This window comes from Trachypithecus francoisi, unplaced genomic scaffold, assembly GCF_009764315.1.
Source record: "Trachypithecus francoisi isolate TF-2019V2 unplaced genomic scaffold, Tfra_2.0 Lachesis_group13, whole genome shotgun sequence".
Classification (NCBI taxonomy): domain Eukaryota; kingdom Metazoa; phylum Chordata; class Mammalia; order Primates; family Cercopithecidae; genus Trachypithecus; species Trachypithecus francoisi.
Window position 1 is genome coordinate 104,415,253 of NW_022681458.1, and position 72,089 is coordinate 104,487,341.

Genomic DNA, 72,089 nt, shown 5'->3' on the forward strand with positions numbered 1-72,089 from the left:
GAAATCTGTTTGTTGCATGAACCAAACCCTGACTTTGTGGGGTACAATCAGATTTAAGGGGCTCCATATTTTCTTTAGATGGTCAGGAGACACATATCAAAAAGTATAGATTTTGTTGATCCCTAGCAATTTATATAAGCTCTTTTCACATTTTTTAAAAAGAATCTCCCCCACTCCCCAATCTCCCCCGGGATGTGTGTGTGTGTGTGTGTGTGTGTGTGTGTGTGTGTATTTTCCTCAGATACACACTTTCCAAAATACCAGTATTTATTGACAATCTCACTTTGTGAGCAATAAGAAACTGACACTTTTTTCAGGTGTTTTACAAACCTATTCCACTAACTCTTGCTAAATTCTTATAACATTCTTGAAGAGATAGATATTAATACTCTCATTTTACAAATAAGGAAGAAAAGACTGAGAAGCTAAATGTTTGGCCTAGTGTCCTTTTGGCTAAGTGGCAGAGTTAATATTTGACCCTAGAGTTGTGAAGCCCTTCATCTTTTCACCTCACTGTACGGCAGGAGACAGCCATGAGGCAATCTGGACCACTGTCTCTCTGTAAAAGCCCTGCAATCTAAAGATGTATTGTACATTTTAAATGGTTATATTTTAAATGGTTATGTGACTACATCTATAATAGCTGTGAGTTTTTTTTTTTTCTTTTGGTCCACAAAGTCTGAAATATTTACTATTTGGCTCTTTACAGAAAAAATATGCAGACCTCTGATTTAAGGCCTCCATAGTTTCATGCAGCACTGTCCATTTGAAATATAATGTAAACGATATATGGAGTGTAAACTTTTATAGTAGTCTTATTTTAAAAGATAGAAAGAAACATATGAAATTAATTTTAATAATATATTTAACGTAATCCAATACATCCCAAATGCCATAATTTCAATGTTACCAATATAAAAAAACTATTAATGAGATATTTTATAATTATTTTCATCATAAATCTTCAAATCCACTGTGTATCTTAATCTCACAGCACATGTCAGTTGGGGCCAGGTACATTTCTAGGGTATAGCATTCATGTGTTCCAGTGATTATGTATTTTTTTAAAATATTAATGATGTTTTATTAATTTCTCCATTAAAATTTTAATACCAACTAGAAGCCAAATTTAACATCATTATTTCCCTCTTACCATACTATTGTCACTTTGAGTTTTGTTACTATTCCTTTTTTGTCCACTTTAATTAATATTAAATAAAAAACATTTTATTCAGACTTTAAAGTTGATATGAATGGTTTTAGGAATGACAAACCTGAGTTATCTTCTGATTTTGATGTGTGGGGCAGGACACATGAAGCTCATCGGCCACTCTATCCCTTTTCTGTTTTAATCTCTTCAGAACACTGATCAGTTGATCACGTGTATGTGTACTGTGAAATCTCTTTGTGTGAGTTTTGTCTCCTTAAAACTAAAATGTAAACTTCATAACATCAGGGATCTTTAATGTCTTGTCTGGTTCTATATTTCTAGGGCCTAGAACAGCAACTGGCACCTAACAGGTGCTCAAAAAACATATTTTTGGATGAATAAATCATAAAAAGTTTCACATATACAAAGCAAGACAAGCAGAAAATATTTCTGGAAAGTGCCATGCAGTAAGACACTAGCACCATGGAGTGAATTGGTTTATCCAATTGATTGAGACAAAAAAGCTGGACTTATTGGGCAAGATAGGAAAAAGTTTTGAAACAGGAGGAAATAAAAAATAGACACTGGTGAATACCTGCTTCGTAATTTTTCCTAGAGCTAACTAGCAAAAGTAAGTTACCCAAGTCGTTTCCAAATAGAGTATCTGTCTCTCATTTTTATAGATGTTGGCATGCATTTTTAATTAGATTAACAATATTTTCTACCACAGTTTCTTCAGTAGAACAGCAGGTGAGTGAGGAGAGAGCCCTGTTTTTTAGTTTATTATCCACCAGCTATTTCTCTTTTTAAAATTTCTGCCAGCACTACCTGGTGAAGTTAGATGAAGAAAATGGAAGTTACATTTCAATGCCTGGGAGAAAGCCTTCAGAAAACTTCACAAAACAAAAACTTTAGTTCTTATTATCTCCACCAGGCCTTCAGGTTCACCGAAGAGTCTTTAGCATCCTTGGAGACCTTTTAAATGCGATAAAATGCCTGCCTCAGGTAAAACTGGCAACGTTTTAGAACAAAGGTTTCGTAAGCGGTGGTTTATAACGCATGTAGGATTTGAAAAGTACATTTTTCCTTGTCTTGAAGATATGTCTTATTAAGATGGCATACCCCCTTGGAGGCGATATTACTTTTTCAATAGTTCAAGTTTGCAATAATGCTATTTCTTGTGAGGAAGCCAGGAGTATTTTTATCTGGAATAGACCGATGCTATTTGAACAAATATTATTTCAGGAGATTGGAGATTTGCAGGTAGAAAGAGTTGGTCAGGTTTTCAGCACAGAGGCAGGCTGAGAAAAGAGTGTGGGAAAGGAAATTGTCAACCCATCCACAGCGCATTACTGTTCTCCTGAAAATGGTGCCCATTTGGAAACAAAACCTCAGTATGGTAACATTTCCTTAAGGATTCTCCTCACTGCTGCTTCTAAGGGCATGTTTGAATTTTTCTAAAACAACAGATATGAATCACATAATATGCAAAAATTACCAAACGAGTATGAAGTTTATAAAGATTGCCATCTATTAACTCTATTCTAGATAAGAATAGCATTTTTTAATCTGTGATTTCAAATTTTACACACACACACATATATGTATTTATATATATACAAGTGTTTATTCATCTAGTGGTTCTATCTTAAGTAAAACTTTGAACACCAAATTATAGTTACTTACTCTGTGTGTGTGTGTATAGAGTGCATATATGTGACCAGAACAATACTAACATATACATATATCGACCGGAAAAATACTAAAGTATATATATAACATATATATAAAAATAATATAAATATTTATATATATAGGAGCATAAAGGAGCAAATATTAATAAGACCCAGCACAGATAAAAAATGAAACACTCGGCCGGGCGCGGTGGTTCACGCCTGTAATCCCAGCACTTTGGGAGGCCGAGACGGGCAGATCACGAGGTCAGGAGATCGAGACCATCCTGGCTAATACGGTGAAACCCCGTCTCTACTAAAAAATACAAAAAACTAGCCGGGCGACGAGGCGGGCGTCTGTAGTCCCAGCTACTCCGGAGGCTGAGGCAGGAGAATGGCGTGAACCCGGGAGGCGGAGCTTGCAGTGAGCTGAGATCTGACCACTGCACTCCAGCCTGGGCGGCAGAGCAAGACTCCGTCTCAAAAAAAAAAAAAAAGAAACACTCTAAGTTATATTTATAATTTTCTAATCTTTTAGGACAGATGAATTACTGAAATCATCAGGTGAAGTAACCATTAAAACAGTCATTTAGAAGTGTTTTTCATATTGTAAATCTGACTGCTACTGCTGCTGAACAGTTTTCCTAGATATAGAATTTATTGATTTTCTGAATAATCCATGATCTTTTACAATTCCAAGTCGCTTCTTCAAATCACTTCACTGCATTCTACATCTAATAGTCTCTCAGTCCCTATATGGGATTAATCCCACTCACTATCCCTATTCCACTTGTGTGACCGACTCATTGGACCTTGAGAAGCACTGGAAACACTCAATCTTAGAACTTTCACTTCCATTTCTTTTAAATTATTTTTTATTTTATATATATGTACACATTTTTTTTTTTTGAGACAGAATCTCGCTCTGTCACCCAGGCTGGAGTGCAGTGGCTCAGTCTCGTCTCACTGCAAGCCCCGCCTCCCAGGTTCACACCTTTCTCCAGCCTCAGTCTCCCAAGTAGCTGGGACTACAGGCGCCCGCCACCACCCCTGGCTAATTTTTTTTTTTTTGTATTTTTAGTAGAGACGGGGTTTCACTGTGTTACTCAGAATGGTCTCGATCTCCTGACCTCGTGATCCATCCCCTCAACCTCTCAAAGTGCTGGGATTACAGGCGTGTGCCACCGCACCTGGTCCCAATTTTTAATATCAAGATATAATTAGAATGCACATTCTTTAAGAAACTGTTCAATAAATTTCTCTACTTCATCAACAATAAATCTTTCAACAAACTTCGAGTTTTATTTCCTTGTCTCTCATGTGAGGGCCCAGTAGTAAACGCCTGCCTTACCAGTACCATTCATTTCCCTTTACCTTTGTCCTTCCATTGATCTAAACCTAAAAACCCCAGGAAATTATCAATCCATCAATCCTCCTTCTGTGACTCTACTTGTACTGCTGAAGAAAAGCAAAGAAACTGAGCAATTTGCCCTACTGAGACTTTTGATCTCTAAAACCATCTAGGTGGTCTGTGTTGTTGGTCACTCAAGTTGTCCATAACCAGCTCCATTTACCATTAACTCAAAAGTCATTCTGATCACTCATCTCATTCTTTTAAGTTCCTTACCTGCCTTGCCATTCTTACTCTTAGCATGGTCTCCCATAGTTACAGAAAGAACAGGTACTATCATATAAATGTTCTCAACTTCCTGACCCTGTTTACAAATATATTAACATTTAATTTCACTTTACATCTATCTTTATCCTTGACATTATTTATGCAAGGAAAATGGTTTTGTCTATGTGCAATATAGTCCTTTTTTTCTAATCACTTTCTAGGGCATTATGTATATATATTGAAAAGATATGTATCTATATTTTTCTTCTCCTCTAGCCCCATGTCCTTTGATATATAAATGTGTTAATGCTTATGTCTCTTTCATCACTTAGTAAAAATGCTGCCATGATCTTGCCTGGAGCCTAAGTATTTATCTGTCTCTTCAAAAAATATCTAATGAGTAAGTACTCAAGTATGTGCTAGACACTGAACTCTGAATCAACCTTCTCTCCACAACCAAGCTTTCAAAGAATGGCCTATCTTGCATATCTTCTTCTTTTGCATCTAGACATTCATACATTGAGCCCCTAAAAGTGTACTTCAGCCCTGCCCACACTACTGAAACTGTTGTGACAAAGGTGAGCTGTCCTCTTACATACAGAATGAATCTTGTATCTCCCTCTCTCTTGAGATCCAACCAGAAAATCTCATTGGAAAAAAATATATTACAAAACAAATAAGAAAACAGATTAAAATCTACAATATACACAGGTCTTTCATAAACATAAGAGCTTAAATTTGCTTTTAAAAATGTAATTGAAATAAGAAAGAGCAAAGGATTTAAATAGTCAATTCACAGAGGAAGTATCCAATATTGTTAGGAAAATTAGTATTAAGATGAAAGGGCACCTACTCCTTGCCACACCAGTTTCATTCTTCAATTCCCTACTTCATTAAATAAAACAGTAAATTAATAAGGAGATATGTATAGAATATTTATGACAGTGATGCTTTCAAGGGCAAAAAATATATATAGAAATAAACAGTACTCATTACTAGGAAAATTAATAAACTGTAGATCCATTAAAAATAATATACAAATTTAGAAATAAGTTACCACTCTCTCTTAAGACATGGAAAAATTTCCTGTTTTATTGTTAACTAAGAAAAGCAAGATACAGACACATGTCTAGAATATGATCTAATTTTTATAAGCTAAATCTACAAAATGGGAAAAATTAGAACAAAAATCTAGGGAAGTGTGTGCATGATTCATTGAGCATGGAATAAAGGAAGAAAGGATATACATCAGGTCATCTTGATGTCCCTGGTGGTTAAAACAAGAAGGAGGGAAAATATGGGAAATGACATCCAAAGCAGAAGGATCCACAAGGAAAATCATCTTCTACATGGAATCCCATTGATATAAAATTGTGCATGTCTTCATAAAGAGAGGGATGAAAGAGTTCTAAGCATGTATTAATATTGGTGATATTTAGTTCATGGGATTTTAGGGAACTTTCACTTTCTTCCCAAATCTTTTGGTGTTTTTTTAAAATGTTATGCATATACGCAGTCAATCAAACCAAACAGGATATGAGTGTACTTATACATTAACACATAAAAGTCCTTACTGTCAGTCTATGTTGAGTGAACAAATAAGTTAATATATTGGAAATATTATCTTCACTGCCTAAAACTAGGCTGCATTCTTGATAGTGTTAAAGGGTATAAAATGCTTTATAAATGCCAAGCTGGAAAACAAAGCAGTCTGGACTATTAGACAGACTAAATATAAGTTGAGTTATTGAACTGCATGGGAACAGAAGCAAATAGCCAGATGAATAAATTACATTTGGTGAGGTTGTAAGATGGAATGTTCATAGAGAGACAGAATTATGTAGAGGCAAAGATGCTAAGACCACATTACATGACATGTTGTTTTCCCCTGAAATATGCTGAGATTTGGAATTTCTGTTTGAAATCTTCAAAACTAAGGACACAGTTTTGAATAAGAATGTCTACTTACATGTATATTTTCAAGCCAAGAACACAGACCACAAAATCCAACCCCCCGTATATATTACCATATGTTTAAGCATCCTTTATTTCTTCATGAAGTTGTGAAACTATCCTAAATAAAACATTAAACTGCTAAGTCTTTCAAGGAACTCTTCATTTATATCCTTCTTTCAAAATCTGCAGGACCTGCCTCACCATCACAAAATCCAAGATAGAACAAATAAATGCCTAGGGAGCAATCTTTCTAGCCTTAAAAACTATGCTTGTATCAATTACTGACATAAGTCACCTTCAACACTTCATTACAGGAAGTATTTATTTCTGTGCATACTGATCTTTGTCAAAGGGTTCAGTTCTTTCTTGAAGATAAAATACAAATGACACTGAATCTCCTGCAAGTCCCTCAGCTCATTCATTATGTCTGAAGGACCAGAGGATTAGTCTAGGGGGAAAAAGCAGCCTTGGAAAGAAACACAGGCTGTTATGGCTGGAATATATTGTATTCATCTTCCCTTGTTGTGAATCAAATGACATGGTGTAGCTTCTTCTCTAGGAATGTCAACATTAACAGATGAATGCTATCTTTTATTAGGCAGAAAGAGGATTTGATAGAGAGAGAGAGAGAGAGAGAGAGAGAGAGAGAGAGAGGAGAGAGAGAGAGAGAGAGAGAGAGAAAGGTGAAATGAAAAATACCAATTTTTTTCTCTTTAGGGGCTTATAAAGGCATTATCACTTTTTATAACTTGTATTTAAATATTCAAAGCAAGTTTATAATTTTCAATAAGGCTATAAGAATTTTCAGTTTTCCAAGTATCTTTGGATCATTAAAAAGTTACTTTTGCTTTAATTAAATAAACAAAGTAGTCACTTTATTCTTACATCAACCTCCAGGATTTTCAGTTAGTTATTTCCACATTAAGCTTGACTGAGTTGCTATGCTAATGTGCTTTTATCATTTTTGCCAAGAATAAACATATGACTGGTTTACAGTAGGATGGGATGCCTCTGACTTTCATATGTCTCCTGCCATTGGCAGTCTGAATATAAGTACAAGTTCCACTGCTCAGTAAACACCATTAATCTGCAGCTTATGCAAATCAGAAACCTATTATTTTAACTGTTTTAATAAGCAATGAAATCAGGACTACTGTTAGCCCGTTTATCTTGAAGAGAAGTGTTCTGTAACTGGAAAATATTCCACTATTATCATTGGTATTGTCATTATTATATTAACAACATTTTACAGGACATACAGAGATTTCAGCATAAAGCAAGATTACATCTAAAACAATGTTCCCTTTCAATAGCATTGGTAAATAAGTTACAGTGATAATGCCAAAAACATTTCATTTATTGATTTAATGCCATGCCATTTGTGATTTATAAAAACATTTTAATTGTTTTTTATTTCTTCTTCAGTATCTCTGATTTATTTTATTTTGTAGTGAACAGGTGCAACATATAATAATAAATGTATATGTGGTCTCTGCCCCCACTTTTCTAACACAGAGCTTTTAAAACCCTGGTCACTTCCTGAGTGATGGGGGCAATAGGAGCATCTTTTATTACAGTATTTGGTCTTAGTGTCTAGTTCCTGACACAAGCGCTCCTAAGACCCTTGGCATCTCCAGAGCATTAAGAGTGTCTTTTTGTATGCTACTGAGATGCCTATTGGCTGAGAGTCCCTAGAGAGCATCACGCTGGGAGCAGGAAAGAAAGGCCAGGCCATGATTGGAGATTTGGAATTTCTCCACCCCTCCACCTCCAGGAAGGGAAGAGAGCCTGAAAATGACCTTACTTATCAATGGCCAATGAGGTAATCAATCTTCCAATGTAATGAAGCCTCCCCAAAAACCCTAAAGAATAAGGTTTGGAGAGCTTCCAGGTTGAGGAATACAGATATATGCCAAGAGGGTGGTGCATACCAAGTCCACAAAGACAGAAGCTCCTGTGCTCAGGACCCTCCGGATCTTGCCCAATCTGACCTTTGTAATATCTTTTAAAATAAACTGGTGAACGTAAGTGTTTATCTGAGGTTTGTGAATTGTTACAGCAAACTATCAAACATGAGGAGGGGGTTGTAGTAACCCTTGATTTAGAGCTGGTTGATCGGAACTGAGAGGGGACAATCTGGGACTTGCAATCAGCATCTGAAGAAGGGGAAGTCTTCTGGGACTGAGTACTTAATATGTGGCGTTTGTGCTACCTCCAGATAGCTAGTGTCAGAATTGAGTTACATTTTAGGACATGCAGTTGGTCTTGTGAACTGGAGAAATGCTTGGTGTGGAAAACTTGCACATTTGATATCAGAAGTGTTGGGAGGGACAAAAAACAGAGTTTTTCTTTTAATGGAAAAAGGAAAGATAGCAGAGAAACTTCTGTTAATTGTCCTTTCTGGAGAGGAGAATAGAGGGTAAGTATTGCACAAAATAAAGATACTGGACCATCAAGAGATTTCAACCAGTGTATTGCAATGACAATTGAAGATTGTTTGATCCCTACTATTCTTTCCTCACTATTCATTTATGAATAAAATGACGCCGGGCACAGTGGCTCATACCTGTAGTCCCAGCACTTTGGAAGGCCGAGGTGGGCGGATTGCTTGAGGTCAGGAGTTTGATACCAGCCTGGCCCACATAGGGAAACCTCGTTTCTACTAAAAACACAAAAATTAGCTGGGCATGGTCATGCACACCTGTGATCTCAGCTACTTCGGAGGCTGAGGCAGGAGAATTGCTTGAACCTAGGAGGCACAGGTTGCAGCAAGCTGAGATTGCACCACTGCACTCCAGCCTGGGTGACAAAGTGAAACTCCATCTCAAAAAAAAAAAAAAAAGAAAAAAGAAAAAAAAAGTAAAGAAAATAAAACAATGAAATGTAATAGCAAGCTTTATGTTGAGAAGCCCACATGCAGCTCAAAGATCCCTAGGACTTCACTCAGAACAATAAATACATTATTTTCATTGAAAATAAAATCATTTCTCATGCTCAAATAACATGGGAGATATTTGACTTATGGTAGTCTATGAGTGTGGGTGCATATGGGTTTATATGTGTATCAGTACAGATTTTGTGTAAGATATTAAATCTCATTGTGCTATTTCTCCATGGTATCTACTGTGCCTGCCACAGTATCTGAGATACGGGCACTTAACAAGAAATAGATTTATTAAAAAGCCAATTCAAATTATATTTTAAGTTCTCTGAATTGCATGAGCCCCTTCTACAGCTCTTATCTAATCGTATACTTACAATACATTTGTAATTTTATATAATTTTCCTAAGGGCCACAAAATTGCTTGAACTCCATGAAACCTGGATCCACTTCAAGAGTCAATAAATTTCTGGTGTCTAATTAAATAAATGGATGGATGAATGAATGAAGAAGCCAGGTAATCTCTGTCTGAAGGTAATATTTCATCTCCATCCCTACCCTACCTCACTTATGATCATCAAGGTCTATTTTGAATTTTTTTTTCTCAAAAAATGTTCTCATGTCTAAAATTTCCTAGCTGTAAACTTCTATCTATAATCTGTCAGACATTACTTCCTCCACTTTTCACTCAATCTGATCAATCTGCTTTTCCCTTACCTCCTGGAGACCTATCAACTAAAATTTTTTTCTATGTCTCTAGCTGTATGTTTTCGTTTTAATTTATTTCCTCCCTGCTCAGAAACATTATGGAGACACTCTTGACCCACCTACTCAGTCAACCTTAGGTAGCTGAGTCCTGCGGAAGAAAACTGTTAAACGATATTGAGAGTCTGTTTTAAACTTTTACGTATCTTTTTATCTGTATCTTGCTGATCCCCTAATCACCCACAGTACTATTCTAAGTCTTCTCCAAACACTTGCGACCCCAACATCCTCCATTGACCTCTCACTCCCAGCTATTGATTCTCTCTCTCACTTTACAATAGCTTCCTAGCACTTTGAATACAGGAGAACCCGATATGTGTGGGTGAAGTTAAAATCACTAGATCTGTGCCCACCTGATGGGAAATCCTTCCAACACAGAAATGTTTAAATGGCATTGTCTGTGAAAAATAAAAAAGACACAAATACTATTTTCATCATACAGGGATTAATTAGTACCAGTCCCATGAAGAAGTGTGATTAGTTAATATTAAAAAGAAATGTTAAGGACATGAGTCACTGAAATGTTAGCCAAGATCACTTACTGAGAACTTAAGCATAAGCGTGTGTTTAAATGTTCTTCATAGAGGGGGCGGAGCAAGATGGCTGAATAGGAACAGCTCCAGTCTCCAACTCCCAGCGAGTAACACAGAAGACGGGGATTTCTGCATTTTCAACTGAGGTACTGGGGTCATCTCTCTAGGGAGTGCGGACAATCGGTGCTGGTCAGCTGCTGCAGCCTGACCAGCGTGAGCTGAAGCAGGGCGAGGCATCGCCTCACCTGGAAGCGCAAGGGGGAAGGAAATCCGTTTTCCTAGCCAGGGGAACTGAGACACATAACACCTGGAAAATCGCGTAACTCCCACCCCAATACTGCGCTTTAAGGAAACAGGCACACCAGGAGAATATATCCACACCTGGCCGGGAGGGTCCCACGCCCACGGAGCCTCCCTCACTGCTAACACAGCCATCTGCGGCGATCTATCCGCAAGGCAGCAGCGAGGCTGGGGGAGGGGCGCCCGCCATTGCTGAGGCTTAAGTAGGTAAACAAAGCCGCTGGGAAGCTCGAACTGGGTGGAGCTCACAGCAGCTCAAGGAAACCTGCCTGTCTCTGTAGACTCCGCCTCTGGGGACAGCCCACAGCTGAGGTCCAATAGGGAAAGCAGCGGGGGCGGTGCAGAGGCGAACGACTCTGTCTGACAGCTTTGGGGAGAGCGTGGATCTCCCAACGCGGAGGTTGAGATCCGAGAACGGACAGACTGCCTGCTCAGGTGGGTCCCTGACCCCTGAGTAGCCTAGCTGGGAGACATCCCCCACTAGGGGCAGTCTGACACCCCAACCTCACAGGGTGGAGTCATCCCTGAGAGGAAACTTCCAAAGGAAGAATCAGACAGGTACACTCGCTGCTCAACAATATTCTATCTTTGGCAACCTCTGCTGCTGATACCCAGGCAAACAGGGTCTGGAGTGGACCTCAAGCAATCTCCAACAGACCAACAGACAGTCCTTCTGACTGTCAGACGGAAAACTATCAAACAGGAAGGACACCTATACCAAAACCCCATCAGTACGTCACCATCATCAAAGACCAGAGACAGATAAAACCACAAAGATGGGGAAAAAGCAGGGCAGAAAAGCTGGAAATTCAAAAAAAATAAGAGCATCTCCCCCTGCAAAGGAGCGCAGCCCATCGCCAGCAACGGATCAAAGCTGGTCAGAGAATGACTTTGACGAGATGAGAGAAGAAGGCTTCAGTCCATCAAACTTCTCAGAGCTAAAGGAGGAATTACGTACCCAGCGCAAAGAAACTAAAAATCTTGAAAAAAAGTGGAAGAATTGACAGCTAGACTAATTAATGCAGAGAAGATCATAAACGAAATGACAGAGATGAAAACCATGACACGAGAAATACGTGACAAATGCACAAGCTTCAGTAACCGACTCGATCAACTGGAAGAAAGAGTATCAGCGATTGAGGATCAAATGAATGAAATGAAGCGAGAGAGAAACCAAAAGAAAAAAAAAGAAAAAAAAATGAACAAAGCCTGCAAGAAGTATGGGATTATGTAAAAGACCAAATCTACGTCTGATTGGGGTGCCTGAAAGTGAGGGGGAAAATGGAACCAAGTTGGAAAACACTCTTCAGGATATCATCCAGGAGAACTTCCCCAACCTAGTAGGGCAGGCCAACATTCAAATTCAGGAAATACAGAGAACGCCACAAAGATACTCCTCCAGAAGAGCAACTCCAAGACACATAATTGCCAGATTCACCAAAGTTGAAATGAAGGAAAAAATCTTAAGGGCAGCCAGAGAGAAAGGTCGGGTTACCCACAAAGGGAAGCCCATCAGACTAACAGCAGATCTCTCGGCAGAAACTCTACAAGCCAGAAGAGAGTGGGGGCCAATATTCAACGTTCTTAAAGAAAAGAATTTTCAACCCAGAATTTCATATCCAGCCAAACTAAGTTTCATCAGTGAAGGAGAAATAAAATCCTTTACAGATAAGCAAATGCTTAGAGATTTTGTCACCACCAGGCCTGCCTTACAAGAGACCCTGAAGGAAGCCCTAAACATGGAAAGGAACAACCGGTACCAGCCATTGCAAAAACATGCCAAAATGTAAAGACCATCGAGGCTAAGAAGAAACTGCATCAACTAATGAGCAAAATAACCAGTAATATCATAATGACAGGATCAAGTTCACACATAACAATATTAACCTTAAATGTAAATGGACTAAATGCTCCAATTAAAAGACACAGACTGGCAAACTGGATAAAGAGTCAAGACCCATCAGTCTGCTGTATTCAGGAGACCTATCTCACATGCAGAGACATACATAGGCTCAAAATAAAGGGATGGAGAAAGATCTACCAAGCAAATGGAGAACAAAAAAAAGCAGGGGTTGCAATCCTAGTCTCTGATAAAACAGACTTTAAACCATCAAAGATCAAAAGAGACAAAGAAGGCCATTACATATTGGTAAAGGGATCAATTCAACAGGAAGAGCTAACTCTCCTAAATATATATGCACCCAATACAGGAGCACCCAGATTCATAAAGCAAGTCCTTAGAGACCTACAAAGAGACTTAGACTCCCATACAATAATAATGGGAGATTTCAACACTCCACTGTCAACATTAGACAGATCAACGAGACAGAAAGTTAACAAGGATATCCAGGAATTGAACTCATCTCTGCACCAAGCGGACCTAATAGACATCTATAGAACTCTCCACCCCAAATCAACAGAATATACATTCTTCTCAGCCACATCGCACTTATTCCAAAATTGACCACATAATTGGAAGTAAAGCACTCCTCAGCAAATGTACAAGAACAGAAATTATAACAAACTGTCTCTCAGACCACAGTGCAATCAAACTAGAACTCAGGACTAAGAAACTCAATCAAAACCGCTCAACTACATGGAAACTGAATAACCTGCTCCTGAATGACTACTGGGTACATAACGAAATGAAAGCAGAAATAAAGATGTTCTTTGAAACCAATGAGAACAAAGATACAACATACCAGAATCTCTGGGACACATTTAAAGCAGTGTGTAGAGGGAAATTTATAGCACTAAATGCCCACAAGAGAAAGCAGGAAAGATCTAAAATGACACTTAACATCACAATTAAAAGAACTAGAGAGGCAAGAGCAAACACATTCAAAAGCTAGCAGAAGGCAAGAAATAACTAAGATCAGAGCAGAACTGAAGGAGATAGAGTCACAAAAAAACCTCCAAAAAATCAATGAATCCAGGAGTTGGTTTTTTGAAAAGATCAACAAAATTGACAGACCGCTAGCAAGACTAATAAAGAAGAAAAGAGAGAGGAATCAAATAGACGCATAAAAAAATGATAAAGGGGATATCACCACCGACCCCACAGAAATACAAACAACCATCAGAGAATACTATATGCCTCTACGCAAATCGACTAGAAAATCTAGAAGAAATGGATAATTTCCTGGACACTTACACTCTCCCAAGACTGAACCAGGAAGAAGTTGAATCCCTGAATAGACCAATAACAGGCTCTGAAATTGAGGCAACAATTAATAGCCTACCACCAAAAAAAGTCCAGGACCAGATGGATTCACAGCTGAATTCTACCAGAGGTACAAGGAGGAGCTGGTACCATTCCTTCTGAAACTATTCCAATCAATAGAAAAAGAGGGAATCCTCCCTAACTCATTTTATGAGGCCAACATCATCCTGATACCAAAGCCTGGCAGAGACACAACAAAAAAAGGATTTTAGACCAATATCCCTGATGAACATCGATGCAAAAATTCTCAATAAAATACTGGCAAACCGGATTCAGCAGCACATCAAAAAGCTTATCCACCATGATCAAGTGGGCTTCATCCCTGGGATGCAAGGCTGGTTCAACATTCGCAAATCAATAAACGTAATCCAGCATATAAACAGAACCAAAGACAAGAACCACATGATTATCTCAATAGATGCAGAAAAGGCTTTTGACAAAATTCAACAGCCCTTTATGCTAAAAACGCTCAATAAATTCGGTATTGATGGAACGTACCTCAAAATAATAAGAGCTATTTACGACAAACCCACAGCTAATATCATACTGAATGGGCAAAAACTGGAAAAAATTCCCTTTGAAAACTGGCACAAGACAGGGATGCCCTCTCTCACCACTCCTATTCAACATAGTGTTGGAAGTTCTGGCTAGGGCCATCAGGCAAGAGAAAGAAATCAAGGGTATCCAGTTAGGAAAAGAAGAAGTCAAATTGTCCCTGTTTGCAGATGACATGATTGTATATTTAGAAAAACCCATCGTCTCAGCCCAAAATCTCCTTAAGCTGATAAGCAACTTCAGCAAAGTCTCAGGATACAAAATTAATGTGCAAAAATCACAAGCATTCTTATACACCAGTAACAGACAAGCAGAGAGCCAAGTCAGGAATGAACTTCCATTCACAATTGCTTCAAAGAGAATAAAATACCTAGGAATCCAGCTTACAAGGGATGTAAAGGACCTCTTCAAGGAGAACTACAAACCACTGCTCAGTGAAATCAAAGAGGACACAAACAAATGGAAGAACATACCATGCTCATGGATAGGAAGAATCAATATCGTGAAAATGGCCATACTGCCCAAGGTGATTTATAGATTCAATGCCATCCCCATCAAGCTACCAATGAGTTTCTTCACAGAATTGGAAAAAACTGCTTTAAAGTTCATATGGAAACAAAAAAGAGCCCGCATTGCCAAGACAATCCTAGGTCAAAAGGACAAAGCTGGAGGCGTCACGCTACCTGACTTCAAACTATACTACAAGGCTACAGTAACCAAAACAGCATGGTACTGGTACCACAACACAGAGAAATAGACCAGTGGAACAGAACAGAGTCCTCAGAAATAATACCACACATCTACAGCCATCTGATCTTTGACAAACCTGACAAAAACAAGAAATGGGGAAGGATTCCCTATTTAATAAATGGTGCTGGGAAAATTGGCTAGCCACAAGTAGAAAGCTGAAACTGGATCCTTTCCTTACCCCTTATACGAAAATTAATTCAAGATGGATTAGAGACTTAAATGTTAGACCTAATACCATAAAAACCCTAGAAGAAAATCTAGGTAGTAACATTCAGGACATAGGCATGGGCAAGGACTTCATGTCTAAAACACCAAAAGCAACGGCAGCAAAAGCCAAAATTGACAAATGGGATCTCATTAAACTAAAGAGCTTTTGCACAGCAAAAGAAACTACCATCAGAGTGAACAGGCAACCTACAGAATGGGAGAACATTTTTGCAACCTACTCATCTGACAAAGGGCTAATATCCAGAATCTACAAAGAACTCAAACAAATATACAAGAAAAAAACAAACAACCCCATCAAAAAGTGGGGAAAGGATATGAACAGACATTTCTCAAAAGAAGACATCCATACAGCCAACAGACACATGAAAAAATGCTCATCATCACTCGCCATCAGAGAAATGCAAATCAAAACCACAATGAGATACCATCTCACACCAGTTAGAATGGCAATCATTAAGAAGTCAGGAAACAATAGATGTTGGAGAGGATGTGGAGAAATAGGAACACTTTTACACTGTTGGTGGGATTGTAAACTAGTTCAACCATTATGGAAAACAGTATGGCGATTCCTCAAGGATCTAGAACTAGATGTACCATATGACCCAGCCATCCACTACTGGGTATATACCCAAAGGATTATAAATTACTCTACTACAAAGACACATGCACACGTATGTTTATTGCGGCACTATTCACAATAGCAAAGACTTGGAATCAACCCAAATGTCCATCTGTGACAGACTGGATTAAGAAAATGTGGCACATATACACCATGGAATACTATGCAGCCATCAAAAAGGATGAGTTTGCGTCCTTGTAGGGACATGGATGCAGCTGGAAACCATCATTCTTAGCAAACTATCACAAGAAGAGAAAACCAACACCGCATGTTCTCACTCATAGGTGGGAACTGAACAATGAGATCACTTGGACTCGGGAAGGGGAACATCACACACTGGGGCCTATCAGGGGGAGGGGGGAGGAGGGAGGGATTGCATTGGGGAGTTATACATGATATAAACGTTATGCACATGTACCCTAGAACTTAAAGTATAATAAAAAATAAAAAAAAAAAAAAAAAAAAAAAAAAAAAAAAAATAAATGTCTTCATAGAAATACATAAAATGATTGCTAACTCTATGATATTGCATTTCAAAGTATATTCCCTACAGCATGTTATTGTTTATTTATGTGTTCATGGCATTCCAACATGTAAATTATAGTAAGAGAGTCAGTGCTGATGTCAGTAATTTGTTGGAAACGAGTAAAACCCGGGCACTGAAAATGTGAATAGGAACTTTTATTTCAGAAAATAGTGGAAGTATTTTTATTTCATTTAAGTAAACAGGAACCTCATTAAAATTGTCATATGCTTCTTAGGTTTTCACAAATCGAAGGTATAAAAAACGTTTTCCTATAAGAAAGCACAGCTGCTAATGATAAAGGACTTTAATGAACAGGTCCATTTAGAAAAGGTAAACACATGGCACTTCACAAATGTGAGAATTCTGTGGCTATATTTGATATCTACTAAATATTTTGTCAATCATAGATGAACTGATGCAAGTTATTGCCATATGAATAATTTAATTAATAATAGCTAACATATATAAAACTAGAGAGTTTAACTACCATGTCCATGGTCACACACAGCTAGGTTTTGAACGCCAGATATATGATCCAAAGTTAGTCATGTTAACCACCTCTCCATAGGCAAATATGCATAATTTATTCTGCAACTTTTATTGTCATAAGTGAATGATGTTATTGGAGTTCCTTAGCTTTTACCTGATACAGTAAAGATTCATTATGAGTATAGCCATATAATAGACAGCTGAGTGGTTAGATTGATTTTACTGGCAGTTGCAAGGCTTAGTGGAAAGCTCCTTGTTTGAGCTCAGACAGTATCAGATTCCAGTGTTCACTGTCAATCACTAGCTGAATGACTGTGGGCAAGTTACTTAGCTTTTCTGTATTTCAGTGTTCTCATTTGTGAAATTAGAATGATAATGCCAACTTTCATAGTTTGCATAATTTTAGAGAAAACCTATATGAATAAAATGGGGGCTCAGTATATTTATTTGTTATTATATTTAATTTTTTAAAATTATTCCTCATTTAAAAAAACATGAAAAACAGATAGTTATTCACTATTATTAGAGAAAAGGTTTAGAATGGTGTGTTTAAAGTAGAATGAACGTTGGGAACTTGAAATTCACTTTTAAGCTTTTAATTCTGAAGCATTAAGAATCTTTCTTCATCTTTTTAAAAGAGCATAAATATTAGAAATAAAATAAGGCAGCAGTAAATATATTAATACAAGTTCTATAAGAGAAATAAAGGAAACAAAATCCCCTTATGTTACAAGTGAAAGTTCCTAGAAAGTCAGACCTCAAGAATGGACTGCAAGACCTTGGCTATCTTGCTCAGGGGAGTGCCAGAAGTTAAATCTTAAATGTACATAGTTGATGGTTGTGGAATCAAAAACCATCTGCTGACATGAGGAAGGAATCCCAAGCTAAGAAATGAAAGTCAACTGGATCCTGAACCAGTGAACCCTTGGGGCCCAGAGAAGATGCAAGAGCTATACTTAGCAGGGAAGGTACAGTACTAGAATTGGACACATTTCCACAGGATAGAATAGCTCTTGCTGAGTAGAGGTTTGCAATCAAAATCTGGAAAGCAAATGGGAGATTATCCTCTAGGAAGAAAAGATAGCAGACACAATAGACTGGGCAGTTAGCTTGCTAAGTTTCTAGAAGACCATGAAATTAAAAAAACAAACAAACAAAAAAACTGTACATCTAAATTAAGTAAAATAACTAAAGACAGAACAGAAACCATATGAAAGTATAAAATATTATGTGAAAGTATAGGAGGATTTGAAAATTCACCAAAAGGGAATTCTATAGGTGAAAAAAGAAAATGTAGTATTGAAAATAATGACTTAAAGATCGGCTAAATAGAAGATTGAATACAATTAGGAAGATAATCTGTACAATGGAAAAGATTTCTGAGGAAATTATCTAGACAGAGAGAGGGAGGAAGAAACAGAGAGAGAAACAGAGAAAGAGAAGGAGATAGAGAATAAAAAGCAGAAAAATATGAAAGGAAAATGTGAAAGTTGAAAATAGAAGGAGAAGGCTCAACATATGTCTATTCGAATTTCCGGATGGAGAAAACAAAGTGAAAGGAAAAAAGGATGAGAATCTTTAAGAATTGATGATGGGTTAAAAAAAAAGAAAAAAAAGAAAAAAAAAAAAAAGAGACTAGCCTCGAGCAAGAACCAGAGGCCTGAAAAGGTATCTATCTAATGATTGAGGAAACATGATACAAAATGGCACTTTTAACCATAATGTCTGGGGATGGAGCTAAAAGCCATCTTAAGGAACGAATAGGAAAATATGTTAACAAATACCAGGTGGGACTAAAGTTGACAGGTGGTTACCTCTGCATTATCCCTTTTACCTACTCCTCCATTATGTCCTAGACATACAGTTTGAATGGAATTGACTCTATATCTGAAAAAGAGAATCTGATTGATCTAATAACTTATTTTTTTCATAGCGTTTGGTTCAGGACTGCGCATGTGAATGAAGTTGGGCCAATCAAATGGATGCTTTGATTGATGCTGGTGAAAAATCTTCTCCTTCTCCAAGCTTACATATGAATATTGGTCTCAGTTGTTGTTCTCAGTCATGTAGTAACAATGAGGAAATTCATCTTTATTATAAAGTTGACAGTGCAGAAGGATAGCACTGAGAAATTTTTTTTACACTGGAGCCAGGTCCTTAACTAGAACATTTATGAATCTGACTAAACTCTAGAATTTTGTGAGCAGACATCTTCCCTCAACTGTTTAAGCTACTCTGAGTTATTTATGTTCTTGTCATAACAACTAAAAGCATTGTGATCCACAAACCAGCAGAACCATGATAGAACACCAAGAACTACAAATGTTTTCCACTGTTTAAACTCAAAATGACTCTGAAGCCACTGGCAATTATAATTTTTTTTGAAGTTCATTAGATTCATTCTTACCATATAGAAATAGAGGTAAAGTGTATATTAACTTTAGTGTAAATTTTAATTTTTTTCTATCCCAAATCTAAGAACAGAAAATGTAATACCTGCTGTAAGTATAATGTTTTAAGGCCATTATATTATCTTCATTCTTTTAATCAATTTTAGTAAATGTTTTTTAAGATAAAATTAAAAAGTGCATTATAATTTTGGTAATTATGTAGTATTCAATCGTATGAATGTGCATAAGTGTTTAACTGATCTGCACGCTCTGTGATTCTCGAGACTATTGGTTTCTATGAAAAGAAATTGTGAGTTCCCAGACATAACTAAAAATAATTCACTGTACAAAAGAAATACAGTCTCAGTTCATTTTTGCAGCTATAACAAAATATCTGAGAGCATGTAATTTATAAAGAACAGAAATTTATTTCTCATAGTTCTGGAGACTTCGAGGTCTGAGATAAAGGCACTAGGAAGTTCATTGTCTGAGGAGGGGCATGGTCTGTTTCCAAGACGGCACCTTCAATGTTGCATCCTCCAGAGAAGAGGAGTGCTATGTCCTCGCATTGCAGACGACAAAAGGGCAAACATAAAAATTAATAATTAAAAAAAAAAGAAAAAGGCGTAACTCCCTCCAACAAGCCCTTTTATAAAGGTAATTAAACCCATATATAAGGGAAGAAATCCTCATGATCCAATCACCTTTTAAAAACCTCATCTAGGCCAGGCGCGGTGGCCCACTCCTGTAATCTGAGCACCTTGAGAGGCCGAAGCGGTTGGATGCCTTGAGGTCAGGAGTTTGAGACCATCTTGGTCAACATGATGAAACCCCGTCTCTACTAAAAATAGGAAATTAGCTAGACATGGTGGCGTGCACCTGTAATCTCAGCCACTCGGGAGGCAGAGGTGACGAGAATCACTCGAACCCAGGAGGTGGAGGTTGCAGTGAGCAGAGATTGCACCACTGCACTTCAGCCTGGGCAATAGAGTGAGACTCCATCTCAAAAAGTAAAAAATAATAAAAACCTCACCTGTTAATACTATCACATTTGCCACACCTAAATTTTTGTGGGACACATTCAAACCATAGCAAATACTAATAGTGTTTTATGGCCAGTGTAGTTAATTAATAACACCTATAAAATTTCCCAAATCATAATGCTCAATCAGTTAAATAATTTGAGTCCCCTTATGTCACATTCATAAAAGAAGTGGAATTTAATTCCATGTGAAAGAATAAATTTGTGAATAACATATTTTTAAAGCAAAATATCCATTCTACTATTGATATTATAGCAATGCAGAATATTGAAACTTTGAGTTACCAGAATGCATAATTATAAACTGACAATTCAACATTTGCCAAAATCTTACTTAAGACATTTGAATGAGATAGATTTTAGGGTACACTATACCTAATAACTTAGGGTGCGTTATACACATAGAAATTATTTTTTCTTTTTATTTATAGAAGCTATTTTGTTATCGCTTAAGAAAGCAGAGTCTCTAAGTTATGTAGTAATGACTTCACTAAAATTTAATGTCAGACTGCCATGTTTTTACAATGTAACAATAATATAAACGGTTACTATAAGAATAGTTGCATCTTTTGAAAACAGCTAAACATTTTGTTCACTATGTTGGTCAGTCTCTTATTTAAAGATTCACATGAAGGACCTAGAGTGACATAACAGGAATAAGATCATTCCTGTGACAACTTTGGGTGCTTATTTTTTTAAGTGTTGGTATATTAATTATATTTTAATTTTACTGTTTTACTTTTTAAATGGTCACATTAATTTTTTGATGTTAAATAATAAGATAATATAATAGCCTCTCTATTGAAAAGCTGATGCAGATTGTGTGTGCATACACTTGTCATCATGTTTTTCTATTTAGAAAAGAATTAAATTGTTTCACAACAAGCCATGGAAGCACACAGTGCATCATTAGACAAAGTCAAACCTTTTTAAAAAATATAACACCTCATTGCTAGCATCCTCAGTATTAAAATATCTGCATATTCTTCTTGCTGGCACAAATTTGCATATATGGGGTGTAGCTAGAATATAGAAATTCAAAATATGGAATTCAAATATTTCAAAACAGAGATAAAATACAATTCATGAATGATATCTATGGGTTTTCCCTCTCTTGTGTATTGTCAGCATGCCAGTATCTCTCGTCAGTCTATGATTCAACCAGGAGACAGAAAGTGGTGGATGCAGACAGATTACATCTTTGACAGTTTCTGTCCAGTGCTATATTCTTTTAATGGAGCTTCAAGAGGCAGCAGGCACACACAATGCATGCATGCCATGCATGATTGATAGAAAGTGTAGGTTTGCTACTCTAATGCTCGACAATGAGAAGCAACAGCCACTCTCTCATTACAAATTAGACCACTGACAGCCGAGGCAGACACAGCCTGCCTGCAGACCTTCAAGTCCAGAACAGATTTAATTCTCATCCATCATCAGAAACACAGATTCACTAGAAAACCTTAATGCATCTCATTTTGTTAACTGGAAAACCTTAATGCATCTCATTTTGTTAACAAATGACAAATTTGGTAGAATTCGTTTTTATTTTTCTTTCTTATATATAACAGGCAGTTGTCAGTTTAGCTCAACAAATACTTGTGAAGGCCTCTTACTTATTAGACATTGTTTCAAGCACCAACGGAATACATAAATAAATCCCTGCATTCCTAGAACTTACAGTCAAGAGGTGGGTAGGGGGTGGAGATAAGACAAATGCAAAAATTATTAAAATACAGAACAGAATATAATTGAAAATTAAAAGGATGTGGGTTCCTGTGTCGTTGAGTCAAATAGGGAAATTTTTATGAAGGTTAGCTTAAAGTACAGAGCAATAGCTTTACATTTAAAAAGAAGTAACTATTTTTACTTTCATATGCGTGTGTTCTTTGCAAAAACATCATTCATGGGAGATAACTGACATCATTTTGCAAATAGAAAATTTCATGGAATAAAGCAAGAGATAAAGCTGGAAAATTGTGCAACCTGGTTGAAAGCTTGTGACTACAAATACTTTTTTGTTTAAAAAATATCATTGCATAATCTAGGGTGGATTTGGGAGCCAGAATCTGTGTGTTGCTGATAGAAGCTAGAATATGGATGTGAGACTGATGGGGGCTGATTATTGAAAAACAGAAGTGGGTATAATAGCAAAGGAGAACATTTAAAAAGAAAAGAAAACTAAGAAAAGAAGCTTGGAAGAAAAAGCTGTATTTAAAGAAAAGGAGCATAAGGAGAAAAAAAAAAAAAAAAAACTCCCCAAACTAGTGACAGAATTTGGGGAAAGAAATAGACAAGTTACATGATTACTCAAGAAGAAAGACAATCACAAGAAGAACTGGTGAATCAGAAGTGAAAACTGCTGTATCCTCAAAACCACTTCAGTGCCTAACACCAAGCATATTCTCAATAAGTATTATTTCAATGAAAATCTGACTCTGGTGTACATACACTGTCCTCCTTACACTCAGTTTTCTTGTTTGGACTTAAAACCTTTAATGTGTCTTCTGGTTTGAAATATCTTCAGGATAAAGAGTAATGAAAGAGTTATGAGAAACACATAATTCTGTCCTTAGTTTTACCCTCGTAACTCAGCTTAACACTATATACTCTTTACACACAAAACTCCAATTCATGATCTTAAACTTGTCAGCAGCTTTAGCGAGACTCCTACTGTAGTCCTGACCCTACTCCCACTCTTGGCATACTTTGACCCTGCTTTCCCTTACTCTACCTTATCCCAACTAAGCAATGATAATATTTTCTGATAATATCTTCTATCTGATATCTGATAATCTGATATTATCTGATAATATCTGATAAAATGCTTCAATCAATTACATTTTAAAGTTGTTATGGTACCGGTTTGCGTCTATCCCAACACAGAAAGGCCACTAGGGAAAATGAGCTCACTGTTGGTTAGAACAGAAAATCTTTCATGCCTCCAGTATGTGACAGGTAAAAGAATTGAGACAGAAAAATGTGTAATGACCTGATTAATTAGCACTGTTTGAGTCCAAATCAGCATGAAAATTTGTGTGAGTCCCCATTATCAGCACACAAAACCAACTTAACATTTTACACTTAGTAAAGTTCTTCAATCTCAATGGTTCTTTATGCTGCAAACCTCTTCACAATTCCTATTCAGGCTCTACCCAAAGTAGGGCTCCACCTCTAGTGTCTGCTTACCCTTTCTCATATTATTTTCTCATATAATTTAAATTGTCACATGGAGGGGAATTGCCAGTACAATTTCTTATCACGTACACACGATTCCATCACAGTTGGATAGTCTCTTCCCTAGGATTACAAACGAATTATGGTTCTTTTCCTTCTAGCCATGTGTTTTAAAGATTGTGAAATCTTTCCAGTGGTCTTTTCTTTATATTTTGTTCACTTCTCCATAAAGTCTCAATGACTTAGATATGCTTTTTCCAATTAATTAACAACTTGTTTCTTCTAATTGATTCCTCTTTTCTTCTTCTACATCAGAGATGTTTTTCTCTGAGCTCTGCCCCTGATTTATATGACTCAAGCAAAATTGTTTTTATTATTTTGTGAATATAAGTTCGTTTTACCCTACAAATCTGTTGGATGTTCACAAACATTTTTAATCTCTAAATATCCATATAAATATAGTTTTGTAAATACTCCTTTAGGTCTTATGAAGCAGAAATAGTAACCAGTGGAAATAATTTTGAATCCTCAGATTATTTCAAACTATAAAAAATATATACAAAAATCAAACTGAAATTTAAATTAGAGCCTCAGCCGCAAGAGGGACAAAGGTATTTTCAACAAAGGGAATGTATCATGTGTTTAAAAACAGATAGGAATATTTTACAGAATTAGGAATCCATATATTCAACGTACATATGGGGAAGAAAACTATGTGAACTACACAAATTAATGTTATTTAATAACAAAACTAAAGTGGAAAAGTATTTTAAACCAAATGTTTGGAATTCCTTTTCTTTATACATAAATAAAGCTATGTTCAATTTTTGACCTTCAATTTTTATTGAAAAGCAGTTTTTTATAGGCAGTCCTCCATCAGTACTTGAAAAGAGAGAAACTTAGGCTAAAATTCACCAGATTTGTTTACCCTACCCACGCCTTTTACTTTAGTTCCCTTTTCAGCTGAAATCACCAAAAGCAGATTATCTTTTTCTATAACTAAAAGGTATAGTGAGACAATATAGAATGAATACACTATAGTTTATTATAAGTACTGTGAAAAGTAAATATATCAAAAACATTTGAAAATTTCTTCTGCCACATGTGTCTCCTTGCTATTGCCTAAAAATCCTAAGGAATTTCCTTTAGAGACTTCACTATTCACTCATTCTGGCCATTTTTGTACATAAATAATTTTTTTCTTGTGTTTTTTTTTTTTTTAAATTTTTTGATAATGGAAAGAGGGAGCTGAAAAGTACTACAAACATACTTTTACTTCTGGTTCAGGATGATTGACCAGGCATACATATTTACCCTTTTGCATTTCTAAAGATTCACTTAAAAATAGCAGAAGAAATATAAATGAAGAAATGCACATATCCAACAACACTGGATAACTGGAGCAGCTTTCAATAGAATTAGTGGAACAGAAATATTGAGAAATATCTTCAAGATAAAGAGTAGGTTTGTATAACAACATGGCAACCTCATAATTGTGAAAGAGCAGACCACTAGAAAGTAGGAGAAGAGCCTGTGGTTATAGAAAACAGGTTCTGGGAACAGAATGGACCCCACAAAGCCATGTGTAGAGTAGTTGAGAGTACTAAAGAATAGTGGGACTTATTCTCAAATCAGGTAAAAGAAGTATTTGCTCTCAGGCTAAAGAGAGAAGAAATGTTATCTTCTAACTCAAACAGATTTTCTGCATGTGGGATTAAAAAAAAGAAAATGTAAAACTAAAGAGCTATGAATGCTAGAAATAAATATCAACAACCACACACTAACAGTTCAAAAAAGAAAGAGAAAAAAAGACTAAAAGAAGAAACTATTTGAAAAAAAAAAAGACCCAGTTTACCCCAGAATTAAAAAGTATAAATTTTTTTTATTTAAAGAGTTCACTGAGTTAACAAAAAGGAGATAGAACACAAAATATAAATGCACAGGATAACATAGGATAGATAAATGATGATGGATAGATATAGACATATGCTTAGACAGACTGATAATTATGGGATTCAAGAACATTAAAGATGAAATAAGTGGAAAAAATCTTGAAGTCCCTTGAAAGGAAGAACATCGTACTAAATGGAATAAGAATCAGAAGAGTATCAATGTTCTTTTTAAAGCAACTCAGGATCCAAGAAAACGATGAAATTATTTTTGAAATCTTGAAGGAAAATAATTTTTTAGACATTCAAGGTCCAAAAGTTTTACCACACAAGGAATCTTAAATAAGTATTCCTGGAGGAAATATCCAGAAAAAAGGTAAAATAAATCCTGGAGGAGTCTATAGGTATATGGGAAGAAATGCTGTAAAACTGATTTATAAAGAAAGCTGTTATCTAAATGAACAAGGAACAAAAGAAAACAAACAAAAGAACATAACTATAAGCAACTCAAAACAAAAATTCTAGTTTCTGTTGTAGCCTAATTGATACATAAGATATTTCAAATACCTATCTCAGTTATTGATGTCTCAAATAGGAAAATGTATAAAGATATTTCATACGTTCTAGTGGACATATACAAAACCCTGCAGCTAAAAATTATGGAATATACAAGTTTTTAATTACATGGAATTTTCCTGTTCATCAACTACAGTCTAAGCAAAAAGTAGTCAGAACAAACTTCAAAAAATGATTATCACGCATTCTGTGCTTCAGACTTCAGGGCAATTAAGTTAGAAGTCAGCAGCACAGATAACATAGAAATATACACTAGAAAAGTTACACATTCTAAATATATAATGAATCAAGAACGGAATCAAAATTCATTTTAGGAATTATTTACACACATATGATCTTGAAAATATACCGTATCAACACTTGTGTATTGAAGCCAAAGCCACGCTCACATGGAAATTTAGAACCTTAAATTCATTCATTCAAAAAGAAGAAAAACTGAAAGCGAGCTAAGAGTCCAACAAAGGTGTCTAATGGAAATTAGAAGTTTCCATAAAGTAAGCACAAATCAAGAAACAGAAAAGAAATAAAATGCAAATATAAAAAATTAATAAATTATAAGCTATGAGGCAATGGAGAAGATAAAAAATATCAAATCTGCTTCTTTAGTATCCAATAGAATAAACAGAACAAAACTAACATTTTTTAAAAGTAAGAGCCAAAATACTTATTATTTTCAGGTGGCGTATTTCTTTGCATTAAAAACTCAAGTGACTCAACTAAAAAATTATATTTAATGTGAGTTTAATAAAGTGGTCCTTTGCAAAATAATATAGCAAAATTAAAAGTTTTGTCAGTATACCAAAAACAACCTTCTTTTTTAATCTTACAAAATATCTAGAAATAAGTTCACAATGTTTAATTCGATGCAATTCTAATCAGAAAAATTCTGTACAATTAAATCCTATAAAAGATGAGTAATAAGTGGTTTTTTGTGTCTGGCTTCTTTCACTTAGCATAATATACACTTTGTATGATTTCTAGTCTGAAATGTGTTAAGGTGTGTTTCATGGACTAGAATATGGCCTATTTTCATGAATATTAAGCTTGCAAGCTTTAGAAAAAATATTTGATTATTATTTGATGACATATTCTATAAATGTCAATCAGATTGAGTTGATAGATAGTGCTATTCAAGTCATCTATATGCAGATTTTCTTCCTGCTTAATCTATCAATTATTGATAGAGAGGCACTGAGGTCTCTAACTGAAATAAGGAATTTGAATGTTTCTGCTTTCAGTTCTATCAGTTTTACCAATCTGTATTATACTACTATGTCCTTAGGTGCATAAACATTTAGGAGATAATTAGGTTCAAAGGAAGAAATTAGAGCCTTGTGCTCTGGATCTCAATCTCTCTCTCTCTCTCTCTCTCTCTCTTTCTCTCCAACTCCCCCTACCCTCTCTCTCTCCCTTCCCTTTCCCTCCCTCTCTCCATCATGTGTGGACACAGTGAGAAAGTGGCTATCTGCAAACAAAGAAAAGAGCTTTCACCAGCAATCGAATGTGCTGCCTCCTAGACTTGTGAGAATTAAATGTCTGTTATTTAAGCCACTCAGTCTAGGGTATTTGGTATAGTAACCTGGGCAGACTAATACAGCTGATTCTTATCTTTATTAATTGGTGTATATGGACTGTTCATATTTAAAATGATGATTGATATAGTTGAATTAATATCTACTATGTCTGAAAGTGGTTTCTATTCATTGCATTTGTTCTTCATTTCTTTCCTAAGACTTCATTTTCTACCTTCTCTAATTTTAATAGATCATTTATATGATTTTATCTCCTTAGCATATCAATTACACCTTTATATTAATTTTTTAGTGTTTATCCTAGAGTTTACGATATACATTTTTAACCTAATTCCACCTTCATAAAACACTAATCAGTAAATGTAGAGCAAGTACTTTGTAATGGAGCATTCCCAGTTCCTCTTTTCTATCCTATGTGGTATCCCTGTCGTTCATTTCATTGATGCACATGTTATAATTACACAAAACACTCTAACTATTATTTCTTTAAGCAGGCAGTTATCTTAAATCAATTTAAGAACAAGAAAATGAAAAGATTTACTTTCCTTTTATTTATTTATTCTCTGATGCTCTTCCTGCCTTTATATAGATCCAAGTTTATAATCTATGTTATTTTTCTTATATCTGAAGACTTTTTTTTTTAACAGTTCTTGCAGGACAAGTAGGCTGGCAATAAATTTCCTCAGGCCTTTTTTTTTTTTTTTTTCTTTTGTTTGCCTCCTTTTCATTGGCAGCATAATTGTGTTGGATATAGAATTCTAGAGTTGAAAGTGCTATTCTTTCAATACTTTAAATATCCTACTTGACTATTTCCAGAACATTAACTACATATTCTTGCACATGGTCTACTTTTTCCTTAAAGTATCAGTTATAGTTACTTTAAATTTCCTCACTGATAATTCCATCTGCGTAATATCTAAGTCATTTTCTGATGGCAGTTTTGTCTCTTCAGAGTGAGATTTTCCTTGGCTTTTAACATGTTTTGTACTTTTTGTTAAAAGCTGGGCAGATTGTATTAGGTAATTAGGTAACAGAAACTGAGATAAATAGGCCTTTAGTGTGAGGCTTTGGGCTAGCACTGCTAGAAGTTAGACTTTGTTTAACTTTTTGATGTTGCTGTTGTTGTTATAGGTACCAGAAGCTTCAAATTCCTCTAATGCTGTCATCTTTTTCTCTAATATTGTTTCTGGGATTCCCTAAGAACAGCTCCTTACAGACAGGCTGTAGCTTGCAGATCTTTCAGCTATAATCCAGTTATGATACTGGAGTCCTGTTGGTGTGGTGGTGCGAAATTGTCTATATTCCTCCAACTAAATTGCAGTCTTTCAGTGGGCTTATGTCTCAGCAATGGAGCAATCACAAATGTTTCTCTATTGGTATGATATTGTACTCCCTCCCCCACACTCCCTTCCTTGGCTGAAGAATTTCAATCTATTTCCATGAAGCACTGTCTCTTATTGACTATTTTTTCCCCCTAAAGTGAGGTAGGAAAACCAGAAATCTCTCCCTGGAATGTGGAGGACTTTCTTTCCTGAGCTATGATAAGATGTCTGGACTGAGTTTTGTCAAAGTCCTTTAATCTGGAGAATAGGCCTTTGTTATAAAGGGCATTCTAGCTACTAGAAAAAGGACTATTTTCCCTGCTAGAGTCATGTAGTGCTCTTTCTCAGATCCTTACATAAATAACTTGGTAGTGGAGAAAAGCCCATGAAAGTTTGCAGACCATCCTAAGACTTCAGCTCCTAAGAGAGTCTCAGTCTCATACTAATCCACACTCAGCCTTCTTAAGTACTCCAAGCAGTTAATGGCCCCAGTAGCTTCTGATCTACATATGCAGATCTTAGCTGTTCTCTCTTTCTTTCTCTGGATGTACCTATCTCTCCACATTTCAGAGGACCATGACCTGTGACCTCAGTTCTCAGAGGGTCTAAGAATAGTTCCTATTTTCAGTTTGTTTACCTTTTACTTGCTGTAAGATGGAGTGACAATTTCCAAGCTTTTTCCCTGCCAGAGCTAAGGCCCAGTTGTGAGCTTTTAAGAATTTTGTTTATTTTTTTTTAGGAAATTCTCTTACTTTGTAAATAAGTTTTAAAAGTCATACATGAAGAATGAAATTGGTGCTTAAGGAGGTAAGTATCAGATATCTGGAAAATGTATGGACACACACACGTTTGTTCTCTAACAATGCAAAAGTGAAAAAGAATGTGTTTAAAAATATAGAGATTTCAAGAATATAGCAGATTATGTTTTCCAAAATTATTAATTGCTTTCAGTCTTGGAAGAATCAATTCAATTACAGAATGCTCCTCTTATTCCTATTATTAATCAACCCAGTCTGATACATATGATAGTTCATATGTAAGTCTATCTACTCCATGAGATAGTGTGAAGGTGTATCTTGGTATTTCCCAGAGTTGCAAACACAGAACTTTGCATATGATAGGCACTTAACAAATGTTTTAAAAATTGAAGCCAAAGACAAAACTTCATCATTTTGCTTTCCAAATAAGTAATATAATTTTACAAAGCATAAAATAACTTGTAATTTTTAATCCCAAATTTCCTGTTCTTAGTATGTAGGATAAGCTCTATAAATGATTTATGGGCTCATTAGACTGATTCTCAGAAATACCTAAAAATTTGACCCCAATTTTGGTTCCACAATACTGAGGTTTAATATTTGAGAAAAATGGGTTTAATAGACTTACAGTTCCATGTGGCCTCACAATCATGGCAGAAGGTGAAACGTACTTCTTAAATGGCCATGGCAAGAGAGAATGAGAGAGAAGCAAAAGTGAAAACCCCTTATAAAACCATCAGATCTCATGAGACTTATTCACTACCATGAGAACGGTATGGGGGAACCAATTATCTCCCACGGAGTCCCTCCCACAACAAGTGGGAATTCTGTGAGTATAATTCTAGATGAGATTTGGGCAGGGACACAGAGCCAAACCATATCAGTAGTCATACTGTCCTTTCAGGTTCAGAGAAAGGGATTACGGAATCTACCTCTTGATGGAGGAGTGACAAGGTCACAAAGTAAAAACAGTATGGCTGATGGGAGATAATTTATGCCATTTTTGGAAGACCCAATTTGAGAAAACTGTCCTCTGGCCACAAAAAGTTACATTATTGTCAAGTATAAAATGTACATATTCCCCTTCCTCTACAAATTCCCTGAGCCTCATCCTTTATAAAGTCACTTAAAAGTCCAAGACATGTCACCTAAATCATATTTAGGTGTAAAAGAGGCTCTATAGATGAGGCTACTCACGCATAACACTTTGAGTAACTTTCCTCTCAACTGGAAGACATGTGAACTAAAATGACAACTTCTCCCCCAGTGCCTCTAACATGCAGTGGTGAAAGAAGCATAGATTAAATGCTATAGCCAGTCGCATTCAAAAAGGAAAAAACCTGAGTTAGACAAAAGTCATTATTTCATAGCAATTCAGACATGTTGGGTATAAGTTGAAAATTCCTTAATCAGTTGTTTACTGGCTGGCAGGTGTTCTCCGTGGCCTTTACACTGTCTTCGGGGCTCTTAGTTGTGCCTTTTGAGTTAGTCTTTCTTTTCCACAAAAGCACCTCTGTTTGTAGCTAAGTAATTACCTTAACCTGCTTTTTGCCCATGTAAGTTTGGGGCATCCAAAACACCTGTTTTCTTTTTTTATTATTTTTTTCTATTTCTTTTAGTTTATGATGATACAATCCATTTATAAACTTTGTGAGTTTTCTGTGAATCAATTTATAATTTAGTCCTTCAAATAAAACTAATGTCTACAAATCACTTAAATATAAGACCTTATCTACCATAGTCTCCCTGTAAACCTTCTGGAAGGTTATGTCTTTAAGATACTTAGAAGCCTTATTATCTAACGAAGCGCTTACCACGAGCAGGATATTTATTGAAGGAATGTATGGATGAGTTAATTAATACAGTTGTCAAGTTTGTGTATTAAAAATTGGGGTGAGGACTTAGAAAATAATTTTCAAGAAAGAGAGAACATCTTTTTCTATGTAAAAACATGAGTTGTCAACCAGAAGTTCAGAAATTGTTAGGTTATGAAATTTATAGTAAGAGAAATATTCACCTCATTTTCCTACAAACTATATTTATTTGTAGACATTTATGAGTAAAAAAACCATACATCCTCTATAAAAACAAATAAACACAAATTTAAACTATCTTATGTCTACAACTAAGCCTAACTCTAGAATGTCCCGGGCTGACAGAAGGTAGTCTCAACATGATTTAAGGGTATTTCCTCTTAACATTTGTTATGACTTACTGGCATGTCAAACTAAGAGCTAAATAAATTCTTATTTTTCCCCATCATCCATTCTTTTTAGCTTTTGGGCAAAGCTATGTGTGTCCAATAATCTTATAGATTGCTTTAGTTTGCTCAGGCTGCCATAACAGAATACCAGGTGTCTCAGAAATGTATTTCCCACAGTTCTGGACACTCAGAAGTCCAAGATCGAGATGCTGGCAAGAACATTTTCATTCTAAGTTCTCTTCTTTTGGCTTGTAGATAGCTGCCGTCTTACTGTGTGCTCACATCACATCTATGTGCACTCACAGGGAAACTGATCAAGTTTTCTGATGTCTCTTCTTATAAGTGCACTAGTCTTATCATGAAGGCCCCACCTTCTTGACTTCATCTAGCCCTCAGTACTTCCCAATGGCCGCTTCTCCAAATACCATCACATTGGGGATTAGAGTTTCCACATGTGAGTTTGGGAGGACACAAATATTCAGTCTATAATGTTCTGTCACTGGGTGCCCCAAATTCATATTTTTCTAACATGCAAAATACATTTATTCCATTCCAAAAGACCCTAAATTCTCACTTTATTCCAGCATCAATTGTAGTGTCCAAAGTCTCATCCACCTATCATCTAAATCAGATATTGGTGAGACTCAAGTTGTGATTCATTCTGAGACAACATTTCTCTCCAGCTTTGACCCTGTAAAACCAGATGAGGTGTGTGTTTCTAAAATACCATAGTGGGGTACAAATAGATAGACACTCCCATTCCAAATGGAAGAAATAGAAAAGAAGGAAGGGATGATGGGTTTCAAGCAATTTCAAAGCATAGTAAGGCAAATTCTATTAGGTCTTAAGGTGGAAGAATCATACACTTTGGCTTGTTGCATTACCTTCTGGGTCCACTGAGGTGGCGGTACCATTTTCTGAACACTGTGGGGCAGCAGGTTCACTCCGATGGCTTTATAAGATTTGGGTCCCACCCCTGTGGCTTTAGGCAGCCCTGCCACCAAGGCATTGCTTGGTCAGAGGCTCTTTGGTTTTTTGAAGCTGAGGTAAAACCTTACCATTTGAAACCAAGGAGGCAGTCCTGATGACCTCTGAATCACCTTTAGGATCATTCTTCCCTTTTCTTGAAAGCTGGTGCATATTTGCAGCCAAATATTGTCTGATCCTATAAGATCTAAGAAGTGTGACAGTGTTGCAACATTTCATCTCATTTTTTAAAACATGCCACTTGTTTCATAATCAAAAAGAGTGTGTGTTAAAAGGTTTAGATTTTCTGCTAATCTGAGACCCACTGGATCAGAATAGATGACAATGTTTCATTATCCAAGAAATAAGCATTTTCACCTGATTTCCAGTTGAGTCTTTCTTACACTAAATTTTGTGAACCACAACTTAGATTTTAGAAATAAATGTAACCAAATGATTTTTATTATAACTTAAAAAAATATATATATATATCTAAAAACATGCATTCATTTTAAATTCTGTATGAACTAAAGACATCTTCATTGCTAAATGCAGCATCTTCATAATGTGCCTGATTTTCTTTTGGTTCTCAATGGTCTCTTTTCTCTCATTTTGTGTTATTGGTTACTTAAGTTACATTTTTATTTTTTTGAGACAGAGTCTCGCTCTGTTGCCCAGGGTGGAGTGCAGTGACACGATTTCGGCTCACTGCAACCTCTGCCTCCTGGGCTCAGGTAATTCTCTTACCCTAGCCTTCTGAGTAATTGGGAGTATAGGCATGCACCACAATGTCTGGGTAATTTTTTGCATTTTTTATGAGGACAACATTTTGCCATGTTGCCCAGGCTGGTCCTGAACTCCTTGTTTTTTATATCAAAAGTATACTTGCTTTTTAACATATTTTGTGAGCTATTTTCCCTATAATGGCACATATTTTTACAAATGCAATTATGTTACTTGAGTATATACAGGAACTTCAGAAAGTAAATAGTAATAGGAAGAAAACAGTGAAAGTGTTTCAACCTATCATTGAAATTTACATTAATGTGTTTTATTATAACATATCTAGATGACATAAATTATATAATACTCTACCTTACTCACCAATATTTTATCAACATCACTTAATTTTATAAGCCATGCTCTTTAAAATGTGTCATTGGCTTTAAAAATGTATAAAATTCTCTTCTTTATTAATGGCCTTTAGATATTTTAGATTTAACAAATTATGTTTTCTAATATCACCACTTAAACTGTTTAAATTAAAAAAAAATACCACTAAAACTTTCAAATTCAGTTTTTTTCTTCTACTAAAATAGAGCAGACACTTTTAGGTTTCTGACTCAATAGCCATCCTATCTCCTTCCTCTTACCTAACAAAATTCAGAGAGCCACCATTCTCTGCAATGGTGATGGGTCAGGGGAAATGGATCCCATCTTGGGGATTCTATCTTGTCTCAGCTAATCATAAAAATTCCACTGTCTTTGCTAGTGATTGGTCTAGAAATAAACATGTGACCCAAAGCCAGCTAATTAGGCATTCAGGCTAGTCTTCACTAGGTCATCTAGGAAAGTGACACAGGAAGATCTGGCCTCTTCTTTAGGACATTGGTGTGGTTGCATGAAATGTCTCGAAGTGTAATGACAGTTTATATCTGAGTCTCAAAGTCATAGCATGGAGTAAGGCATATCCAAGAGAATCTGGAACTGCCCCCTCTACCTCTGTACTTTCAGCATAAGACACGATAAGCCAGGTTTCTTTAGTTATGACTTTAACAAACTCATACCCTGGATGAAGAAATGGCTTGAGACTACTTTAAGCATATAAATTATGCATCTAGGGTAGATAAAAGCGTGGAATACAAAAAATATTGGTTAAAAAATGAATCCTTGAATATATTTGTGTTTAAATAAGTATTGATGAATAATATTTTTAAAAAGTCACTGTAAAACAAAATTCTGTGTGACTAAAATACATAGTATGGAAAATGGGATAGAAAGAAAAATTAATGTATATGTAATTTTTTATATCTTTTGTCTTTATTAAAGTCTTATGTGAACATAATCTGAATATACCCTGTGGAGTCTTGGGAATGCTTTTAATTGTCTGATCCTACGGAATTGCTGCAGGTGGCCACACATTTTCAAATCTAGATCAAATAGCTGATTTCATAACAAAGTAAAATTTACCAAAATTAGTAAAGAAGAGAGAATATATCTAAACCATCAACCTCCCTTAAAAACAATCAGATGACAATTGTGCAAGATTTAAATACGTTCAGATGAGATTCCATTGCTTTCAGAGATCAGGAACTTCACCTAAAACAAATTCTTCCTTGCATCCAGCTTAATTCTTGTCTAAATACTGCAGGTCACAATCATTATGTTTCACAGCAAAATAGAAAGAGGTTAAAATTATATTGGAGACAATGTTTAACTTTTAAAAACTGTTAATTGTGCAGCAAGCAAACAAAAATAGAAACCCAGGAGGTTAGTGATTTTTTAAAGCAAGCTATGCATGCAAACAAATAATACTGGGTTTTAAATACAAAAGAAATATCTGGTTCCTTGGGTAGAAATCACTCCTGGACAGATTCTTTTTGTACTGCTTACAGCTTACTGATATGGAGAATGCCTTAGTAGACTTGGAGGACTATAAATTTTGGTAATTTTTTAAAGATATAATCATACTCATGTCCCAGAGTAAATAAAAGCACCTTGAAAAACGTGTGTTTTTCATCAGTAAACTTATAATCAAGATATTTGACTCCACAGACAGTGCTGATATTAAATGTTGCAATGTGTATGAGATCAAATAAGGATCTTTGCTAAAACAGCTAATAATAAGGTAAGATAATGGAAAGACAAAATTAATAGTGGATAGCCTTAGCCACCTTTCAAAATCTTGACACAGCAGAAATATATTTGCATTGTTTCCATACCTCACTTCTCTGCCGCTCCTCCCTGCCATTTTCTGGTACTTAACATAACCTTCACCTTTTAAATACTGGTTTCAAAGCCATCCCTGCACTTACAAATAGCATGAAATAATACACCGAATTATAAAAGAAAGAAAAACATCAATAAGAGGAGGGCAAAACAAAGAAAGCCATCAACAGAACAGGAATCCTTTGAAGCATTGTTGAAAGATACAACCCATGGAGAAACAAACATTTCAGAAAACCATGATTTAAATGCCTAGAAGTCTTTTATAAGGATGGGAGAGACTCCAGGGCTTCCAATCTCAGAGTGTATAAAATGGATCTAAGAAAAAAGAGTTACTGAGATATCTATCATGGTGATTCATATGGGAATGATATTTGAAGTAGCTAGGCCAGGTGGCATTTGTCCCTTTCTACATGTGCTAGCAGCAGGCTGCAGTACCATGTGCATAGAGGTTAGACAAGAGACAGTGAGGATAAAGACGCAGGGTCACATCTGTGGTAACTATTGGCCACAGAAAGATAGGAAGTCTACACACACTTTTGTAAGCTGCTGGCCTGCCACTGACAACTGACAGAAACACATTGCTGACAATAGTACAGCTAGATCTACTAGGAATCAGAAATCAAACTCGATAGATAGGCAAGTATGCTGCAACCGTTAACATGAAGTGGAAGGACCAAGCTCAACAAAGCATTTTTAATCCCCAGAGAAAAATAAATACTATGGTGAAATTTCAAATTAAGAAAGAGAAAAGGAATGCCCAAAACAATTTCAGAAAATAAATTAAAAAATCAGATGAGCATCAAATTGTTTTATTATCAACACTGGATGCTAAAATGCAGTAGAGCAGCATCTTCAAAACACTAACCAAAAGAAGTGATCCTAGAGTAAAAAGACTATACCCATGTCAGCATACAAGTGAGAGGGAAAAAGAAGAACACTTTAGAATATGCAAGGATTTAGAAAGTTTAACAAACTCACACTCTGGATGAAGAAATTACTTGAAGCTATTTATAAGCATATGAATTACAGATCCAAGGTAGATAAAAAGCATGGAATATAAGAAATATTAGTTAAAAATGAATCTTCCAATATATTTATATTTAAACAATTATTAATGAATAATATGAAAAAGTAGTCACTGGGAAATAAAATTTCATGTGACAAAAATTAGTAGTATGGTAAATGGGATGGAAAGAAAAGTTAATGTGTATGAAAATTTTTCATATCCTTTGTCTTTACTAAAGTCTTATCTGAATATACCTTGTACAGTCTTGAGAGTACTTTTAATTGTTTGATTAAATGATCTGGAATTGCTGCAGGTGCCCACACATTTTCAAATCTAGATCACATAGGTGATTTAATAGAAAAGCAAAATTTACCAAAATTATATATAAAAAAAAAGGAATCAAACACAGCATACCTGGAGGAAAATGAAGATATAGATTAAACATTAATCTCTAATATAGGAATTAGGCTAAGTGCATTTTATCAGTTATATGTAACAAACATATTATTTTCTTATATTAACCACTTCAGAAAATAAGCAGTAAAAAGATAAAAAGCATTCCAACACAATCTCTAAACCTTACTTTATCACAATTCCTAAAGAAGACAAGCATAGCACAAAACATAAATATTCAAATTGCTCTTCGTTCTAAATGCAAATATAAAAGTTTTAAAATATTAGAAGTCATGATCAATCAATGAAAAAGAGTGTCAAGACTAGTTTAGCATATAAAAAAGTAATTCATTACATTGAGATTAAAAGGAAAAACCCTTTGTTTTTTTTTTTTCTTTTATTTTTCCTTAGTCTCCCAGGTAGCTGGGACTACAGATGGGCACCACGATGCCCTGATAGTTCTTTTTGTTTTGTTTTGTTTTGTTTTGTGGTGTTTGTTTGTTTGTAGAGATGGATTTTGCCGTGATGGCCAGGCTGATCTCAAACTCCTGGACGCAAGCAATCTGCTCACCTCTGCCTCCCAAAGTGTTGGAATTATAGGTGTGAGCCACCATGTTATCTTAATAAATGTAGAATATTGGCTTACTAGAAACATTATAATTAAACAGGAAAAAAGATAATATCATTATTAAGAAGAGAAAAAATGCTGTTAGATATGATAAGCACTGTTATAATCAACATTTTCTATTTACATTTAACATGGTAAATAAAATTTTAAAAGTATAAAAATATGTATACTTATAAAATATAAGAAGTATACATATCGGGAAAGATAAGAATATCACTATTTAAGATGCTACTAAATGTTTCCTTAAAATCCCAAGAAATAAACTGAATACAGTTTAAGACAAAAGAGAGATTGGATATAGCAGTGAAAGGGGAAACCATTTAGAATGTGGCATTGTGAAATGGCTATCCACTTACAGAAAAATATATCGTTAACAAAGTTAAATATGTGACAAACTTAAACACATATTTGCAAAATGTTTAGCATTAAATAAAAAAGCACCTAAAGCCAATTTTTAAAATAGGGAAAAAGAGGTAGCAGAAGAAAATAATTAAGGGCTACGACTAGGTAGTTCATATAGAATTTAAAACAGCCAACAAATATGTAAAAAGAGTGATAATTGTAACTTCTTTTGTTATCTCAAAGTTTCCAGAGAAACTCATTAAACTGAGACAAAACAAGGGGTATTAAATATCACTCATTCTAAGTAGAATTGCTGTGAAGAGATTTGCAAAGGTGCCAGCCAAAAATGTGTTCTGCTAACGGTAACCAAGCACCAATCACCAGTCTGGATGAGAGGTGAAGTTTGAAGCTGCCTTAGGGAAAATTTCTCAGGAGAGAGTTGCTAGTGTGGCCTGGGTCGCCTTCTGAGTGGGGCTCAGAGCCTTCCTCATATCACACCGGGGTTTCTAGTTGGATATATGTGGACAATGGGGAAGATAATCAGACTGGTATTGTCTTAAAAGGGAATCTGTATGTTTGGAGTTAGGATGCATTATCCTGTACATTGCTCTCAGCAAAAATAACTATAAAAAAATAAAATACAAAACCTCCTGATTGAAGGCATCAGAGAAATATAAAGGCAACATAAATGTGAGGGGAGAAGACATTAGACAGTAGAAAATTTTTGCAGCACTTTTAGGGACATCGCAAACCAAAAAATAAAAAAAGAGCCAACAAAGCAACAAATAAAAAATAAAGCTCAGGGATACCAACAAGTTGTGATTCGTGAGTCCATAATCTAGGAGTGAAGAGAAATGCAGTGAAGGAAACTCAACAGTCTGATCCCCTATTCTCATCATAGCACCGCTGATTCTTAGGCAGCTCAGCCTAAGAGGCAGAGATGTTGGCCAAAACGAAGCTACTAAGAGGCTGTAAAGGCAAGAAAATTTATCTACAGGAGAAACAAAAATGGAATACAGATCCACCAAAATGGACAGATTCTTGTGAAATCTCAGGTTTTCAGTTGAGATAAAGGCTACTCTCTAAGAGTAAAAGCAATTTAGAAATAGAAAAATTTATAGACTAAAAACTAATTACAAATGAGCTTTATCCTGCTTCTCTTGAGATATGATCTGATTCTACTTTAGCTACCTAGGAGGAAATAAGTAAAATCTTTTTTGAGGGAATATAGCATAATTTAGATTCCTTACAATCATTAATTTTTAATGCCCAACAATCATTCAAAAAATAGTATATAAGTATATTTAAAGGCAGTCTGAGACAGTATTAGATAAAGGAAAAGGTCTTCAGGTGATTCAGATAGTTCAATTATTAGATATGGACTTTCAGAATCATTAATATGTTCAAGAAAAGATAAGGCAATATAGAGGATTTCTGAAGAAAAATGAAAACTATAAGACAGAATTAAAATTACATCTTAATTTTAATTAAGATTAAAGAAATAAATATACATAATAAAGATTAAGAAAAAAGAGTGAAATTACAAATACAATAACAAGATTCATTAGCCTCTATAAAGAGTTATTAATGCTCTGGAAGAACCATAGAAAATAGGCAGACTGAAGCATTAAAATCATATGATACAAGACAAAAAGATCAAACATGGAATAAGGACAAATGAGAGAGAACAGCTCAGGAGTAACACTGAAAAATATCACAGCTAAAAATTTGCATTATTGTTGAAAGACGTGAAGCCACAGATTCAGGAAGCCCCATGTACTCTAAGAAGAATACAAAGAAAATTGTACTACGTACATTATCGCAAAACTATACAAATCCAAAGAAAAAACAGAATGAATAAAATTTTACCTTAAGAGAAGCAATATTCAACTGTAAATTGACTTCTTCAAAGAAATGATAGAAGCTAGAAAACAAAAATCACTTGCTAAAGCCTGAATGGGAGGCAAATAAAAACAATTTCAGACAGGAAATCAAACTAAAAAGAAGAAGAAAGGATGAAAAAAATTATTGAGACTAAAGAAATGTGATGCTTGGGAGAGCATGGAAATTCAGGAAGAATGCCATAACTATATAATAAACATGATAACTAAGTGGGTAACTAAAAGGAAATATTGATTCTATAAAATAATAATATACCAAGAGATTTAAAATACGAGTAAAAAATATGAAAACCACATTGAGAGTGGGGAAGACAGTGGAATGAAAAAGTGAGTATACAAGCTGTGCCGTCTTCATCTGGGAAATGTGCAACTGAGAAAGGGGAAGAGTTTTAAATTGAACAGTGAGCATTAGTGTTGATCTTACATTACAAAGAGTTTCTGAAACTACTGAGATGAGAATGTCCTGAAGACTGAAATAACCAAGAAAATCCATGGAGTCAGCCCCTCATTTCATCCAGGGGCAGAAAAGAACAAATCCAAGGGGATGATATGGAGTGGTTTGGCAGAGAACCAAACAGCTTTAGGGGTTGGTTCCTGCAATACATCATCTTAACTGAGGTTCATTCTATTAACTTTTTATATGAGAAAAAAATGAGGTAGCATAGGAAGTAATCAGGAAAATATAAATTAATGTATTGACATCATTTTTTACAGGTTAGATTGGCAAAATTTAAGAGACTGATAAAAATCCATTTTTGTAAAAATGAAGGGAAGTTAGAACTTGTCCACAATGTTGATAAGAATATCAAGAAATAGTTTTGGAAAGTGATCATATATATATACATATGTACATATAGATACAAGACTATAAACAGAGATATGCAGCATTTCAAAATAAGTTTTTTTAACTTAAAAATAAAAACCCCTACAGGTTTAGAATAATATAAGAATATAAGCTCCATGAAATCAAAAGCAATCTAAAGAAGGGTTTGGAACATGACAGTCATTCTATAAATATTTGTTGAATGAATAAGTTTCTATTTATGTACAAAATGGAGGAAAATAAAGATATATTTAAATATTTAATTTTGTATAATTATGTATTGTGTGAATTTTTGAAAGAAAAAATTTAATCACTCAACACTTAAAGTAAAATAAAATAAATTGTAAGTTAAAAGTACATGCTTTATATATACCAGTTCTAACATTCTGCAGCTTGAACAAATCTACCAAGCTACTAATCTGCTAACATCTCTGGACATCTTTTAAATGAAGATAATAAAATACAACTAATGAGTTTTTTGTGAAAATAACAAGTGAATACCAATTAGCCAGCTGCTTGACACATTATACAGAGTCATTAAATGGTGGCAGGATATTATTTATCACTCTCCTAACCTCCAATGTAACCCAATGTCCTTTGCTGACCTTTTTTCAATCCAAGTTTCTCCAAGATGGAACCTCATCCAGGACTGACATAATGAGCTATGCCATCACTTTAGAATATCTCCCTATTCAGTGAACCTATTTATTAATGACTTTTTTTAAGGAGAAGGAAAAAAAGACTAAGCTGTTTATCTCAAGGCATACAACAAAATATATTTTAAGATCAAAGGTTAAATATTCAAATAACAAAAACAGAGAAAAATATGGGCAATATTAATATGAACTTCGGATGTGTAAAGATTTTTTTAAGCTTAATCAAAATTGAATAAATAACAAGGAAAACAAGTAATAGAATTGACTATACAAAAATAGAAACCTATTAAAGACATTAGGCCTAAAAAACTTTCAACGAAGATGCCAAACACAAATTTAATGCACTAATTTTTGAATAGCCCTGCGTATCTATCATAAAACATAAAGAAGCCCTCAAAGACATTTGGACAAAAGACAAAGCACATGATTTACCCTCTCCTCAAATTCAGTCTTACACTTAGTTTATAAAAGGTATTATTGATACTTTTTAATATGAAAATAATTTTATGTATTGTTATTTTCCCATTCACGCCTGAAGCTAAGCTGTCACGAAACAACGGCCACCAGGTGGCACAGCATCCCCTGAGTTGCGTGCAGTTGTTATACCCTTCCCTATGGGACCAAGCAGTGAGGGAGTCACTCCACCTACCCACCACGGAACCTGCTCCCTTGGCCAGAGCTGAAACTGGCACTTCCATCTGGGAAAACAGTGCCTTTTCAGAGGCTCATTCCACTCCTAACAGTCATCACTACTGCACTCTAGACCTGGAGACCAGCACGAAAGCAGCACATACCCTTCTAGGGAAACAGTGCTGAGGGGGAGCTGTGCCATCCACCTCTCCCAGTCAGTTGCTGCACCCTGACCCCCAGGCCCTGAGCTGAAGCTGCACACTCTCTACTACAGAAATGGTGCTTTGGTGGAGTTGCCACACACTGCCTCTCAAGAAAACAGTGCCTTGGCAGATTTATTCCAAAGATCCCTCTCAGTCACTGCTGTCCCCTGCCCCATGGTACTCAAACTGAAGCTTCACCGCCCCTCCCAAAGAAATAGTGCTTTGATGCAACTACTCCATAAACCCCTCTCTGTCACTGCTGCATCCTGTCCCCCTGTGCCAGAGCCGAAGCAATGCAGGACACCCCGGGGAAATAGTGCCTTGGCTGTCCAGAGTAGTCATACCCCTCTGTGCCCCAGCTAAAGCAGAATCTTGCTTCCTGAGAAAATGGTACCTTTGCTGCTGCTCAGAGCAGCCACATATCCTTGAGGCTAGGTTGAAGCAGTTCGCTAACTCCCAGTAAATGGAATCTTGGCTGCACAGAGGTGTCACACACCCTAATACCTAAGCTGAAGCAGCACCCTGCAGCCCAGGAAAACCATGCCTGGGCCATCCAGAAAAGCCATGCCCCCCACACCTGAGAGGAAGTGGAACAGCAACCCTTAGGAAACAGTGCCTTGTCTGAGTGAGCAGCTATTCATCCCAGGGCTGAGCTGACCTACTACCACATATCACAGGGAAACAGGAGAGTGGTATGAGACATTCTCCCCCACAGGCCAAACAACTCTGATACCTTATTTCTCTGGACATGGACTGGTAACCCAGATTTGGAGTTGCTGATACACTCCTTTACCTGGGTAGTGGAGTCACTGTTGTGCTGCTTCCTGACCCCAAGGGCCCAAACAACAGCTGTGTTCTGCAATTCCGAGGTCTTTGCTGCTGCTGTGCTTGGCCTCACAGAGTCTAAGATACTGCCAAGCCCTGCCATTTCAAAGTCTAAAATCAATCTTACATGGAGTGTCATTCCCTGGGACTCCAGTGCCACTGAGCCCTGTTACTCAGGTTCTTGAATTACAGCCATACACTGCCTCCTAGGCCCAAACCTTCAGAGCACCTTTTCTTCTCCAGAATTGGGCCAGTGCTATACTCTGACCCCAGGGGTAGAATCACCACTACAATGCAGCCTCTCGGGCCAAAACTGCTAGGGCATACCCCAGAGTCACAGATCTTGACTCTGTGGGCAACAGAAATCCAACCTAGCCACAGAAAGCAAACCTGAACCCTAATTCCCAGTGTTACAATAGTATCACAAGACTCTGAGGCTAGGACCTCGACCCCACAGCTGCTCTGAACACCTACACCTGGAACTCAGCACTGCTGCAGCTGCTTGTAGGCCATGTCAGACCTGATAGCAAGAGCCAGCCCTTTGGTTAAGTCTCCCCATTGTGTGGAAAACAAGAATAGGAAGACCCCAAAATATCCCTTTTCAACCAGAAAAATCAACAGCCTACATCACTGCCATTGTTGCCACAAATGTCTACAGTCCAGGTCACTAGGGGTGCCCACAGTTATTTGCTGACATTAACAGCTTAATGGATTTAAAATACAGCCCAATTGTATGCTGCCTACAAAAAACTCACTTCACCTCTAAAGACACATACAGACTTAAAGTGAAAGGATGTGAAAAGATTCCACACAAAGGAAACCAGAGTGAGTAGAAGTTGTTATACTTGTATTAGGTAAAATAGACTTTAACTGAAAAACAGTAAAAAGAGACAAAGAAGGTAATTATATAAGAATAAATAGATCGATTCAGCAAGAGAATATAACAACCTATAAGCATCCAACACCAGAACACCCAGATGCATAAATGCTATTAGATCTAAAAGGAGCAAGAAACTCCAATACAATAATAGTTGGGGATTTCTATACCCCACTGTCAGCATTATAGAGATCATCTAGACAGAAAATCAACAAAAATACTGGATTTAAACTGCACATTAGACCAAATGGAACTAGCAGACATTTATAGACTACTTCATTCAACAGCTGCAGAATACACATCCTTTCATCAGCATATGGAAAATTTTTCGAGATAGACCACGATAGGCCACAAAGTTTGTTTCAAGAAATTTAAAAGAATTAAAATTATATCAACTATCTTTTCTTACCACAAATAGAATAAAGCTAAAAATCAATAGCAAGAGGAATTTTTAACACTGCACAAATACATGGAAATTATACAACATGCTTCTGAACAACTAATGAATTCACGAACAAATTAAGGAGAAAATTAATATATTTCTGTCAGCAGTAAACACTGACATCAAAAAAGTAGAAAGATTTCAAGTATACAACCTAGCAATGCATCTCAAAGAACTAGAAAAAAAAATAAGCCAAACCCCAAAATACTGGAAAGAAAAAAATAAATAATAAAGAACAGAGAATACACAAATAAATTCTAGAATAAAAAACACAAATGATCAACAAAACAAAAAGTTGGTTGTTTGAAAAGATAGACAAAATTGAGAAACGATTAGCTAAACTAACAAAAAATGAGAGGTAAAAGATTCAAAAAACTAAAATGATAAATGAAAATGAAGACATTACAACAGATATCACAGAAATACAAAGAATCACTGGAGACTGTTATGAACAACTACTGTTGACCTTTGTACAATGTGAGCATTAGAGAGAACCAACACCCTGCATAGTTGAAAATCTACATATAAATTTTAACTCCCCCCAAAATTAACTAGTAATAACTTATGGTTTATTAAAAGGCTTACTGATAGTATAAATAGGCTATTAGCACAAACTTTGTGTATTATATGTATTATACACAGTATTCTTACAATAAAGTAATCTAGGAGAAAATTCTGTTAAGAAAATCATGAGGAAGAGAAAATATATCTACTTTTTTTTAGTGGAAGTGGGTCATCATAAAGGGCTCCATCTTTGCCATCTTCACACTGAATAGGATGAGGGGGAGGGTTTTGTCTTGCTGTTTCTGGGGTGGCAGAGGTGGAAGAAAATCTGCATTTAAGTGGACCTGCACAGATCAAATCCATATTGTTCAAGAGTAAACTGTATATGCCAACAAATTATAAAACCTAGCAAAAATGGAAAAATTCTTGAACATGTACAACCTACCAAGATTTAACTCAAGAAGAAAAAACCCAAACAGAAAAATTTTAGGAAATGAGACAGAATGTGTAATGAAAAGTTTCCCAACAAAGAAAAACCCAAGACCAGATGCCTTCACCGCTGTATTCTATCAAACCTTTAAAATACTAATGCAAATTCCTTCCAAACTTCCCAAAATATTGAAGAGAAATAAATTCCTCCAAACTCATTCTACAAAATCATCATCCTCCTGATACCAAAATCAGACAAGGACACAACAAAAAAGAAAACTCTGGGGCAATATCGCTAATAAACATACATGTAAAAATCCTCAACAAAATACTAGCCATCCTAATCCAGGAGCGCATTAAAAAGGTCATTGATTGTGATTAAGTGGAATTTATTGAAGAAATCTGAAGAGATTCAACATGTGTAAATCAATAAATATGATAGATCACATCAACAGAATGAGGTACAAAAACCATATGATCATCTCATTAGACACAGAAAAAGCATTTTATAAAATTTAACATGACTTTATTTTAAAAATTATTGGTACACAAGGTATAGAATGTATCTCAATACAATGCACACAATGGAATATTATTTAGCAATATAAAAGAATGAAATTTTGTCATTCGCAGCAATGTGGATGAGATTGGAAGGCATTATGTTAAGTGAAATAAACCAGAAAAAGAAAGATAAATACCACATATTCTCACTCATATGTGGAAATTATGAAAATTGATCTCATACAAGTGAAGAGTAGAATAATGGTTACTAGAGACTGAGAAGAATAAGAATAAAGGAGAGGATAACTAGAGATTGATCAATGGATTCAAAAGTGCAGCTAGATATGAGGAATAAGTTGTGGTGTTCTATAGCACTCCAGGGTGACTATAATAAACAACAATCTATTTTATATTTTTGAATAGCTAAAAGAGTGAATTTTGAATGTTTTCAACACAAAGAAATGGCAACTGTTGAGATGATGGATATGCTAATCACCATGATTTGATCATTATACATTGTATACATGTGTGAAGATATACTGTACTCCATAAATATGTATAATTATTATGTGTCAATTTGAAATAATAATGTTTTTAAATGTGACAAAATGTTATAAATAGCCATAATGTATGAATATATTTTAGGGATTTATTTAAAAAAATAATCTTAGATCATTTAAGGATTCAAAAACAAAGTCTTATGAGGCATCATTTGTGATAGTGAAAACAGTCAATAGAGTATAAATTTTAATTACTAGTCCTGTGGTACAATAATATTAATAACCCACTGTGTGGTGAAATATTTATGACATAATGGTAACAAAATAAGAAGTCTGCAATATTAAATGCATACTCTAACTCAAATGTCTATAATAAATGCAAATATATCTTATATATGTATAATAAAAAAATTAGAAAGAAATTAGTCACAATAGTTATAATGTTTACCACCAAGTTAGGATTAAGATTGATTCAGCAAAATGGGGAGGCTGTATTCCATAGTGTGAGTGCAAAGACTCTGGAAGCAGATTCATGAGCTTTCTATCCAGTCCTGTTACTTTAGAGAAGTTACTTAATATTTCTGAATATTAACTTTTTTTCAAATTTTTTTAAAGTACACACATACATTTGGTGGAGTTTCAGAGCACATATCAATTAAAATATGTAAAAGAATGCAGTGTAATTTTTGTCACAGGAAAGGAGCCAAATAAACATTAGATCTTTTATATTCTTTATAAATTGTTGTATTTTCCAAGTTTTCTACCATTGAGTTTGTAATTTTATTTTCGAATTAGGAATTTTTCTGAATGCTGATTATTCTATTTCTATCTGCTGTCCTATTGTGCCTAACCTAAGACAAGCAAATCTTCTGCATCCTGACTCCACTAATATCAGTGAACAGCCCGGGGAGAAGAGAAAAAATCATATAAGCCAATTATATGATTACTTTTATGTTTGCTACATCTGTTAACTCTCTGGAAATACATATTTTTAAAATTTTACTTGTAAACGTCTGCACTGTATGCTTGGAAGAAGGAATTTTTTAAACTCTATTTTATTTCCCAGCATATAACATAAAGCCAGAACCAAGATATTCGTAAAAATCCATGAAATTAAATGGGTCTGCAGATATAAAATGGCAAGCATTCATAGCAGATAATGGGAAATATTTCAAAGGTGAAGCTATTTCTGGTACAGTACATTTTAAACCAAGCAGGAAGCCACTTAGTCAACTGTATCAGTCAGGATCCAGTCAAAAGACAGAAACCATACAGTAATTTAATCATGGGAAGTTTAATATAAAAATTACTAACTTTGAAAGGAGATTGGCATAACAAAGGACTTCCTAAAAATGAGAAATAGTCTTAAAAATACAAGAATAGTAGATATAAAGAGAATATCAATGAAGGAGCATCCCACCTCTTCACCCCTTAATACCACAGGGCTTGAGATAAAGATGGCAAAGTTTGCTAAGGTGCAGCACTTTCAGAACTTGCTAGAAACTCACCTTCTGAAATGCCAGGGGAAGTGCTCTACAGGGAAAGGTTGCACCTCAGAACTTGCCGCAAAGCTGTTCAAAGTTGTGATAAGGAAGCTGCTTACTCCCTGATATTGATGGTCAGAGTAAGCAGCAGCACTCAGGTTCTGGAGAAGCCACCTGTATAACGGGAGCCTAATACTGTTGAATCTACTCATAATTCAAGAGTCCAGTGATGGATGTGTGATGCATACATTAAGGAACCTGCCACAAGAAGCACATTGGAACTTCTTTCTGCTCCAATCTCCCTCCAGTGCCCTCTACTGATATGCTTTCTAATGGCAACTGGCAAAATAAAAGTATTTGTGGGGCTTACCTCCATTATCACAGAGTAAGTAATGAAGGTGGATTTGGAACTGAGAGATAAATTGGTATCTGGCAATTTTCACATTTTTGGTTACTCAGCTTCCGTATTCACCTTTATACACACATTTGTACTTTATAATAACAAACTATCTTTATACTTTCCCCTAAAAAGATAAAGCTATTCTTTTTACGAGTGAAGTTCTCATCTGTTCCCCAAAATGAGAAAAAAGCAGAGTCCCAACAGTCATTACATCCATCACTGGCTTCAATGAGTACTACTCAAATCCCGCCACACTTCCATGGTATATTCTATCACCTAAATGCCAAAGGTTAAACCTAACTTCTAGCAAGTTGCATACAAAACAATATGAAAGAAGTTAGAGAAAAAGAAAATTGTTGGCACATGCCAATAAACACAGGCATATAACCAGCAAAAAGAAAAAATACAGTTACCACATTTCTCATCTCTGTAACCGGTCACAAGAACATAACTGATACATATTACTTCATTCTTCTACTATTCATTTCATACTTCCCCTGCCTTCAGTCAGAATGTCAGCTGGTCAGGATACTTTACCTGTTGGAGTAATGCAAATCTTTTTTCTTGAAAGGTCTGAGTTAGCAATCATGCTATGATTTGCTGTTGTTTCAACAGTTTTCCGTAACTATTGAGCATGGGAGTACTAAGAAATACACTAGAGGATTTGCTGGGTTTCAAATTTGGTCCTGCTTATCCTCATTATGCAGCAACAAATCAAATTCCCTTTGGTAATTGGGAGAAATCACTCCATTAAGTAGAATAACCTTTTTTTCCTGCCTATTAGTTCAATGGCATAAAGAGACCAAGCTAATCGGGTAGCAGTTTCATCTTCCAATTCAATGGAACCAATATTGTGTCCCATAGTTGCAGCATGTTCACCTTGGAGACTAACAGTTCCAAATCAGCAGAGTTCAAAGCTGCTAGAATAGAAAGCAAAAATTTTGCAAGTATATTATTGAGTATAATAGTAAGAAAAGACACTCTCGTTTTCATCCTTTGATTCCCAGATTCATGTCTTGTGTATGGCAGAAATAGCATCATATAATGACCTTTGCTTCAAAATATATACTTTATTTTGTATGTCAGAACCTCATCCTTTCAAGGTATTGTCTCTCAATTGGCTCTGGAACTGAGTCTTCAGCAAGCCATTTCGTATTTCTATTTATTCTGTAACTTCTGGTTGATGGGGTATTTAGAATGATTCGTTGATTCCATGGGCATGAGCCATTGCTGTACTTCCTTTGCATTGAAATGAGTTCCTTGACCAAAAGAAATGCTATATAAAGTAGCATGAGATTGGGTAAGTGGTTCTCTGGGATTATGGATTGTAGTGCTCTCAAAAGCTCTGATCCCCTCCATGATGGTTTCCTAATGTGATCAACCCACCACAAGATGACTAGATGGTCCCCCTGAAGAATTGTGCCATATTGAGAACTGAGTATTTCTCCTTGTTGCCGACAGGTTAGGAACTCAGCAGCTACATTAGTCAGGTCATATCTGTAAGAGAAATTCCATGTTGTTAGGCCATGTGTAGTCTATTCCTACCACCTTGATGACTTTGCTCATGAGCCCATTGACCAAGAAATGGGGAAAGTGGTAAAAAGAGACTGACATCCACAGAATGTGTCATTCTGTCCACCTAATTATTAACATCTTCCACAGCAGTGGATAAACTTTGATCAGCATTCACATGGGTCACAAATATCTTCACAATCTGTGCCCATACTGAGAAACATCCATCTTTTCCCCAGACTTCACTGTTGCCAATCATACAATTTTGTTTCTGTCATGTGCTTAACCATCCATACAAGCCATTAGCAATTACTTAGAAAGTAATGAAAATTATTCCTCTCACTGAGAAGAATTTCCTTTGCTCTTATCCTTCAGGAAGCACCCCTAAATGGATCTGTAGTATTGCAGCTATCCACTTTTGAGAGGTACAAGCATATGCAAATTGCTCATAACTTTCAGACCCACTTAAGTTCAGTTTCTTATGGGCCATTTTACTGTTATAATATATATTGCTGAGCATGCCTAAACTTATAGCCAGGTGTGTCAGACTGTAACAGGCTCATGATGGAAAGCTCAGGCCACATGATCACTTGATATCCCTTTGTTAGAAGTTCAGTCTCCACCAACTCCCAAAGCAAGCCAATATTCTTACTCAAAATAGCTGCAGGAGACAGCATCAATTTCCTCCAAAATCCTAGAGCTCTGGAGTGTGATTCTTTTCTTGGTGCTTCCCAGGGACTCCATGAAGGATCTTCACTTGCCACAAATATTTTAAATAATTGGTTTATACTGGACCTGCTAGATCAGGAAGGATAAGGGGTAGTGTAGCCTTTACTACAGCTTGAAATTGCTGCAGAGGTTTAGGGTCACTTCTAGCTGAATGAGAAAACACAAAATCTGAAATCTCTAGATCAAAGTTCAGCCATATCAATTAATTTGGCCTAATCTAGTGGTATAATCCATGACTTTTTTTATAAATCTAATACCATTAGACTATATTTCTACACATTTTCCACAGATTTCTCCCAAAATATTTTAGTAACATTTTGTGATTTTGTGGGAATAAACTATTTGTCCAAGGTCATAGTGACCTGTCTCCTTAGAATACACTGATATTTTATTCTAGTTATGAAATAGCAGCTACCAGGGACAGTCGTAGGTCTTAAGAAGAATGAGCTTCCTTCTTCAAGGCATCTTATCCAGGTAAAGTTATCTCTCACAGCGTTTCAAAATTAAGTAAAACTGTTTTTTCAAGTACCAGAGTGAAAAATAATTCCACCAGAAAGAGTATTGAAAAGTGATTTAGGAGTCAAGAGTCCCTATTTCATCTGGATCCAGCTAGATGTCCCCAGTCCAACTAGATCTCCCATCCAAGATCCAAATCCTTCCCTATCAGTGTCCTGACTTTCATATGAAAAACCTTGACAAGATAGTGAATTCAATTGTTATTGTAATTCATCAACATGCTAACATATAGTTAAATTGTGTGTTTGATTTTCAGAAATGACTGTGACTACAAAAAAATTTTAAATTCATTTTAGCACCTTCATGGAAATGCTCTAGTGTTTGAAACTGTTACGTCAGCTTAAAGTTAAGGGAATTAACCTTATTATTTCATTTCTGTAAACTGAAGGACACTAAAAAGGATCCATGTTACACCACAATCCTTATAGATATCATTACTGCCATATGGTCATAATTGGTACCTTAGAAAATAACAAAAGTATTTTAGCACCTTTATTTTTTCCTGATAAGGAAAAGCTTCCCTGGCAAACCTCAAAGAATTCCTTCAAAGTCAACTCTTGATTTAGTATAAATATATATATATATATATATATATATATAGAATTAAATTGAATTTATTTGAAATAGAAAGATAGTGAGGACTTCTGGTTTTGGAAATCTGGTAGGTTGAGTATGTTATCCAGAATTCCTAGGCAATTGTCATGGGAGAGGTATATTGTCTCAACCTACCAGATTTCCAAAACCAGAAGTCCTCACTATCTTTCTATTTCAAATATATTTTGATAAGGTCAAAATCAACTTAGGATGATCAGGATGATCCACGTACCTATTTCTTTTTGCTTTCATGTAGATTTAATACCACTTGGGCTTGTTGGTTATAATTTTATAACAATCCTTATTCCATTTTCAAATCATGGGTTTTATAGGACTTGGATACCAATTGTTGTTGTTTTATTTGTACTGGAAAAGCGCAGAGTCCTGCAAGATACTGTGTGTATATAGAACTTTGAGAAAATATTTTTTCCAAAGTATGAATAGAAAGAAAATTACTTAAGAGTCTTCCTGATCTTGGGAATATTTCATCACTTGGTGAATGTGTAAATACTGCTCTCTACTCCTAAACATTTAATAAGGCAGGGAAGATTGGCTTTACCCTGGACTTAATATTGTCAAAAAAGAGAGTATTTATTTTTCTTTCTTTGTTCTCTAAATAAAGACAAAAATAGTTCTATCTGATAGATAGAAATTGGGACACAAGACAAAGGTGAGATATTGTCAGTTTGAGGATAGATACTTCTGTTTCACTCATCTTCTCACTGAACAGAAGACCAACAGGAAGAAAATTATTATAGCTCAATGTAGCAAGAGACTCATTGTAAACCTGACTCCTGGAAAGTACCACAGGAAGTGTAAAAAAGTTGAAATTAAGAGAAGTATCCTTTCTTCATCTGTTTTTATGGTATTACAAAAACTAAATGTAGCTTCATCACACAACAACAATAAAAGACTCTTAAATGTTATCTTCTCTAAAATAACATGCTCCTGTGCAGACACAAATATTCATGATACGGCATCCAGGATATAGATTTTTGAGAACTTCAGAAATGCTTGAATTCTACTTCCTATATCTAAAATAAGAGGCTGTGAGTAATCTATTCTGTTACTAACCCTGAGCCAAAAGATCTTCAAAAGCAAAAGCAACCAAAGTGCCCCTCTTTACTCAATAGCATCTAGTTGAAATTACTACATAATTCAAGATCTCACAGAAAAGATGGATCTTCATAACAAGGAAAGCAAGGCAGTTGTAAAAATTTAAACATAGTCATACTTTATTATTGTTATTTGGTAAGTAATCATAAAATGTCATTATTTAATGAGAGTCTTTTAGCATTAAATTCATTAAAACAAAAAACAAACCAAACAAAACAAAAAACAGGAAAAAATAGCTGGGCATGGTGGCTCATACGTATAATCCCAGCACTTTGGGAGACTGAGGTGGGTGGATCACTTGAGGTCAGGAGTTCAAGACTAGTCTGCCAACATGTAAAACCCCATGTCTACTAAAAATACAAAAATTAGCCAGGCGTGGTAGCAGGTGCCTGTAATCCCAGCTACTCAGGAGGCTGAGGCAGGAGAATCACTTGAATCTGGGAAGTGGAGGCTGCAGTGAGCAAAGATGATTGTACCACTGAACTCCAGCCTGGGCTACAGAGTGAGACTTCTCTCCAAAAAAAAAAAAAAGAAAAGGAAAAATATTCCATCATAGCATTGTTTGTTAAATGTTGCACATGAACTAATGAGCAGATGAGACAACTACTGTTTGGAAAACATAAAACAAAGTTAGATAAATCACACATGGAAAAATAAATATAAATAAAGGTCAAGTAGAGCTTCAATTTGTTTGCTGTAATCTAATTTTGAAGCAAATCTCACATCTAAGGGAAAAGGGGCCGAGCAGAAAGCATAAGATACATGTGCATTTTGTTTAAGAAGTTTTTTTAGGAAAATAAAATGTTTTGATAGAATTGGATTAAACTTAAAAATCTGATTTCATCAGGAAAATAAAAAATGGAAATAACAAATTACCTTCACAACTCAGAGCTTAAATTACATGCTGAGTATAGAAATGTGAGACATTAATAATTTTTTTCAATCTCCACTGTGGCCCATCCTATTTCTGAACATCACATGGAAGTTTTCCGAATCCATGTACCTATTTCTCAATACCAGTCACATAGACTTCTTTTCCGTGGTGGCATATTTTCTCACTTCAGGAGGTTAACAATGTCAAAGGTCATTCTTACTGGCATATCTATCAAAATATCCTTCATTCTACTCCCATTTTTCTTCTTGATCCCTCAATTTTTCCCTCTCTTTTCTTGTTAATTGTATAAAAGTCATCTTTCTCACTGTGACATCACTGAAAATGATGGAGTGGGGAAATCCAAAACTGTTTCTCTCCCCTCAAACAATTAAGCTAGCAAAAAAACTATCAGAATCAAAATTTTTAAGACTCTGAAACCCCATAAAAAATGTAATGCAACCAAGGTAATGATCAATGAAGACAGAAGATGGTGAAATGTTCTAAGGAAGTATTTGACATTTGAACTTATCTACCTACCATCACTTGTTTCCCAGCTTAGTGGTGACAACAAGTGGCAGCCTGCATTCCTGGTACAGCTTGTGGGTGCCACAGGAGCAATATCTATCTTATTTTCAAAGAACTGTGATTGTCTAGTTTTACCTGTCTGGTAGCTCTCTAAGAGATCATCTCAGGAACCCGCCTTTATTTCACCCACCTCAGAGTTTTCTCAGAGCTGAATGTTATCCCTGGGCCGTGTTTGTTGAAAGAGTCAAAAAGTAAATAAACTAGCTACAGACACCTGAAGCAAGGGATAGCAGTTAGGACAAGCAATAGACATATCAAAATGTATGGGAAGAAAAAGCCTGGGAAAGGAGATACAATGGGAAAAATATCTTCCAAAAAATCTTGCATGTATTGAGGAATCTGGAAGACCATACACATTCCCAGGACAAGACATATACCCAGAAAAGATCCAAGAAGACGCTAATCTTTCACCTGTGGCTGACAATAAGGTCCCACGTAAGCAGGAAGTGAAACCTAAGGCAGAGTGCTAAATAGCTTGAATAAACACTAAAGGAGTGTCCAACACAGAGACAAACTTCAAGGACCAGGAGAGATGGTGGTGGTGGTTGTTATTGTTGTTGTTTTGACTACAAGCATTTAAGGATGTTAAATTTAAGCCCAACGGTAATCAAAAAGAAAATATCTATAGAAAACACACAAAAGGAGATGAAGGAAAATCAGAATAGTTTACTACAAAAAAAAAAAAATTAGTTAAACACAAAAGAAGGCAGTAATGGAACGCACCAAAAAGCTGTAAGACAAAAAACAAATGGCAAAGTCATTCCTTATAAGTAATTTGCAAAATGGCAAAAGACCTTCCTTATGAGTAATTACTTTAAATGTAAATGGATTATACTCTCCATTGAAAAGGCATAGATTGGCAGACTAGATTAAAAATAAATGATTCATTGTGTTGACCATGAGATTAACTTTAGATATAAAGATAAAGAGAGGTTGATTGAAAGTGAAATAATGTAAAAGATAGTCCATGTAAGTAGCAAGCAAGAGTACTGGAACAGCTATGTTAGCATCTGACAAAATAGATGGTAAGTTAAAAACTCCTACAGAGGACAAAAATATTGATACTGATAAAAGGGCCAAATGGTAAAGATAATATAACAATTATAATCATGTTAAGATTTTTGGCAAAAGGGCCAATCCAAGCAGAAGACATAACAGGTGTAAACATACATGTTCCTAACAACAGAACTCTAAAATACACTAAGAAAATTATGACAATTGAAGGAGGAAATAAACAACTCTATGATAAGCATTGGAAACTCTCATACACCATTTTCAGCAATGCACAGAATAACTAGTCAGAAGATCAACAAGAAAACAGAGTACTTGAACAACATGATTACCCAATTACGAACAGACATGCTAACACATATTCACTGACTAACATACACAACACTCCACCCAACAGTAAAAGAATATATATTCTTTTCAAATTCATATGAAACATTTTTGAGGATATGTAGACTCATATATTTGTCTACAAAAGAAGTCTCAATAAACTTTAGAAAATTAAAATCATACCAATTATCTTCTCCATCCATAATATTATGAAGCTAGAAATCAATAACAAAAAAACTAGAAAGTTCACAAATCTGTGGAAATTAAAAGAGATACTTTTAAACAACCAAAATGTCAAAGAAAAACTCACAAAGGAAAATAAAAGTACTAGAGATTAATGAAAATGAAAACACAATATACCAAAGGTTTTTGAATGTAGTGAAGGAGTGCTCGGAGAAACATTTTTAGTTGCAATGCTTTCATTAAAAAGAAAAATACGGCCAGGCACGGTGGCTCACGCCTGTAATCCCAGGACTTTGGGAGCCTGAGATGGGCGGATCACGAGGTCAGGAGATTGAGACCATCCTGGCTAACACAGTGAAGCCCCGTCTCTACTAAAAATACAAAAAAAAATTAGCTGGGAGTGGTGGCAGGCGCCTGTAGTCCCAGCTACATGGGAGGCTGAGGCAGGAGAATGGCATGAATGGGGGGTGGTGGGGGCAGAGCTTGCAGTGAGCAGAGATCGTGCCACTGCACTCCAGCCTGGACGACAGAGTGAGACTCCATCTCAAAAAAAAAAAAAAAGAAAAAGAAAAATACTGGGGGAGGCTGGATAACATGGCTGACTAGACACAGCCAGGTGAAAAGCTGCCACTGAGGGACCAAGACGACTGGTGTACTCCTAACAGATCTTCAGAGGGAAGGCACTGAGAGTGGAAAGAGGAAAGACACAGAAGATAAGTTGAAGGAGAAGGAAGCTGGGAACTCTGCATGGGGTTACCACACACTGGAACTTGTTCCTGGACTCCAGTGGCTCTGGAGGAACAGGTGAGTTGAACCGGCAAGGAGCAACCTGCTGCCACTATGGGCCTCTGGAATCCCAACAGGAAGAGACCTCTTGACCACCACAGACAGTCAGGTTGGCAGGGAGGGCTTCTTAGAGAAAGGGTAGAAGCAGCACATCAGCTGATGTGAAGCCCGGAAGGTTTGATGTGGGAGCCTCTATACTGGATCATGGCCAGGGATGCCCATCCCCCTAGGCTTGACTTGCTCCCATAGGAGACTTTGGCCCTAGGGGAACTGCCAGACTTGAACTCTGCAGGGTGGTCTTGCCCATCAGATGGGGCTGGTCTGACCTGAGCACCTCTTGCTCTGCTGGACTCTCCCAGCGCCCCTGTCTGGCCACATCTGTGTGCAGGGCAGCCTCAGGTGCCCATATCATATCTCCTGCATTTATGGACTGTGCCTGACTGGTGGAGAGCTCCAATGGGGCAGCCCCAATGGCCACACAACAGCCTTCTTGCTTCCTGCCCACTACTGCAGCTTCTCCCAGGCCCATGGCCACCCCCAACATCGCTTTACTGGTGCATATGTGTATGAGTGTGTTTTTCCTTCCCTGCCCTGCCAGCGAGCATGTGTGCATCCCCCATGCCCCCTGCCACTGCTGCAGCATGAGTGCACTCTGCCCCCTGCCCCTATACCACCATTGCAGTTGGAGCCTTGGCAGACTCAGAGCCAGCCAGCCCCCACCTCCACCAACACCCCTTCCCTGGAACAACACTGCTGCAGGAGTGAAACTAGGCATAGAGAACAGCAGACCTTCCCCTGCACTGAGCAGCCACCCCTGCTTGCAGTGCACCAAGAGCTCACTTAGACCTACACCCACCAGCCTCTCATCTTTGCCCCCATGCTAACGCCACCACCAGCACGACTGCATGCATAGTCACCAGTAGGACCCCAAAATCCCCCAACCCCACCACATGGTGTGCTGCCTCTGCCACTGTTGTGAATGTCCACATAATGACAGGAACCCCAGCATGCGCTAGCACCCTACCACAGCTAATAAGTGTGCACCCTGCCATGCTGCCACTGCCACTGCTGCTGGCACATAAGGAGGCCAGATCCCGTTGCCACCATGCTATGAAACACTGGTGGGCCCTTCCCTTTGAAGTATGGTGACCAGCAATCTGGAACCACCTCGACAACCTCAGTGCAGTGGATTCCTAATCTTAAGGAGCCTGAAAACAAAGTCAGGGCTGATGCAAGTTCCCCAGAGTTAAAGCATGAAGTTCAGGAGTTTGGAGCTGAGCATAGGCCCACTAAAACCTTCCAGAAAAAAGCCAGCAGACTGAAACTCACCTTATAGGACAATCAAACCTTCAAGGTCATCAAATATAATGAAAAAGAAATACAAAAGTCAGCAACTTCAAAGATTGAAAGAACATAATCCCACAAAGATGAGAAAGAACCAGTGCAAGAATGCTTAATACTCAAAAAGCCAGAGTATCTTGGTTTTTTTCTCCAAATAACTGTCCTATCTCTCCAGTAAGGGTTGGGAACCAGGCTGAGATGACTAAAATGACAGAAATAGAATTAAGAATATCAATAAGAACAAAGATTATTGAGATTCAGAGTATGTCAAAACCCAGTCCAAGGAAGTTAAGAATCAGAATAAAATGACAGAGAAGCTGACAGACAAAATAGCCAGTATAGAAAAGAACAGAACTAACCAGATAGAGCCAAAAAAGACATTATAAAAAGTTTATAATACAATCAGAAGTTTCGTTTGTTTGTTTGTTTGAGACAGGGCCTCACTCTGTTGCTTAGGAAGGAGTGCAGTGGTGCAATCCTGGTTCACTGCAACCTCCACTTCACCGGTTCAAGTGATTCTCATGCCTCAGGCTTCCAAGTAGCTGGGACCAGAGGCATGTGCCCACCATGCCTGGCTAATGTTTTGTATTATTAGTAGAGGCTGGGTTTCACCATGTCGGCCAGGCTCGTTTCAAGCTCCTGGCATCAAGTGATCTCCTTGCCTCAGCCTCCTAAATTGCTGGGATTACAGGTGTGAGCCCCTGCACCTAGCCTTAATCACAAGCACTAATAGTAAAATAGACCAAGTAGAGGAAAGAATCTCAGAGCTTAGAGACTGGTTTTCTGAAATAAGACAGGCAGACAAGAATAGAGAACAAAGAATGAACAAACAAAACCTCCAAGAAATATGGAATTATGTAAAGAGACCAAATCAATGACTCATTGCCCCTGAAAGAGATGGGGACAATGTAAGCAAATTGGAAAATATATTTCAAAATGTCATCCATGAGAATTTTCCCAACTTAACTAAAGAAGCCAACATTCAAATTCAGAAAATGTAGAGAACTCAATAAAATATTTTGCAAGAAGATGATCCCCAAGACACATAATCGTCAGATTCTTCAAGTTCAAAATGAAAGAAAAAAATGTTAAAGGCAGCTAGAAAGAAAGGTTAGATCACCTACAAAGGGAAGCTCATCAGGCTAACAGCAGACCTTGCAGCATAAACCCTACAAGCCAGAAGAGATTGGAGGCCTATATCCAACATTTGTAAAGAAAAGAAATTCTAACCCAGAATTTTATATCCAGCCAAACTACACTTCATACTCGAAGGAGAAACAAGACTCTTTTCAGACAAGCAAATGCTGAGGAAATTTGTTACCACCAAACTTACCTTATAGGAGCTACTGAAGGAAGCAGTAAATATGGAAAGGAAAGACTGTTGCCACACACTACCAAAACACTAAGGTACACAGACCAGTGACACTATGAAGCAATCATACAAACAAGTCTGCATAATAACCACTAGCATTATGGTAACAGGATCAAATCCACACGTTTCAATACTAACCTTGAATGTAAATTGGCTAAATGCTTGAATTAAAGGCACAGAGTGGCAAGCTAGATAAAGACCCACAATCCATTGTTATGCTGTCTTTTAGAGACCTATCTTACAAGCAATCACACCCATAAGCTCAAAATAAAAAAAACGGAAAAAATCTACCAAGCAAGTGGAAATCAGAGAAAAACAGTGGTTGCAATTCTAATTTCAGAAAAAACAAACAAAACAGACTTTAAACAAACAAAGATCAAAAAAGACAAATAAGGGCATTACATAATGGTAAAGGGTTCAATTCAATAAGAAGACCTAATTATTATAAATACATATGCACCTAATACAGGAGCACAGAGTTTCATAAAGCAAGTTTTTAGAGACCTTCAAAGAGACTTGGACTTCTACACAAGAGTAGTGGGAGACTTCAACATCTCACAGAAAGTATTAGGTCAATGAAGCAGAAAATTAACAAGATATTCAGGATGTGAACTCAGGACGGGATCAAATAAATCTGATAAACATCTACAGAACTCTTCACCTCTAAACAACAGAATAAACATTATTTTCATTGCCACGTGGCATATGGGATACTCTAAAAATCAACCACATAATAGGACACAAAACACTCCTCAGCAAAGCAAAAGAACTAAAATTAGAACAACCACTCTCTTTGACCATAGCTCAATAAAATTAGGGACCAAGACTAAGAAAATTGCTCAAAATTATACAATTACGTGAAAGTTGAATATCCTGCTCCTGAATGGCTTTTGGGTAAATAATGAAATTAAGGTAGAAATCAAGAAGTTATTTGAAAGGAATGAGAACAAAGATACAACATACCAGAACCTCTGGGACACAGTTAAGGCAATGTTAAGAGGGAAACTTACAACACTAAATGCCTATGTCAAAAAGAAAAATCTTAGTTTAACAACCTAACATCACAACTAAAAGAACTAAAGAACCGAGAGCAAATCAACCCCAAACCTAGCAGAACACAAGTAATAATCAAAATCTGAGTTGAACTGAAGGACACTGAGACATGAAAAAAACATTGAAAAGTTCAACAAGTTCAGGAGTTGTTTAAAAAAAAAAAAATTCATAAAATAGATAGACCACTAGCTTATCTAATAATGAAGAAAATGGAGATAATCCAAATAAACACAATTAGAAATGACAAAGGGGATATTACCAGTGACCCCACAGAAATACAAATAATTGTTAGAGAATATTATGAGCACTCCTAAGCACATAAAACAGAAAATCTAGAAGTACTGGATAATTCCTAGACACTTATGCCCTCCCAGGAATGAACCAGGAAGAAATCAAATCCCTGAATGGACCAGTAATGAGAAGGAGGAACTCCTCACCAATTTACTCTGTGAAGTCAGCATAATCCTGATACCAAAACCCAGCAGAGACACAACAAAAAAAGAAAACTTCAGGCCAGTATCCTTAATGAATATTGATGCAAAAATCCTCAACAAATGAAGGTAAATTGAATGAAGCAGCACATCAAAAAGTTTATCAGCCAGGCGCAGTGCCTCATGCCTGTAATCCCAGCATTTTAGGAGGTTAAGGTGGGTGGATAGAATTTGAGACCAGCCTGGAAAACATGGCAAAACCCCACCTATACAAAAAAATAAACAAATTAGCCAGTTATGATTGTGCATTACTGTAGTCCCAGCTTCCTGGGAGACTGAGGTGGGAGGATTGCTTGAGCCCTGGAGGTTGGGGCTGCAGTGAGCCAAGGTTATGCTATTGCACTCCACCCTGGGCAAAAGAGTGAGACCTTGTCTCAAAAAAATAAAAATAAAAAATAAAATAAAAATAAAACCTAATCCACCATAATTAAGTGGACTTTATTCCTGGAATTGTAAGTTTGGTTTAACATAGGAAAATAAATGTGATTCATCACATAAACATATCTAAAGACAAAAACCACATGATTATCTCATTAGATGCAGAAAAGTCTCGAATAAAATTCAACACCCCATTTATGCTAAAACTGTAAAATAAACTAGGTATTGAAGGAACATGCCTCAAAATGATAAAAGCCATCTATGACAAACCCAGAGCCATTGGTTGTTCAACTCCCACTTATAAGTGAGAACGTGCAGTTTTTGGTTTTCTGTCCTTGTGATAGTTTGCTGAGAATGATGGTTTCCAGCTTCATCTGTGTCCCTGCAAAGGACATGAACTCATCCTTTTTTATGTCTGTATAGTATGCCATGGTGTATATGTACCACATTTTCTTTATCCAGTCTATCATTGATGGGCAATTGGGTTGGTTCCAAGTCTTTGCTATTGTGAACAGTGCCACAATAAACATACATCTGCATGTGTCTTTATAGAAGAATGATTTATGACCATTGGGTATATACCCAGTAATGGGATTGCTGGGTGAAATGGTATTTCTGCTTCTAGATTCCTGAGGAATTGCCACCCTGTCTTCCACAATGGTTGGACTAATTTACACTTCCACCAACAGTGTAAAAGTGTTCCTATTTCTCCACATCCTCTCCAGCATCTGTTGCTTCCTGACTTTTTAATGATTGCCATTCTAACTGGCATGAGATGGTATCTCATCGTGGTTTTGATTTGCATTTCTCTAATGATCAGTGATAATGGGCTTTTTTTCATATGTTTGTTGGCCGTTCTTTTCAGAAGTGTCTGTTCATAACCCTCACTCACTTTTTGATGGTACAGCAAACCACTATGACACATGTATACCTATGTAACAAACTTGCACATTCTGCACATGTATCCCAGAACTTAAAGTACAATAAAAAAAAGAAAGAAAAAAATGTATTCCATTTGGGATTTTTGTTAAATAACTAGATTTTTAGCTACCCTTGTCACAAAAAGTAACTATGTGAGACAATAGCTATGTCAATCTGATTCATTATAGAAACCATTGTACTAGTCACATGTATCTATATGGATCTGTGTGACTATATGTATCCCACAACATTATGTTGGAAACCTCAAATATATGTAATAGAATTGTTTACATTGTGAGGAAGAGTTGATTGAACTCATGAATCTAGCTGGCCTCTCTTTTGTTTTTGATTTAAACTAAGTTGAGCTGTGTCTCCATCACTAGCAAATGAAAGAGTCCTGGTGCTCAGAACATCACTAAGGTAACCCAAGTTTGTGAGTCTTCCTAAGACCAGGAATAACTCCCCTGAGGGAGATATATGGACAGAGAAAAATACAGTTGTGTAGGAATAAATTACTACAACTAATTGTTCTAACCCTTTTACCTCCTTTGAGAATCAAGCCTCTAAAAAAAACTATCCCTTAATTAGTGAGCTAGAATTTAATCCATCTCTTTATGGGTGGAATGTCTCATCTGGATTCTAACATTTTGGAGGTAGAACAAAGAGATGTAGCCAAAGCAAAAAGAAGGAGGAAACTTGGGATTTTTCAAAGGCTACACGAAACTACTGTGTATGTTGGAAGAAGCAACTATTTTGCCTCAATGCAATGCTCAGTGAATTTAACTTCATCTACTATGGCTTCATCATTTAAAAACATGTAAACACAATTTTGTAAATATATTGGCATTTTTTACACCTCGAGTAAGATACACAATTAGAGATTTTATAGTATTTTTTAGGAATCTCATTTATAATGTGTAAGGTATTTTTTAGAATGATATCATTATATTTGACTGATGAAAAATGGAAACCCTCTGTTTCTCTGTTGAACTGCATATTACTTGCAAATTATTTCTTGTTTATATGTCTAATAGTTTCAAGGGGGTTATCGTATATACATACAATCCCATAATATGTATACATAAATAATACAGATATGTGTATGTGTGCATGTTTGTGCATGCATACACATTCATTTATCTTTCATGTTAAATAATAGGTGCTTACTAAATATCTTTGTCAAGAATAAAGGTAGAGCTTCATAAATTGTGAATATGTTAATGCTAAATGTACAGTCTAATTCAATGGATTTCGATAAGAAAATTGCTATATTCAAAATGATGTGATCTAACCGCTTTTAAAAAACATGAAAATTAAAAAGGTGCACATTCTTTTCCCCAAGGAGCATAGAATCTAGGTAGTAAAAAGTAAAATACAGAAAGATAGACAAGTAAATATGACACCGGGTTAATAAGAGCAGCAGGAAAATAATAAATTGCTATAATCATTCAGGCCAATTCAGATTAGGGGATACCGTGGAAGCTTCAGTAAATATGATAGCTCAATATCTGAGCTAAATATTGAAGGTGGTTAGTGCTTTACCAGGTGGAAATCATAATCCAGGTAAAGAAAAAAGTATAGCCAAAGGACTCAAGGCAGTAAAGTGTGGTTACTAGAGAGGAAAAGCAATTACTGTAGAGGAGAATTAAAGTTAGCAATGGGAAATAGAGCTAGAATTTTGAGGTCTTTGGAAATTTTGTCAAGACAAACTCCAAGTTGTTGTAAAATAACAGCTCTAGAAAAGGGGAAATCAACATTTGAAAATGCTTCAGTATCTCATGTGTTTTGTATTTGAGCTACAATGACTTTGCGGTATGTGTTCATAGTCACCAGGGATATGAAAGTTTGGAGAGTCAAAGCAAAAGTCATTTTCTGCCTTAGGGATGTTTAGGTCTATGTTCAGCTCAGTTAATTTAAGTGGTTAACTTTTACTGGTTCACTTAGTAGAAGTTGCTGTTAGGAAGAAAAAAAAACACTAAATTTCAATTATTATATGACCTTTTGGGAATTTAAAAGACAGTCTTGTCACTGGGTTCAAAAGCATCCCTCGCACTTTTAGGAAACTTTTTCTTCATAGAAGGAAAGGCTTCCCTCTCTTTATTCACAGTTGTGTGTTCTCTAATAAATGTGCCTTTTCCTTTCGGGCTGACCTGCTTTTACTTCAGTGCATGTTGTTTTCAAAGAGCCATTTGATGTACAAGAAATCTTTTGCTTAAAAATAAAAAGGGAATCTGGAAGAGTGAGATAGAAAGAAAAGAATGGAGGAAAAGAAAAAAAATACTTTCTGGTGTTTGTTTTTGTATTTGCGGGTGGGTAGATAGATTAATATGGAGCAGAATTTGCACTAAAATAATCTACCTTCCAGCAAATTGCAAACCTTATATATTCATTATTTCATTCTTCCTTAATTCTGTGCCTCACTTTGACCAAATGAGAAGGACATAAACAGACAAATTCCATAGAAACTGTTTTTTGAAATGAAACAAGAGAGGAAGAGAAATTACGTCTTTAATGTTCGTTTATAGAATTCAAACCCTTTCATCTGACCTTTGAAAATCCCCAGGTGTAGGTCTTTGCCTCACCCAAGCATATTTCTTTTATTTTGCTCTCTAAATCTCAGCCACCTTGATTTCTGGGATCTCTGCTCCAGCAGAGTTGATGTATTTATTGTTGTATATGTGCAACTTGCTTTGGTTTTATCATGGCTATTGTAGGAATCAATCTCATCATCAAAACTGCTCTCTACTCTTCTCTGTGTCCATCTGATTTGTATACACAACATCGGTCTTAACTAGGAGATCTTTCTTATTTTACTTTGTCTAAATAAACCTTTATTTTTTTCTCAAACAGAATTAATAAATTTTGGATTTCACTTTCTCTACACTATAAAGTGTATTTGTATATGCTATTTATATTCTGTATTCATTCTATTTCTTCAATTAGATAATACATTCTTCAAGGGCACAAACAATGTTATATTCCTCTCCAATCTCTTTTTTTAGGCTCCTATTAGTTCTTAACATGTTCGTTTGAATTTGTGTCCTTCCATGCTACAAAAAAGGGAAAAAAAGACTGGTATGTGTGTGCATGAACACATACACATCCACATACGCACACATGTACACACACCACATGAAAGAATGTCAAAAAGTTCATAGAAAAATAGAATTAAAAGATAAAATTTTTAAAATATATATGGTTCACTTATTAACACAAGCTTCAGCAAGTTTGAAACATTTTTGTAACTGATAATACCAGCCTTTAGTCCATCCCTAAAGAACTGAGGGTACTGGAAATTAATCCATGTTAATACAATTATTTTATATTATTAAGTGATGCAAAATATGTTCCCTTTAAATATATATTTTTTTAATTGGGAAACAGAAAGCACCAAATCAGTACTGTAAGGTGGATGCCTAATAATTTCCCTTTGAAACTCTCAAAAAATTGCATTTGTTTGAGGAGAGGAGTGAGAAGGAGCATTGCTGTGATGGAGAAGGATTCTCTAGGGAAGTTTTCCCAGATGTTTTTCTGCTGAGGCTTTGGCTGATTTTCTCAAAACACTCTCATAAAAAGCAGATGGTTTTGTTTCTTGATGTTCTCTTTCTCCAGAAAGTCAACAAGCAAAATTCCTTGAGCATCCCAAGAAACTGTTTCCATGCCCTTTGCTCTTCACCAGTCTGCTTTTGCTTTTACTGGACCACTTTCTCCTCTTGGTAGCCACTGCTTTGATTGTGCTTTGTCTTCAGAATCATACCAGTAAAACCATGTTTTATCTCCTGTTATAATTCTTCAAGGAAGTGCTTCAGGATCTCCATCTTACTTGTTTAAAATTTCCATTGAAAGCTCTACTCTTGTCTGCAGCAGATCTGGATGCAAACGTTTTGGCACCCAGCAAGGGAAAAGTTTGCTCAATTTTAATTTTTTAGTCAGAATTGTGTAAACTGAAACAATTGAGATGTTTATTAAGTTTTCATTGTTTCTCCTATTAACCATCAGTCTTTTTCAACTAGGACATAAACAATATGAATTTTTTCCTCAAAAATTGATGTCAATGATCTGCTACTATGGGCTTCATCTTCAACACCATCTTGTCCTTGCTTAAAACAAGTTATCTGGAAGGGTGCGGTGGCTCATGCCTGTAATCCCAGCACTTTGGGAGGCCAAGGTGGGTGGATCACCCGAGGTCAGGAATTCAAGACCAGCTTAGCTAACATGGTAAAACCCTGTCTCTACTAAAAATATAAATAAAAAAAAAAAATAGCTGGGCATGTGGGTGCCTGTAATCCCAGCTACTTGGGAAGCTGAGGCAGGAGAATTGCTTGAACCCAGTGGGCGGAGTTTGCAGTGAGCCAAGATCACACCATTGCACTCCAGCCTGGGCAACAAGAGTGAAACTCTATCTCAAACAAACAAACAGACAAAACCCATGAAAACAAACAAACAAAAAAAACAAGTTATCCACTTGTAAACTGCTGATTTCTTTGAGGGCATTGTCCCCATAAACTTTTCATAAATCATCAATGATTTCATCATTCTGCCACCAAAGTGTCAACATAAATTCAATGTTTGTGTTCTTGCTTAAATTTTAACAGAATTCATATTGCTCTGATAAGGGCTCTTTTCAAACTGAGCTCTTATGTTACTTCATGCCTCAAAGTAAATCCTGTTCAGACACGTTACATGTTATATACCAAGGTACAACGGGTTTCTTTTGGTGCAAAAAAATATTGAAATCCATGAATAGTTTTCTCATAATATGCACTTTCCATGAGCATTTTGAACTCTCCATATATATTAAGGCTTAGACTTAACCAGATATAATTTACATATACAAATAAACACAGATCACTGAGCTTACACCAAACCTTTATTTTATACATGCTTTTAAATTATTTTCTTTTTTTTTTTATCATACTTTAAGTTCTAGGGTACATGTGCATGACGTTTATATCATGTATAACTCCCCAAAGCAATCCCTCCCTCCTCCCCCCTCCCCATGATAGGCCCCAGTGTGTGATGTTCCCCTTCCCGAGTCCAAGTGATCTCATTGTTCAGTTCCCACCTATGAGTGAGAACATGCGGTGTTTGGTTTTCTCTTCTTGTGATAGTTTGCTCAGAATGATGGTTTCCAGCTGCATCCATGTCCCTACAAAGGACGCAAACTCATCCTTTTTGATGGCTGCATAGTATTCCATGGTGTATATGTGCCACATTTTCTTAATCCAGTCTGTCACAGATGGACATTTGGGTTGATTCCAAGTCTTTGCTATTGTGAATAGTGCCACAATAAACATACGTGTGCATGTGTCTTTGTAGTAGAGTAATTTATAATCCTTTGGGTATATACCCAGTAGTGGGATGGCTGGGTCATATGGTACATCTAGTTCTAGATCCTTGAGGAATCGCCATACTGTTTTCCATAATGGTTGAACTAGTTTACAATCCCACCAACAGTGTAAAAGTGTTCCTATTTCTCCACATCCTCTCCAACACCTGTTGTTTCCTGACTTCTTAATGATTGCCATTCTAACTGGTGTGAGATGGTATCTCATTGTGGTTTTGATTTGCATTTCTCTAATGGTGAGTGATGATGAGCATTTTTTCATGTGTCTGTTGGCTGTATGGATGTCTTCTTTTGAGAAATGTCTGTTCATATCCTTTCCCCACTTTTTGATGGGGTTGTTTGTTTTTTTCTTGTATATTTGTTTGAGTTCTTTGTAGATTCTGGATATTAGCCCTTTGTCAGATGAGTAGGTTGCAAAAATTTTTCCCATTCTGTAGGTTGCCTGTTCACTCTGATGGTAGTTTCTTTAGCTGTGCAAAAGCTCTTTAGTTTAATTAGATCCATGTGTCAATTTTTGCTTTTGCTGCCGTTGCTTTTGGTGTTTTAGACATGAAGTCCTTGCCCATGCCTATGTCCTGAATGGTACTACCTAGATTTTCTTCTAGGGTTTTTATGGTATTAGGTCTAACATTTAAGTCTCTAATCCATCTTGAATTAATTTTCGTATAAGGGGTAAGGAAAGGATCCAGTTTCAGCTTTCTACTTATGGCTAGCCAATTTTCCCAGCACCATTGATTAAATAGGGAATCCTTTCCCCATTTCTTGTTTCTCTCAGGTTTGTCAAAGATCAGATGGCTGTAGATGTGTGGTATTATTTCTGAGGACTCTGTTCTGTTCCATTGGTCTATATCTCTGTTGTGGTACCAGTACCATGCTGTTTTGGTTACTGTAGCCTTGTAGTATAGTTTGAAGTCAGGTAGCGTGACGCCTCCAGCTTTGTCCTTTTGACTTAGGATTGTCTTGGCAATGCGGGCTCTTTTTTGGTTCCATATGAACTTTAAAGCCGTTTTTTCCAATTCTGTGAAGAAAGTCATTGGTAGCTTGATGGGGATGGCATTGAATCTATAAATCACCTTGGGCAGTATGGCCATTTTCATGATATTGATTCTTCCTATCCATGAGCATGGTATGTTCTTCCATTTGTTTGTGTCCTCTTTGATTTCACTGAGCAGTGGTTTGTAGTTCTCCTTGAAGAGGTCCTTGACATCCCTTGTAAGCTGGATTCCTAGGTATTTGATTCTCTTTGAAGCAATTGTGAATGGAAGTTCATTCCTGATTTGGCTCTCTGCTTGTCTGTTACTGGTGTATAAGAATGCTTGTGATTTTTGCACATTAATTTTGTATCCTGAGACTTTGCTGAAGTTGCTTATCAGCTTAAGGAGATTTTGGGCTGAGACAATGGGGTTTTCTAAATATACAATCATGTCATCTGCAAACAGGGACAATTTGACTTCTTCTTTTCCTAACTGGATACCTTGATTTCTTTCTCTTGCCTGATTGCCCTAGCCAGAACTTCCAAGACGATGTTGAATAGGAGTGGTGAGAGAGGGCATCCCTGTCTTGTGCCAGTTTTCAAAGGGAATTTTTCCAGTTTTTGCCCATTCAGTATGATATTAGCTGTGGGTTTGTCATAAATAGCTCTTATTATTTTGAGGTACGTTCCATCAATACCGAATTTATTGAGCGTTTTTAGCATAAAGGGCTGTTGAATTTTGTCAAAAGCCTTTTCTGCATCTATTGAGATAATCATGTGGTTCTTGTCTTTGGTTCTGTTATATGCTGGATTACGTTTATTGATTTGCGAATGTTGAACCAGCCTTGCATCCCAGGGATGAAGCCCACTTGATCATGGTGGATAAGCTTTTTGATGTGCTGCTGAATCGGTTTGCCAGTATTTTATTGAGGATTTTTGCATCGATGTTCATCAGGGATATTGGTCTAAAATTCTCTTTTTTTGTTGTGTCTCTCCCAGGCTTTGGTATCAGGATGATGTTGGCCTCATAAAATGAGTTAGGGAGGATTCCCTCTTTTTCTATTGATTGGAATAGTTTCAGAAGGAATGGTACCAGCTCCCCTTGTACCTCTGGTAGAATTCAGCTGTGAATCCATCTGGTCCTGGACTTTTTTTGGTGGGTAGGCTATTAATTGTTGCCTCAATTTCAGAGCCTGCTATTGGTCTATTCAGGGATTCAACTTCTTCCTGGTTTAGTCTTGGGAGAGTGTAAGTGTCCAGGAAATTATCCATTTCTTCTAGATTTTCTAGTTGATTTGCGTAGAGGTGTTTATAGTATTCTCTGATGGTAGTTTGTATTTCTGTGGGGTCGGTGGTGATATCCCCTTTATCATTTTTTATTGTGTCTATTTGATTCCTCTCTCTTTTCTTCTTTATTAGTCTTGCTAGCGGTCTGTCAATTTTGTTGATCTTTTCAAAAAACCAACTCCTGGATTCATTGATTTTTTGGAGGGTTTTTTGTGTCTCTATCTCCTTCAGTTCTGCTCTGATCTTAGTTATTTCTTGCCTTCTGCTAGCTTTTGAATGTGTTTGCTCTTGCCTCTCTAGTTCTTTTAATTGTGATATTAGAGTGTCAATTTTAGATCTCTCCTGCTTTCTCTTGTGGGCATTTAGTGCTATAAATTCCCTCTACACACTGCTTTAAATGTGTCCCAGAGATTCTGGTATGTTGTATCTTTGTTCTCATTGGTTTCAAAGAACATCTTTATTTCTGCTTTCATTTCGTTATGTACCCAGTAGTCATTCAGGAGCAGGTTGTTCAGTTTCCATGTAGTTGAGCGGTTTTGATTGAGTTTCTTAGTCCTGAGTTCTAGTTTGATTGCACTGTGGTCTGAGAGACAGTTTGCTATAATTTCCGTTCTTGTACATTTGCTGAGGAGTGCTTTACTTCCAATTATGTGGTCAATTTTGGAATAAGTGCGATGTGGTGCTGAGAAGAATGTATATTCTGTTGATTTGGGGTGGAGAGTTCTATAGATGTCTATTAGGTCCGCTTGGTGCAGAGATGAGTTCAATTCCTGGATATCCTTGTTAACTTTCTGTCTCGTTGATCTGTCTAATGTTGACAGTGGAGTGTTGAAGTCTCCCATTATTATTGTATGGGAGTCTAAGTCTCTTTGTAGGTCTCTAAGGACTTGCTTTATGAATCTGGGTGCTCCTGTATTGGTGCATATATATTTAGGATAGTTAGCTCTTCCTGTTGAATTGATCCCTTTACCATTATGTAATGGCCTTCTTTGTCTCTTTTGATCTTTGATGGTTTAAAGTCTGTTTTATCAGAGACTAGGATTGCAACCCCTGCTTTTTTTTGTTCTCCATTTGCTTGGTAGATCTTCCTCCATCCCTTTATTTTGAGCCTATGTATGTCTCTGCATGTGAGATGGGTCTCCTGAATATAGCAGACTGATGGGTCTTGACTCTTGATCCAGTTTGCCAGTCTGTGTCTTTTAATTGGAGCATTTAGTCCATTGACATTTAAGGTTAATATTGTTATGTGTGAACTTGATCCTGTCATTATGATATTAACTGGTTATTTTGCTCAGTAGTTGATGCAGTTTCTTCCTAGCCTCGATGGTCTTTACATTTTGGCATGTTTTTGCAATGGCTGGTACCGGTTGTTCCTTTCCATGTTTAGGGCTTCCTTCAGGGTCTCTTGTAAGGCAGGCCTGGTGGTGACAAAATCTCTAAGCATTTGTTTATCTGTAAAGGATTTTATTTCTCCTTCACTGATGAAGCTTAGTTTGGCTGGATATGAAATTCTGGGTTGAAAATTCCTTTCTTTAAGAACGTTGAATATTGGCCCCCACTCTCTTCTGGCTTGTAGAGTCTCTGCCGAGAGCTCTGCTGTTATTCTGATGGGCTTCCCTTTGTTGGTAACCCGACCTTTCTCTCTGGCTGCCCTTAAGATTTTTTCCTTCATTTCAACTTTGGTGAATCTGGCAATTATATGTCTTGGAGTTGCTCTTCTGGAGGAGTATCTTTGTGGCGTTCTCTGTATTTCCTGAATTTGAATGTTGGCCTACCCTACGAGGTTGGGGAAGTTCTCCTGGATGATATCCTGAAGAGTGTTTTCCAACTGGTTCCATTTTCCCCCTCACTTTCAGGCACCCCTATCAGACGTAGATTTGGTCTTTTTACATAATCCCATACTTCTTGCAGGCTTTGTTCATTTCTTTTTCTTCTTTTTTCTTTTGGTTTTCTCTTCTCGCTTCATTTCATTCATTTGATCCTCAATTGCTGATACTCTTTCTCCCAGTTGATCGAGTCGGTTACTGAAGCTTGTGCATTTGTCACGTATTTCTCGTGTCATGGTTTTCATCTCTGTCA